Source organism: Sarcophilus harrisii, chromosome 2 (assembly GCF_902635505.1).
Source record: "Sarcophilus harrisii chromosome 2, mSarHar1.11, whole genome shotgun sequence".
NCBI classification, from domain to species: Eukaryota; Metazoa; Chordata; class Mammalia; order Dasyuromorphia; family Dasyuridae; genus Sarcophilus; species Sarcophilus harrisii.
Genome location: NC_045427.1, coordinates 629,621,293 through 629,693,381, shown reverse-complemented (window position 1 = coordinate 629,693,381; position 72,089 = coordinate 629,621,293). Strand labels below are relative to the sequence as shown.

At 40.8% G+C, this 72,089-nt stretch overlaps 1 protein-coding gene across 1 annotated transcript; it reads left to right on the top strand.

Moving 5' to 3' along the window:
- Nucleotides 1-48,038: 48,038 nt before the first annotated feature.
- CHRNB4 (cholinergic receptor nicotinic beta 4 subunit) lies at nucleotides 48,039-69,836 on the top strand. The gene is made up of 7 exons (XM_003754886.3): nucleotides 48,039-48,329; nucleotides 50,892-50,936; nucleotides 56,247-56,395; nucleotides 62,253-62,297; nucleotides 63,337-63,446; nucleotides 64,441-65,404; nucleotides 69,227-69,836. Exons 1-7 carry the CDS (start codon nucleotides 48,263-48,265, stop codon nucleotides 69,356-69,358), a joined length of 1,512 nt encoding a protein of 503 aa, XP_003754934.1. The 5' UTR covers nucleotides 48,039-48,262; the 3' UTR covers nucleotides 69,359-69,836.
- The last annotated feature ends 2,253 nt before the right edge of the window (nucleotides 69,837-72,089 follow it).

Below are 72,089 nucleotides of genomic sequence, written 5' to 3'. Positions count from 1 at the left end.
CAATTATGACTATCCTTTCAATCGGTCCATATTTGTTGAGTACTTTTCCCAATAATTCTTTGGAAACTGAGGGCGAAAGATTTTGTATAGATGGGGCAGTGACCTATGTAGCAAAACAAACATAAAGAAATTACTTTCTCATGAGTATATTATCAAGTTCTGCTTTTGTAATTTCTGCCAGGGCTCTAGATTCCATTTTGATGAATCCTAATTCTTTGCCCTTATTGGTTCCTCCATTAAACAAAATAATGGATTTCTGGGAGTAAGCCTACCAAGCCTACCCAGTCATGGAGAACTACGGCCAGCAGCAAATACTATGGAACTAAGTTCTTAGTGGCCAGACCCCATGGCAGAGGCAAATGAAATTAATTGTAGAGGTTCCAGTCCTTATTAGAGCCCTTCACCTGAGGCTTTCAAAGGGAAGAAAAAGAGAAGTGGACCAAGTTGGAAGGAACCTGACTTTAATGTTGGAAAATCCAGATTCAAATCCCACTTCTGTCACTCATTGCTTCCCTTCTTGGGCCCCAGTTTTCTTCTCTAGAAAATAAAAGATGCTGGATTAAATCTAAATCAGGCTTTATGTCATAATTTTATTTTAAGCCTTTCCGAGGACATATTACTACTTTTCATTGCAGATTCAATGTGATGGGTAACAGAAACTTGGTTTCTTTCAGGTTTCCTTCAAAGGGTGCACAGGAAGTCCTGAGACTCGAGCTGAGGATGCTAAAATTGTTCCGCTCACCTCCTGAGGGGATGATGACTCTGAGCATTTGTCTCCAGCCAGAGCTAACGCTGGCGCAGCATCATCGCCCGCTGTGCCCGATACAGGGAAACGTAGTTCTCTAAGAGGCCATTCTGCTCATGTATGGATTTAATTATTATTATGTAACAATAATAATAAATTTAATATCTTAAAAGACCCATTATTTTGTCAGCAGCTTTTTTTAAAGCTTACTTAGATTAGGTGCTTTCCTAGATTGTTTTGTGAGGACCACAGTTACAAGTGAACAACTCCTTCCTCACATACTTACAGGTTCTTTTAAGTGCCTTCGCTTATGTTGTATTCAGGGAATGACGTTCTCCATGGATCAAAAAGAACTTTAGAAAATGAAACTTAGGCATGTGGAATCGTTTGCACGTTTTTCATCTGAGAGAGGGTGTCTGTCTGGGTAGAGATGATTAGTGATTACACCCCACCCCTGACCCTGGCCAGATGGGTAACTTGATTTGTTTAAAAAAAAAAAAAAGAAGAAGAAGGAACTAAGACTCCTTAAAAATGGCTTGGTGAGCTTGACTTTTTTCCCATCAAAATTCTAGTATGCATTGATTAAAGGGAAGGTTGTGAACATTTTAAAAAGGAAGCCAATAATCACTTCAGACACTAAGTTGTGATGTGGGCAAGTTATTTTACCTCTATCTGCCCCAATTTCCTCATCTATAAAATGGAATTGAATACCTATCTCCTCAGAATGTTGTGAAGGCAAATGAGGTGTTTGTAAATCACTTATCACAATGCCTGGCACATGGTAGGCACTTAATAATACTTGTTTCTTTCCATCCTCTCTCCCTTCCTCTCTTCTTTCCCTCTCTCCCTTCCTCCCTTTTCTCCATCACTCTTTCCCTTCTTTTTTCCTTCCTTTCTTTGTCTATCTTCCCTTCCCTCTCTTTCGTCTTTCCTCTCTCCTCTTCCTCGCTTTCTTCCTTCTTTTTCTCCTTCCTTCCTTTCCTCCTTCTATCTTTTCTTCTCTTCTTCCCTCCTTCCTCTGCTTCTTCCCCTTTTCTCCCCTCTTTTTCTCCCTCTTTCCTTCTTTCCCTCCCTTTTTCTTTTTTCTCTCTTTATTTCCTTCCTCCTCTTCTATCTTCCTTCATCTTTTCTCTCTCCCCCTTCCCTTCCTTTTCTCCCTTCCTTCCTCCCTCCTTTCCTCCCTTCCTTCCTTCATCCCTCCCTCCTTTCTTTCCTTCCTCCTTCACCTCTCTCTCCCTTCCTTCCTTCCTCCCTCACTTCCTTCCTCTCTCCCTCCCTTCCATTCTTCCTTCATCCCTCCCTCCTTCCCTTCCTTTCTTCCTCTCTCCCTCCCTCCCTTCCTTCCTCCCTCCTTCCTTCCCTTCTCTTTCCCTCCATTCCTTCCTTCTTTCATCCCTCCCTCCTTTTCTTCCTTTCTTCATCCCTCCCTCCTTTCCTTCCTTTCTTCATCCCTCCCTCACTCCCTTCCTCCCTCACTTCCTTTCTTCCTCTCTCTCCCTTCCTTCCTCTCTTCATTCCTTGCTTCCTTCCTTTCTTCCTTCTTTCCTTCCTTTTCCTTCTTTCTCTTCTTTCATTTCTCTGCAAATTAAGAGAAAAAAAGTTTTCAAGGAAAACTATAAGACTTTTATAGTCTTTTATATATAAAACTTTTCACATAAATTATAAAGGGGATTTTTGTTTAGATACAAATTGGACTAAAAGACATCACTGAGCATCCTTCCAACACTGAAGTCTTACAAATGCCTGCAGTCAAAAGTCCATCACCTGGTGGCCAAGCGTCTCTGCGTTTAGGCCAGTCCTTGGAAGGCCTAGTGGAGAGAGTGTTAGAATTGAGGTCAGAAAGCCCTGGGTTTGAATCCCACCTTTGACACTGCGTGAGGGACCCTGAGCAAGTGAATTCACCTCTCTGAATGTCCTCATCTGTAAATTGGTGATAAACTTCAGAAAGTTGTGACATTCAAGAGAGATCAGATGTGTGAAGCACTTTGCAAACTTTGAAGCTCTGTATACATATGAGCTATTGTTGTCACATGAGTATTTTGTCTACAGCTCTACACCTTGGGATGATGGGTCTTCAGATGAGAATCCCAGGGTCCTCTCCTCTCTATCACTGGGCCCTGTAATGGAAGGCCACAAGTAAAGACCTGAACATTTCTAAGCTTGGGAAAGTTTAGGTGCTTTCCCACAAAGCAAACAGACATGATTCCAGGGTTTCAGGCACAAGTTCCAAAGGGGATAAAGTCACCTCAAAACTGACTGAATTCAATCCTCCACCTATGTGATTAGACTATTAGTCAGAGGATCTCTTGCAAAAAACACAAGATATTTTATCCAATATTTGGATAAAATCTAGGTAAATAATGTGGATAGCACCCTTTAGCTTCTGCTACATCCCACCTTCCCGGATTCTCACCAATTTATCAGTCAAGTGGCCTTGTCACAAAATGAAGTTGATTAAGGGAACCTCCTCATGCTGGCTCTGAGAGCTTCCTTATCTAGTATTACTAATCATCAACTAATTGTAGGGGCAGCAAGGTGATAAATTGGATAGAGCACTGGAGTCAGGAGGACCTGAGTTCAAATCTCACCTCAGATACTTGATGCATATTATCTCTTTGACCTTAGGCAAATCAATTCACCTGATTTCCCACCCACCCCCAAAACCAAAAATATTCAGTCAGTTCTAGAATTTTGTCAGGATTCAAAGTTGAGCTAACTGTCCTGCAATTTGAAAACTCAATTCTCTCTCTCTCTCTCTCTCTCTCTCTCTCTCTCTCTCTCTCTCTCTCTTTTTTTTAATAAAACAGGATGTTTGCTTTTTTCCAGTCTTGTGGTTCTCTCCTCCATGATCTTCCAAATAGTACTGGCAGTGACCCAGCCATTACATCTGAATAATGGACAGAAAAGTGCACTTGAGGCCAGTCAAAACAAGTACTGGGAAAATGAAAAGAAGGGGAAAAAAGAGAGAAGAAAGAATGGCTACCATTATATGGTGCTTTACAATAGGCAGATTGCTTTGAGATATGGTGATACACACACACTAACTACATGGCTCTGGTCAAATGATTTCATTCTGCTTGCCTCAGTTTCCTCATCTGTAAAATGAGCTGGAGAAGGAAATGGCAATCCAGTGTCTCTGCCAAGAAAACACCAGATGGGGTCCCCAGATGGGACTGAAATGGCTGAAAAACAATAATAATAGTACAGAAGAAAGAGCCCTGACTGAAGGAAGAGAACCTGAGTTCACATCCTAGTTTGTGACTCTGGGTAAGTCATTTGACTTTTCTCATCTGTAAAATGTGGAGATTGGACTGATTGGACTATATGGACTCTGGGATTCCCTCCAGCCTAGTTTCTAATGAGGCTATGAGTCCATTGGCTACTCACCATGACTATGCAAGGTAGAAGGTGCAGGTTCAGATGAACACACCTGATCGAGAGGCAGCATCTCTCTCCCTGGTCGTTCCCCACCCACTTCACTCACCTTCAGGGTCCTGAGACTGGAGGAATCCATTGATTCTGTTGCCTCACTTAATCTGCCCACAAAGGAGATGTGATCTGAGATTCAGGCACAAGATGATAAGATTTAGGGGAGCAATTGCACTAAATGTTGGGGTTTGGTCACGTGATGAATTCACCAATCTCTTTGGCAAAAGGTAGGTTTATTCAGGAGAAGTTACAAACAAAATGAAGAGATGCAATAGACACCAGGAGTTGTAAATATGAAATAGAATTGGAAGTGCATACAGTTAGCAAGGAAAGGAGTTTTGATAATTAACAATGGAAAGAACAAGTTCCCTAGTGGAATTCATAATTAACCCAAAGAAAGGGAATTCTCCATGGTGTGAGAATATGTCCTTAAGTGGAAGACTAACTCCATACAGGAGTTTAGCACCCTAAAAAGAATTAGTTAGCTATAAGGAGAAAGATATTATGAAGCATGGGGGAGAGGGGGGAGGACAGAGACATCATAAGCAGAATGCCATGGTGGGCTTTACCCAGAAGGGGCTCAGCAAAGGTGGTATGGGCCATGGACAGATTTATGGGGGAAATTTAACCTCAGGGGTTTCTCATAACTTGGATTTCTGACTGGATATAGAAGGTGGAGACTATCCATGGCCTCCACAAAGGGTAGCCATAAGGCTAACCTGATTCCTATCAGTGCCCTTCCCTGCTTGTTTCAGGGAGTAATTTATTAGTACTTCAGGTTCTCTGTTAACTTTACCTAATTATTCAGGATCTCATCAAAGGCATAATTATTTTTATTAAATTTTAGTAAATTGAGTACATTTTATTGATGTCCCTCCTCTTTCCCAAGAGAAGTCTCCCTTTTAACAAAGAATTTTTTTTGCAAAAAGGAAGGGGAGGAAACAGTAAAACTAATCAATACATTGGAAAAAACACAACAACATATACAGTGTTTCATACCCAAAGACCCCTTATTTCTGCAAAGGACTGGAGAGAGGGTCTTCTCATATCTCTTCCTTAAAGGCATTTTTATGCTCATTTGACTAGTAGGGAAACTGAGGCTCCAAGAATTAAGCTGGGCTCTTCACAAGCTTCCAAGAATAAGCAGCTTTAAAGGAGTAGAAATGTGATTTGGGGTGATGAAGAAGGGAGGGGTTGTTTTGTGGACAAAAATCACGCAGAATAACGTTGAGGTGGGGTGAGGGAGGGGCCCAGAGCCTCATTTTATTTCTATCAGTTACTCAGTTTGAAATCACTTTAGCTGACAGCTCAAAAAGCAATTAAAATGGTACTTTGATTTCAGCTGCCCCCATTTACAAGGCACAACATCCATTTATTGCCTCCCTTGGGGGGCATGATGCATAAACAGCAGGAAATAGGCTTTTTCCCAATACTCCCCACTGGGGATGGGGAAAAGTTTATTATTGTCATTAGGGAAGATCCAAAAACAATATTAAGTGGTTTGGTGGGAGGGAGGTTGTTTTTTGGTTTTGGTCAAGATAAAAGAATACAGTTGGGTAATTCACCCTGAAGTGTATTTTTCCTGTGGGTATATTTAGTGGAGAGAGAGCCAGAATGGCAGGGGCTCACATTGCCTCTGCCACTAACTTACTGGGAAGTCTAAGATAATTCTCTTCCTGATTTCTGACATTTACTAGTGGGGTGACTCCTGGTAAGTTCTCTGGAGTAGCTGGTAGAAGAAAAGTACTCTGTAGAGCACTCAAAGTGCTCTAGAATTGTGAATCTTTAGGAATGAGGGGTATGGCAACAGGCCAATCAGCTCCATGATGGGGTCCCTGAGTCCAGAACAAGGGGCTTTCACTACAGTCATCCAGGGTACCTCAGCCCCACTGTCCTAGACCTTGGGGTCTATCCTAGAGAGGATATTCTACTCTCTCACCTTCATCATCAGATCTCCCAAGTACTAAGAATCTGCCTGGCCTAGATGCTAGCAAATTCCTTCTTCCATTTTCCACTCTACTGTAAAAGCTTTTCCTTGCATGCCTCTCTTATGTGAGAAAAATCTCTCTTCCCCCTCCTTACAATTTCTCTTTTTCTTTCTCACCATTTGATTTTTTTTAGATCATCTGAACATAATTGACTCATACCCAGCTTTTACAGTGGAAGGGAAAATGGGAGGGGGATTGTAGGCAATGTTGGACTCTCTCATTACAATTAATTCAAAGAGGGAAGAATATATATGTGTGCATGTGTGTATGTATATATATATATATAGATAGATAGATAGACACATATATGTATGTATAAATATAGATGTGTGTGCATATGTATATACATATACACACAGATACACATATATACATATATACACATCTAGTTGGGTAAAGAAAACTGTTTTATTCAATAGGGAAATAAGAGGGGAAGGGAATAAGAGAAAGGGAGAGCAGATTAAGGGAGGCAGTGATCAAAAGTAAGACAGACTTTTGAGGGGGGACAGAGTAAAAAGAGGGAAAGAAAGTTAAACAGAAGAAAATAGGGTGGAGGGAAAAACAAAGTAATTATAACTATGAATGTGAATGGGATAAATTTACCTACAAAATAGAAGTAGATAGCAGAATGGATTAAAAACTAGAATCCAATATATCTTTTACAAGAGACACACTTGAACATGCAAGACACAGAGTTAAGATAAAGGATCAGAGCAGACTCTATTGTGAAGTTTAAAAAAAAAGATAGAGGTAGGAATTATGATCTCAGACAAAATTGACTGACTTATCTTGGGTCACACAGCTAGTGAGTGTCTTAGGTTAAATTTTGAATTCAGGTTTCTTGACTTCAGCCAGGTACTCTATCCACTGCAACATCTAGTGGCCTATATAATAACTTCTTAGTCACAAAGTAGAAGCTTAAAACAAAAGATATTGGTTATCCCAAGTTTCGATACCTATTCCCACTGTCATGGCCAATGGAGAAAGGAACCTATTTTGCCTGACCATTAATATTTGTTACAAGAATTTTCCTTTTCCCCCCAATCCCTAAAAAAGGAAAGGGAAGAGGAGAGAAAATTATTTTTTGTTAATGAAAAAGTTTAAATTAAAAAACAAAACCCAATAACTTATAGTTCCAAAGCCTGGAGTAGCCCCATGTAGTGGAAAATTCTGTTCTCTGTGTTTTAGGTACAAGCCTGCCAGAAACAGTTTAATTATTTTAGGTTATTCTAATCCAAGCATGGTTACTGCAGCCATGAAATTAAAAGACACTTTCTCCTGGGAAGGAAAGCTACAGTACATTTGGACAGCTTATTTTTAAAAGCAGAGATGTCACCTTGCAACAAAGGACCCTATAGTCAAAGCTATGGTTTTTCCAAAAGCAAGTCTGACCATGAAGATTGAACTCTAAGGAAAGCTGAGCTCCCAGAATTGTAGTGCTGCAGAAGACCTTTGAGTTTCTTGGACAGAGGGGAGATTAAAACAGTCAATACTTAAAGAAATAAACTCAATTTATCAGAAGGACAAATATTGAAGCTGAAGCTTAAATACTTTGGCCACATAATGAGAAGACAGGATTCATTACAAAAGACTCATGCTGGGAAAGATCGAAGGTGACAGGAGAAAAGGATGGCAGAAAATGAGATGAATAGATTATGTCATGGAAGCACTGAACATATGCTTGGACAGACTTTGGGAGGTAGCAGAGGAAAGAAGGGACTGGAGTGCTGGGGTCCATGGGGTCAGGAAGAGGAACACAACCGATGATTGAACAACAATCCAAAAATTGTGTTTAAAGGAAAAAAAAAAACTAGGTAAGGACAGAGTCACTGAGTGATTAAAAACCTCTCTCCATGAAGCCATTGGGAGGTTGCAATATACAGTTTCCTGGACAAGGAAAATCTCCTGCCAAAATAAAACAATAATAGAGCTCAGGGGAGAGTACTAACTCAATGCACAGTTTCATCAAACAGAACAATAATCACTTGATTTTCAGTACAACCTCAGAATCATTTTCCTAAAATCGTTCATTTCCCCTTTGGCCACTCTTTCTAAGCAATATTCTTTCCATGTGGTCAAAGGTGAGCTCGAGAGATACTTCCCTTAACTCAAATGAGCCAAGAGACTTTCTCCTAATCTCTTAAGGATGGGTCAGTCAGGGTCTCTTGCCCATTTCTGGCCCTTTCTCTAATCACTTCAGTGAGAAGTTCAGCCCTGAGCAGAGCTGGAGAGAGGGGAGTAGCTCATTTTTTGGAACTGAATGTTAGAGAAAGACTTGTTAGCAATATACTACAAAAATAAAGAGGACACAGGAATGTATGTAGTAAGTTAGTTTATTTATGGTTCTTGCAAGGAACATTTAGGGGCAGTCCCTGGGCAGATCCCACACTTACAAATGCAGGAATGGGCTTTTTATTTCCTATTTTGATGCCCAAGATCCCTCCCTCTAAGCCCCATTTGGCTGGATATGATGAAATTAACAGATTTCTTTCATGTTCCTCCTTGACATGTTCATCATAAAACCCATGTTCAAAATGGCAGAAAACTAACTCCCCCTTTGGAGAAGAGAAGTTAACCTTAACTCATTAAGCAAGTACACTCAGTGCTTGCAGTTACCTTTCAGCCATTTCTTGTTTTTATCAGTTTATCAGTTCAGTGGCTCAATATGTTATTTTTTACAACTAACTCAGACTGCTGACATGACCTCTCTCTAAGTTTTTGTTCCTAGATGGAAATACAATTTTATAGGTTGCTCACAGACTGAAAAACATTTTTCAGATTAGCCTAAAGTCTTCAGGCTAGAATGATTTTTAAAATGCTTTCCTAATTATTTCTAAGAGAAGAACTAGGGATAGGGAGGCTACTCTGCTTCCATACCCTAAAAGGAAGAAATAACAAACAGATTCAGTGTACAGTATAAATTGGATTTGGGAGATATTATTTACATTTGCTTACAAAATAAGTCAAGCATAAAATAATAACAGCACCCATTAATAAGATGGTTAGAATAGATTCAGTAACTTAAAACAACAGTTACAAAAGAGAGAATAGAAGGGATAGGTCATCCCTTCTGTAAATTCATTGAATCATCAGCTCCTCTGACTCAGTAGCCAATTATAGGTCTTTGTTATCTAAGCCTGAAAACCCCTGCATCGTACAAAGTCCAAAATAAACTTCTCAAGTTCCATATGGTCAACTGAACACAGGTACTGAATATCTGTGCACGTACTATACAATCCATATCACATTATTTAATGTTTTTTTTTATCACTTATGAGTTGAATTTCTTTCAAATGACAAAGACAAAGATGAAATACTTATCCACCTTACAGATGAAATAAAAAAAGAGAAATATCCAATACACTAGATGATTAAATCAGAATTCATCTTGAATCAATCAACATCTTGAATCTAGCTTTTACAGGCTGGAGTAGTGGATCCAAGTAAAAGAGAAAAAATTTAATGGGAATAAAAATATATTGGATTCAAACACTTGAGCTTCACAACTATAAGACTTGGAGAAAGCATTTTTTTTAAAAAGATGTGGGGAGTTTTAGTGGACCATAAACTCCTGAGTAATTGGTAACTAGAAAAACTAATGTGACAATGGACTGCATTGAGGGGCAAAGTATCCAGAACTGAAGGGAAGATTGTCTTTGCACCCTGCCCCGGTCAGACCACACCTAGAGTAGCGTGCTCCATTCTGGATGACACATTTTTAGGAGAAACATTGATAAACTGGAGAGAATCTGGAGAAGAGCAGCCGAAATGGTGAAGGGTTTTGCATTCATGCCATCTGAGGGTCAGTTAAAGGAGCTGGGAATGTTGATCCACAGAGGAGAAGCCAGGGACGGGAGAGGGGTGGTGGGGGAGGGGAGTGAACTTGAAAGCTTTATTCAAATACCTGAAGGGCTGTGATATGGGAAAGGCTTTTAGGAAACAGTGGATGAATACCACATACACACACACACACACACACACACACACACACACACACACACCCAGTAGAAATCAGAGAGAAACTTCTAACAGTTATCTTTAACCAAAAATGGAATAGTCTGCCTTGGAACAGAGATTTCCTCCCCTCCCCATTGGAGATCTTCAAGCAAAGGTCAGATGATCATTGTTTGGGACTCTTATTCAGGGATGGGTGGGACCAGATGTTCTGCAGTCTTTGGGAATGTACAGCTATTATTCCACGAAATGACTGTTATGGAGAAGCAGCAACAGTCACTGAAAACCCAGAAAAAGGTCTTGCCACCCAAATATAAGGAATATAATAGCTATTGGACTGCCTAAACTTAGAAACTCCTGAGAAGCTCAAAAACCACTGACTAGGAAGCTAAATCACTTTTCCAGAAAAGGATCATAACAGCCACTGCCCCCTTTCCCACCCTTAGGGAGTCTGAATATCAACAAGTCTCCAATTTCCTAGGAATTATTCCCACTGATTCCTTGGTCCCTTCTCCCAGGGCTTAGTCCTGATAGTCCCAGAAAGAAACCTTATAAAAGTCCAAACACTTAATTGGTTTATTGGTCTCCCAAGAGACTAGAAGACCTATTTCTACCATTCTTTCTGATTACTTTCTTTTGGGAAATATCTTCCCTCAGTAAAGCTGACTTGCTTTATTATCCTATAAGTTCAACATTTCCTTGTTCTGAACTTTGGTAACACACCTCCCCTACCTGCCACAACTTTCTTGAGTCTGTGTTTTCTCTAAATCCCTTCTAATTTATTTTCAACAAACATCTCTTTTAGTACCTACTATGTGTCAGAGAAGAAGCAATATGGCATCACGAATAGTCAGCCTTGAAGCCAAAAAAATCTGAATCCAAGTTATCTGACAACTAGAAGCTGTGTGAAATTGAGACCAAAATTCTTAGGGGAAAGGAGAGGAAAAGGAGAGAGCAAACATGATTAAGTACCTATCATGTGCTATTGTGCTAACAGTTTTAGAAATATCAGCTCATTTGATGCTCACAAAGACCTCGTGAGGTAGATAGGGACTCTCAAATGATTCAACATAAGAAGTTGATGAAATCAAGTTAGAGATCACACATTATAATCTGTTTTGCCACTGCAGCCTAAAGACCATGAGACCTTTTTATCCCAGCTGCATTTGAAATGCATATGTGTTGTCTTTTCATTAGAATGTAAGGTCCTCTCCTTGTGCAAAAATATTTGTGGCAGCCCTTTTCATAGTGGCCAGAAACTGGAAGCTGAGTGGATGCCCAGTTGGAGAATGGCTGAATAAATTATGGTATATGAATGTTATGGAATATTATTGTTCTGTAAGAAACGACCAGCAGGATGATTTCAGAGAGACCTTGAGAGACTTACATGAACTGATGCTAAGTGAAATGAGCAGAACCAGGGAATCATTGTGTATGGCAACATCAATATTCTACAATGATGGATTCTGATGGATGTGACTCTTACCAACAATGATCTCAATTCCAATAATCTAGTGATGAAGAGAGCCATCTACACCCAGAAAGAGGAACTTGGGAACTGAATATGTATCACAATATAGCATTCTCGCTCTGTTGCATTTTGTTTTCTTACTCATTTACTTTTTTTATCTGATTTTTCTTGTGCAGCAAGAGAATTGTATAACTATGTTTACATATATTGGATTTAACATATATAAGTTGCTTGCCATCTAGGGGAGGGGGTGGGGGAAGGAGGAGAAAATCTGAAATAGAGGGCTATGAAAAGATCAATGTTGTCAAATTATCCATGCATATGTTTTGAAAATAAAAAAATATTAAAAAATAGAATGTGTGGTCCTTGGAATAAGGGACAGTCTTTTCTACATATCCCCTGCTCTTTTTTTTTCTATGTATCAACTCTTCATCGCACATAGTAAGCACTTAATAAATGCTTTCTTTATTCATTGTGCAGTCCTAAATTCTGTGATTCTATGTCTAGAACCCAAGGGCCCTCGAGGCTATGGGGAGGCGTGGGATAGTTCTGGTGAATAATCTTTCTTATTAACAACAATATTTAATGTGTTTGCTGCCAATAACTGGATTTAGCGACAGCCCTTAGGGTTTCTGAGGACAATAACGAGGAGCCCGAAATCGAGTCGGCTTCTCAGATTCCTCATTCTCCTAATAGTGGACAAATGTGTTGTTCATCAACCAGGAGGCAGTGAGAGGAGGCGGGAGGGTCTGGGAGAGAGAGGGAGAGCAAAGGCTCCGGCACTCTCTGGAAATGTGGGCAGCTCCATTAGTTTCCGGCTAATCGGATTTATGGAGCAGAGGCCATTGTTCTCTGGGGAGCTCTGGCTCCCACCCGTATCCAGGAAGCAGCCGGAATTCAATCGGGGCCTGACAAGCTACAGCTGTTTCGATGGCTAATTCAATTCCACTTCCCAGAAACGAGACCCTCCGAGGCGGAGATCTGGGCGGCTTGTTGGGAACGAGTCCATGTCTCTCGGAGGGCAGCGCTCCACCGAGGGTCAGACCAAGGACAGAGCCCCGGAGGAGTCTGGGATCTAGGGGCACAGAGAACCAAGGGGCAGAGGACGAGTCCCTTCTTCCAGCTCTTTCAAGGAATCTTTGGGGAATCTGATTGGAGGTTTTCTGGAGTCTCTCTCGTGTGTTTTCATTACCAATTCCCTTCCAGTTTAGTTCTATTCAACAAGTATCCCTTAAATAACTAGTATATGTCAGAGAAGAGGCAATTTCACCTAATGGATAGAGCGGGTTGGCTCCTACATAGAGTGACCCCAACCTGGACTCTAGGACTAAAAGACCTGCATTGAGAGAGGGATTTATTTATTGCCCATACCCCGGTCCATCTCAGAGCATGAGTGGAAGAGGTGGAAGCGCATGTGCAGCCAAAAATGGCCAGGCTCATGTACATAGAATGTCCTCTTTTTTGTATTTAAGTTCAAAATGAATAAAAATTTAAATAAAATAAAAGTGAAATTTAAATAAAGCGAAATAAAGTTTCAATAAAATAAACGAACGAATAGATGAATGAATGAATGAGTTTTTTAAATAGCTAGGCTGAAGATGAGGATACACCATCTCTGTGCTGAAAACACAGGGAGTTCGAATTGATCTGATTGATAATCAACAATCTGGAGTGTGATGGCAAGAGGACCAGATCTGGGATTAAGGTGCCTGAGGTCAAATCCTGCTTCAGCATTTACTAGCTGTGTGAATACAGATAAATCCCTCAACTTCTCCGAACCTCTGTTTCTTCATCTGTAAAATGGGGACAATAATAATTACACTATCTACTGCACAGGGTTGCATGCTACCATGGAAAGATAGTGGTTGTTGCAATGGGAGACATGTTTTATTCTGAGTTCTGTCCCAGAATAGCTTATTGTGTGACCTTGGGCATCTACTCCAGTCTATGCCTTACCCGGCAAATCAGGGAACTGACCTATATTCTTTTAAGTTATTTTCTAGCATTTAAAAAATTCTATAATTCTGAGGCTTTACCCCTAGAACGCTTCTCTCAGACCAACCTGGGGGTCCTGAGGCCAATCAATAAATGACAGGTCCCATAGCTTGATGGGAGGACTGAGAACAATCATCCCTATAGGGGTCAGAGGTACTGAGGGAAGGTCAGTCACAGACTTTCCCTGCTTTCAGGAAGCCTACCCATTTCTCCCATCCTCCAACATGCACAGATAACAGACTGATTTTCTACTCTGTTCATAGCACTGGTCCCGACTGCCTTGCAGCTGGAGGGATACTGACTGAAAATGAAATCCCTATTCTTTAGCTGTGGCCTTTGAGGTCCTCCCAGTCCTGTCTGCTTTCACAGTGCCCTTCCCAGCCCTGGTTCCCATCCCTTAGCAGCAGGATCTGAATGACCTCTCTCTGCTGGTGAGGGCAGATGCTTGGTAAGAAAACTGAGACCAGCTGGGATGGAGCAGATGGCTGAGTCATTCAGCTCACTTATTTACCCATCCACCAGCCATTTATGAAGTACTTGGTGGACTGAGCACAGATTTGGAGGCAGAATCCTTGGGTTATTTGTTTGTTTTTAGTGAAGTTTCCCTGTTCTTGGGGGGAAAAATTTACATTTGAGGGTTCTGATAAAGGCCTCATTTATAAACTATATAGAGAACTGACTCATTTATAAGAATTCAACCCATTCTTCAACTGATAAATGGTCAAAGGATATGGACAGGCAATTTTCAGATGAAGAAATCAAAATCATTTCTAGTCATATGAAAAAATGCTCTAAATCACTATTGATCAGAGAAATGCAAATTAAGACAACTCTGAGGTACCATTACATACTTCTCAGATTGGCTAAGATGACAAGAAAAGACAGTGATAAATATTGGAGGGGATGTGGGAAAACTGGGACACTAATACATTATTGGTGGAGTTGTGAATTGATTCAACCATTCTGGAAAGCAATTTGGATTATGTCCAAAGGGCTATCAAAATGTGCATACCCTGTGATGATCCAGCATTGTTACTACTGGGCTTATATCTCAAAGAGATCTTAAAGGAGAGAGAGGGACCCACAAGTGCAAAAATGTTTGTGGCAACCCTCTTCATAGTGACCAGAAACTGGAAACTGAGTGGATCCCATCATTTGGAGAATGGCTGAATAAGTTATGGTATATTAATGTTATGGAATATTATTGTTCTGTAAGAAATTGTCAGCAGGATGATTTCAGAGAGGCTTGGAAAGACTTACATGAACTGATGCTGAGTGAAGTGAGCAGAACCAAGAGAACATTGTACACAGCAACAGCAAGATTATACGTTGATCAGTTCTGATGTACATGGCTCTCTTCAACAAATGAGATGATTCAGGCCAGTTCCAATGGTCTTATAACGAATCTGCACCCAGAGAGAAACTGTGGGGACTGAGTGTGGACCACAATATGACATTTTCACTTTCTTTTTCTTTTGCTTGCATTTTGTTTTCTTTCTCATTTTTTTCCCTTTTTGATCTGATTTTTCTTGTGCAGCATGGTAATTGTAGCAATATGTATAAAAGGATTGCTCCTGTTTAACCTATATTGGATTACTTGCCATCTAGGGGAGGGGATGGGAAGAAGAGAAGGAAAAAATTGGAACACAGGATTTTGCAATGGAGAATGCTGAAATTTATCCATGAATGTGTTTTGAAAATAAAACCCTTTAATACATAATAAAATAAAATAAAATTATACATCCAAAAAAAGTTTCCCTGTTCTTCTCCATGCCTTTTTTATTCTTCTGGGTCATTGGCAAAGGGAACTCCCAGAGCTTATTAGTAATTACTCTGCAGCATGAAGTTTTAGAAAATTGTCTGGCATCTGTGGGATTAAATGTCTTGCCTAGAATCATCTAGCAAGGATGTGCCAGAGATGGTCTCCAACTCAAGCCTTCATGGCTCCAACTCCAACTTCAACTCCATCTATTCATGACAATATACTCCTTTTCTTATAGTACATTTCATTGGTGTCTGCTGGTTTCCTATCAGTTATTTCCCACTTACCCCTACTCCAGACTAAACTTTCCCTTGAGATAAAAGAAAAACAGAGGCTATGTCTTCAATGTATGCAGCATTCTATCCTGATAGCTCCCCACCTCTCTGCCAGGAGAGAGGAGATAGGTTTCATGCTCCTTCTCTGGGACCTTCCCAGTATTTTCCAGGAACTTAGTTTGACTTTCTTTTAGCAGTCTCTTTATTTATATCGTTGTAGTCATGATATGCACTGTTCTCTTAGTTCTGTTTATACAGAACATACAGAAATTCCAGACTTTCTCTGAATTTCTCATAGTTGTCATTTCTTAAGTCTGGAGACTGAGTCTGATTTCATTGGTTGGGAAGAAAGATAAGAACATTTCTGTCAACAAGGGTCAGCACCTTCTCTACAACTGATGGTCTTGGGAAAATTGCCTAGAGTCTTCAAGAGGTCCCATCACTTGTCAGGGGCACACAGCCATGTTCAGAGGTGAGATTTGAATCCAGGTGTTCTAGGTTCAGAGGCCAGTTTTCTAGCTCCCAGGCCAGTCTTCTTTTTGGAATTTCTTGCTGTCCAATGACCCATCAGAGAGCTGGATTAAAATTTCTTGCTGTCCAATGACCCATCAGAGAGCTGGATTCAAATCCCAGGGGCACTGACGTGAGAGTGAGAAGAAATCTCTGAGCTCCAGCTTCCTCCTTCATAAAATAGGGATCCTATTAATTGCACTCCCTACAGCAAAGGGAAGGAAGCAACTTATAAATTTTACAGAATTAGAAAATAGTTATTGCTAATCACAATGTCCAGAAGGAGACTTTTTTTTTAGGTTTTTAAAGGTTCCAAAGGGATTTCCTAATAACCTTCTGTGAGGTAGGCAGTATGGTTATTAGCATTTCCATTTACCAGATGAGAAGACTTATTAATAGCTCAGTGAGCACCAAGGGTGGGATTTAAACTCATGCTTCTTTCCTTTAAACTATAAATTAGTCTGAGGGAATGTGAGAAACACTGAGCTCTGTGATCTTGGTTACTTTTCTTTGGGCCTCAGTTTCCTCATATGTAAAACTAGTGTATTACATTAAAGAATAATAGTAATAGCTAAAATGTAGCTAGTTTTAAGGTTTACAAAGTAGTTTAAATATATAGGACGTTTGATCCTCACAATAACTCTACAAGACAAGGAAATTAATCCTGAGAGAACAAAGTATTTAAGATCATGTATCTAAGCTAAGATTTGAACTCAGGTCTTTCTGATTCTATGCTCTGTTCACTGTACCACCTAGCTATCTCCATAGAATTTTTTTTTGGCCTCACAAACCTGTAGATAAAATTATCCTCAGATAATTTTTTTAACAGATGAGGAAACTGAGGTTCACAATGGTTAAGTGATTTGTACAGGGTCACACAACTAGTTTAGTCTGAAGAAGCTGCTGAATTCAGGTCTTTACAGCTCCACAGCTAACACTTGATTCACTGTACCTTGTAGCTGCTTCTATGATGAATTCTAATGTCCTTTCTAGCTCTCTTTATATGATCTATTATCCTATGAAACATATTCATAAAAGACCATAGTTTATTCTAGAGTAAGAACTATTATGAATTAATTATAATCCATTCTGTGCATTATTTCCCTGTGTAATTAAAACGATCCTTCTTCACTTGGCTACTGAATAAATCTGCTTTCTTTTCCTAATTTTGCTGGGTCCAACTAGACTGACATCTCAAAAATCTTTTTCTCTCTTCAGGAAACAAATCTGGGTTCTAATTACCAGGTTCAGATTAAGGCTACCTTCTGGGAACTTCAGATACCTATCTGGGAGCTGATTTTTTTCTTCCTCTATGACAAGGTGAGGACCTGAATAGAATAGAATTCTGGCAGTTAATAAATTGGCATGAAAGAACTATACATATTTCTCAGTTGAACATGGCACCTTCACAAAAATTGATCTTTGTCTCAATCTCAAAATACCTGAATTCACCTCAACTATTCTTACTGAACCACAGATGGTTAGAACTAGAAAGACCTTAGAGATAAACCAAGGTGAGCTGAAAACCAATAGATTAATTATCAGTATTTTATACCAGTTCTATATCTTGGAGTTTTTAAACATGTCATTGTCATTTAAAAACCATTTTACTAAGGAGGAAACTAAAACCCAGTTAGAAACAGGACTTAACCGAAGTCACACTTGGATAAATATTAGTGCCAGGACTTGAATTCACATCTTTTGATCCCCTAGTTTGGTGTTCGTTTTACTAACCTCAAATGCTTTTTCTTTTTTCCTTTTTTTCTTTTTAAAGAAAATTTTTATTTAAGCATTTCTCAATAACACATAAAAATTTTAATATTCATTTTAAAAAATTCTCTCCAAATTCAATCCCCCCTACAGTCCCTTCCCCATCTCTGTCTCTCTTTTACAACAATAGCCTTTTATAGAATGCCTCTTCTTGACAGAATAAGTATTAAGAATTAAGTAAATCCTTTCTTTCCTCCCCAAAACTGGCTTTCCATAGGAGCCATGGTGACCCGGTAGGAAATAGAGTGCCTTGCACCTTACCAAACTCTTCACTTGAAAGTTTCCAAGGAAAGGAAAGTGAGGAATTCTTTACTCAAAAGCTCAATTCTGAATCAGCCAATTAAAATAACTTTTGCCATACCACATAGTATGCTGACAGGAAACAGAGGATAGATCTCCATGCTCTGAAGAGGAGTGGGCAGGAGTGAGGGGGAAGAAACAAGATCACTGGGGCTGGGAATCAGGAAGGACACTGCACATGTTATAAGGACTGGACTTTTGCCACTTACACTGTGTCTATTCTTGTCTTGTTCATCTGGTCTCCCCCTTTTAAAATATAAGCGTCTTGAGGGCAGGGATTGTTTCACCCAGTCTTTATGGTCAGGGAACAAAATCCGTCAGAAAGAAAATGTCTTAAAGCCACTGAAATCCAGGTTTCCTTCTTCCAAATCTGGCAGGCTGGACACTGCCTCTCAATTATAATTCTGGTTTACTATACAAGAAGCAAACCCCCTCCTTCTACCTATTCTCTCTAGATGCTGGGTGGGGGGTCTCCAACTGTCTCTGTCCAAATCCTCCTTTTTCCAACCCTCTAACTCAATCTGAGTTTGTTTCTTAACCTAATAACTGGAGGCCAGAGGGAGCACTATAAACAGGAAACAAAGCACAGGCTCCCTCAGAAGCAAAATTCAATTTCTCAACTTTTCCCTAAGAAGGTGGGGGAGGGAGACAGGATGGATAAAGATGATTCCTTTTTGCTTGCCATCCCAGAGGCTAAATCTGGTAGACTTTTAAGAGCTCTGACTTGGAGACCAGGAGAACACAGACACCTAGGATATGATCAGAGATTTAGGACCTTGGAGACCATCATTCCAATCTCTTCATTTTACCGAGGAGAAAACTAGACCCCCAATGATGTTAAATGACTTGCAGAACATCACATGGGAAGTAAATATCAATTATAAATACTATGATTCCACTGCCAACTGTTAGTGGGCCAATTTAGGTGAAAGCCTCTTAATTAAGCCATGTGTGCAAATGTATTCTGGCTCACCTGAAAGGGGAGGGATGGAAGCTATTGTATATCTTTTCCAAAAAGGAGAGGAGGAAAAAATAAAACTTAAAAGGGAAGTAAAGTCTCAACTCTGGATAATTTCCCAGGCTCTCCCTCATTCCTGGAATGTCCTCCTTATCTTTTCCTCCAGGCTTTCCTGGCTTTTGTTGTCTCAGATAAAATCCCATCTTTTATAGAGAGCCTTTCCCACCCAATATCCAATAACATTTATTAAACTCCTACTATGTACCAGGCACTGCACTAAGCACTGGGAATGTAATAAAAAGAGAGACCATCCCTGTTCTCAAGGAGCTTTCTATTTAAAGGGGGATTTAACATGCAAAAGGACACAGGAAAGGGGGGGATGGGACAGAATAGGGATATCTGGTGGGGCTATCTTGTTTCATGCAGTTGAAACCATATAGGGCAGGGGAAACAAAGCAGAAGGAGCTGAGTCAGTTTCTGCCCTCAATAAAGGAAGATATTAGGAGGAGTTTGGTACTTCACCTCCAGTCCAGTTAGAGGAGAGGGAAGATGGAGGGGGGAGGGGTCAATCAAGGCTTGAGTTGGCAGCCTGGTGGTGAGTTTAGAGGTTATGGACAAACAAAGCTATATGAGAGTATTAACATCTTAACAACCTATTGGAAATGTAAAGGAGAGAAAGATGTTAAATATATTAAAATATAAATTAGATACACAATAAGTATACATGACCAAAACGTTATTTTGCTGTACAAAAAGAATCGGACTCTGAAATATTGTACAATTAGCTTGTGAAGGAAATCAAAAATGCAGGTGGGCATAAATATAGGGATTGGGAATTCAATGTAATGGTTTTTAGTCATCACCCAGAGTTCTTTCTCTGGGCATAACTGGTTCAGTTCATTACTACTCCATTGGAAATGATTTGGTTGATCTCGTTGCTGAGGATGGCCTGGTCCATCAGAACTGGTCATCATATAGTATTGTTGTTGAAGTATATAATGATCTCCTGGTCCTGCTCATTTCACTCAGCCTCAGTTCGTGTAAGTCTCTCCAGGACTTTCTGAAATTATCTTGTTGGTCATTTCTTACAGAACAGTAATATTCCATAATATTCATATACCACATATTCATATATCTAATTTATATTTTAATATATTTAACATCTACTGGTCATCCTGCCATCTGGGGAGGGGGTGGGGAGGGTAAGAGGTGAAAAATTGGAACAAGAGGTTTGGCAATTGTTAATGCTGTAAAGTTACCCATGCATATATCCTGTAAATAAAGGCTATTAAATAAAAAAAATAAAAAATAAATAAAAATAAATAAAAAATAAAAAAAATAAAATAAAAATAAAATAAAATTACCTATGTGATTCCTAAAAAAAAAAAAAAGGAGAGAAAGAAGGAAGGAGGGATGGAGAGAGAGAGGGATGGAGGGAGGAAGGAAGAAAAGAAGGAAGGAAAGAAGGAAGGAAAGAAGGAAGGAAGGAAGGAAGGAAACAAAGAAGGAAAGAAGGAAGGAGGGAGGGTGGGAGGTGGGAGGAAAGAAAGAAGGAGGGAGGGAGGGTGGGAGGAAAGAAAGAAGGAGGGAGGGAGGAAGGAAAGAAGGAGGGAGGGAAGAAGGAAGGAAGAAAGGAAGGAAGGAAGGAAGACATTGTAGAAAATACCTGTTAACCCTGAAACTAGAGAAAGCTTATAGGGAAGGACTGTACACAGTTCAGAAGTGTCCTGTTTATCCTTTCTTTCTCATCAAATCAAAAGTAGGAAGCTTTAAACTGATCACTTCCCTTTGTGGGCTTTACATTCCTGGTCTCCACAATGAAGATCAATATCTTTCCTCTCTATATTTTCCCTCCCCTTGAGGTGGGAAAATAATGTTGAGAACTGTTTCTCAGTAGACTCTCATTAGAATGGTGAATTGTGATTCCTCCCTCCCTCTTTCTCTCTTTCTTCCTCCCTCCCTTCCTTCTTCCCTCCTTCCTTTCCTTCCTTCTTCTCCTCCTTCCTTCCTTGTCTTTTCCTTTCTTCCTTTTTTCTTTTTCTTCTTTCTTCTTCTTTCTTTCTTTCTTCTCTTCCATATGCCTTACTTCTTCTCCTTCTCTTCCATGTCCACTTCTTCCTTGTCTTTTCCTTTCTTCCTTCCTCCCTGGTCTTTCCCTTCCACCTAGTCTTCCTTGCCTCTTTCCATCTTCTTTCCTGTCCTTCACACATCTCTACCTTCTTCATGCTGTGTAATTGTCAGCAGTACACTTCTCCTTCCTTCCTGGGAAGAGGTTGGGAGCTCCTTCGTCCTTCCAGTCTTTTCAAAACAGAAGAGCCTAGAGAGACTCTCAGCTCAGTGTTCCTAGCTTCTGTGCTGGCTCCATCCAAGCCTGTTCCAGATGCTCCAACCTGGCCATGAAACCCTTTCTGAAGGGCTCTTCTCCTGGTTCAGACATAGTCTGCTAGGCTTCCATAGTCTTGTCCTTCTAACATTCTGTGTTGATCATTGACTGTGTAACTCCAGCATCTATAGTCTCCTTCCCTGAGCTCGGGACTGCTAATCGAGGAGCCATCAAAGCAGGACTAAATAAGAGAGCTAGAGAGACTTCAGAGTGTTCACAGACTTCTGTCTGACCATCCTAGCTTTCCACACAATAGGCCTGAAGCCTTCAGAGAGTCTCGTAGGTTGGAGACATATTAGATAGGCTAGGCAGCTCGGTCTTGGTTGATCTTGCTGAACATCGAAGTCTCCTGCTCGGGATCATAATAGATTAAAGAGAGGGAAAGCAGCAAACAATTTCAGAGGTCTAGTAAGTCAACCCCAATGCTAGTGACAGCCAAGAGAAGTTGGGACAGATGGTGCAGGATCTGATTGCAAAAGAAGGAAAAAGTTCCTAAGAATGGGAAAGCAGAAATGATAAGAAATGCAGGAAGCCTAATTAGATGGGAGAACGTCTAGAGCAATAGAAAGGTTCCAGATGGCAGAAATGGATGAGGAGCCTATATTCAGAGGGCAGAACATTAGAGCTCCAAAGGTCCACTTGAGACTGAGATCCTGTCAGGCATAGACATTTCAGGGACCACGACAGTCTGTGCGCGTTAGGAGGGCCAGAACTTCCCACCCTCCAAGGAGCGGACAGAGAGGCCGGGCTCTCCTCCAGGCTCCCAGGAAGCTCCCAGGGCAAGGAAGGGAGAGAGGAGGCAGATGGCCTTTGAAGTAAATGTCAGCTAGCTGTGATGCTCCACCTGAATCAGAAGCCATCCCTGCAGGGCCCTTCTCATTTGGAAGCAGTGTCATGCCAAGCATCCTCTCCAGCTGAGCTCACTCGCCCAGGGCAGAGCTGGGCGGTGGTTGGAGGAAGAAAGATAAAATTAGCAGAGCTGAATAGAAGCACCGAATGTCAGAGCTAGAAGGAATCTTGGAGGTCAATCTGAGAGTCAGAAAAGGAGTCTCTCTCCTTCAGCCCTGACAGGTGGGCAGACAGCCTCCCCTTGCATACTTCTAGTGATGGGGAACTCAGTTCCAGGCAAGACATCCCATTGTCTTTTGAGGCAGTGAGAAGCTTGATATGTCAATGCAAAGCCGGCTCTTTCTAACTCCCACTCAAACAGAATATTCAAGTCAAACCCCTCCTCCACTTGAGAGTCTTCAAATAGAAAATCAGATCATGTCTCACCTTCCCACCTCCAGCTTAGTCTTTGATCTAACCATGGAACAGTGGTTTCCTATAGGCAGTCGGGTGATAGAGGGCAAAGGGCACAAACTCTGGAGTCTGAGGTTCTGGGTTCAAATCTCTCCTCTGACTTGGACAAGTCATTAAATCATTGGTTTCCACTTATAGATCTAAGATCTGATGGATGGTTTCAGAAATCTCTTCCAAAGGGATAAAGTCTCAAAATCCTGATGGGACTGAATAAACCAACTTTTCCTTGTGTCTGATGCTGCTTCTGAGTCCAAATAGCAGTAGATAAAGGCTGAGGCTCTTCAGAAATGTTAACGACTCCTGCCCGGCTCTCCTGAGCCAGCCCATTTTCCTGAAGGGTTGATGGGAATGTTGGGTCCCGAGCTCAGCCATGGGACCAGAGCTTGTCTGGCTATTCTGCTATAACCCCGGTCCCATGAGGACCCCATAAGGAACGAGTCAGTGATAGGAGCAGGATGAGGACCAGAGCCACAGGGGAAGGGGAAGGGCAGGGGAAAGGGAAAGGGGATGAGAGCCTCAGAGGCTTGGAGCTTGTTGGAGACTGGAGATGACACAGAGGTCCATAGCTGCTCCCTCGGCCTCCTGCCACAGAGAAAGTTCAGGTAGACTCTCAGAGAGAAGGGTAGGGAAACTAAAAGCCTTTCTGTCGAGGAGTTAATCTTCAATTCAGGCAGCCAGGAGACAAGTGATTTGCCCAAGATGACCAGCAAGTTTTGAGTGAAAGCAGGATTTGAATCCAGGTCTTTCCTGGCTCCAGCAATCACATGCCAGCTCCTGTGTCACTTGGCTTCCCCCTTGGCCAAGGGCTGCTTCACATGTGAGCCAACACTCAGTGCTTCTGTCCAGAGGCTGTCTTGGACCTGTCAGAGTTGGAGGGCCTCTTTCAGAAGCTTCTGAACCTGTGTCTTCCCGGCCACAATGGGGCAGGCAGGGGACTTCTCCTCAGAGGAGGTGGTACTCACCGCCAGAGACAACCAGCCTGAAGAGGCGTGAGGGAGAGAAGGCAGGCTGCTTAGTGTAGACCTTCCCCATTCCAAGAGGAAGCCTGAAAAATCCAGCGGGTCCTAGAGAGGATGAGGGAGCCCCAAATGTACCGACCTGCAAAGGGAAGGTGGGAGCTCCAAAATGCTGGAGATTTTAGGAGCTCCAGGGACCAATGACAAAGACCTGGGCTCAGGAGAGGAAGAAAGCTGTAACCGACAGCAAGGCAGGCTTTTTTGGAAACCAAAAATAGATAGTGCAAAATAGAAGCAGTGTCCAGAGTAAGAGACAGAGAGCTCCCCTGTACCATCACTTCCACTGTCTATGGCTCCTGACATAGCTACTATCACCACTCATGGTACTCTCTTTCTGTGTCCTCTGTGCCTGTCTCTGTCTCTCTCTCTGTACTCTCTGTCTGTCTCTGTCTATCTTTCTCTATCTTTATCTCTGTCTTCTCTCTTTCTGTTTCTCTGTGTATGTGTCCTGTCTGTCTCTCTTTGACTCTGCTTCTCTGTCTGTTTTTTTTCCTGTCTCTCTGTCTGTCTGTCTCTGTCTCTGTTTATTTGGATGTTTCTATATTTATCTCTGTCCTCTGTCTTTCTGTCACTCTCTGTCCTCTCTGTCTGTCTCTATCTTTCTCTATCTCTGTCTTCTCTGTCTTTCTGTCTCTCTGTCTGTCTCTGTCTCTGTCTGCCTATCTTTCTCTATTTTTATCTCTGTCTTCTCTGTCTTTCTGTCTCTCTGTCCTCTCTGTCTCTATCTTTCTCTATCTCTATCTCTGTCTTCTCTCTTTCTGTTTCTCTGTGTATGTGTCCTCTCTGTCTCTCTTTGACTCTGCTTCTCTGTCTTTTTTTTTCTGTCTGTCTATCTCTGTCTTTATCTCTATTTCTGTCTTCTGTTTTTCTGTCTGTGTGTATATCTTCTCTGTCTCTCTCTATCTCTGTCCTCTCTGTCTCTTTTTCTCTGTCTGTCTGTCTCTATTTCTGTTTTTATCTTTATCTCTGTCGTTCTGTTTTTCTGTCTCTGTCTGACTCTGTCCTCTCTGTCTCTTTGTGTTTCTGTGTCTCTTTCTCTGTCTCACTGTCTCTTCTCTCTCTATCTCAGTCTGTCTCTCCACATAAACACTCTCTTTCTCTCTGGCTCTCTTTGTGTCTCTGTAGGAGATCCCCCTCATCACAATCAGAGGAGGTGGCTCCCTTACTATCTCTTCTCTGTTCCTTGTAACCTGACCTAAATGGTGGGGGCCATATAAGGACCTAGGATTCCAGGGACCCTTGTCCCCTGTGGGGATTGTGGACTTCTTGCTGACCCTCTCACCCCTTCCAGGGTCTGGTCTGGGACCATCCAAGCATCTCAGAGCCAAAGGTTTAGTCTTGCAAGGCTACCAGTTTGGTGCTCTGCCCCGTGCCCCTGTCCTCCTGGTTCATCTCCCAACTTTGCCTTATTAGTTCAGGCTCATGGACAATCCCCAGCAGAATTCTGGGACCCCTGGGACCACGAAGCACCCACACCCTCCTGGCTTCTGCTACTGCTCACGGGGCCAGGGCTCTGCTTCCTACTCAAGCTGAGACCTCAGCTCAGGGGATCAGAGTGCAAGCACCTGCTCGGAGGCCAGAAGTAGTGAAATTATGTCTCTGGACTGAAACGTCCCTTCCTTCCTCTCCCCCAAACTACTGCCCAAGAGGAAACCTATCAAGCCCTTCTCTGTCCAAATCATGAGCTTTCTTGGACTCCAGCTGCTTTTCTCTCATTTTTCTCTTCTGCCTTTTCTCCCCAGTGGGGGTTCACATTTTGAAAATAATTCAGTTTATAGGATCCCTGAATTTAGAGCTAGAGGGACTTTGGGGTGCTATTGTCTAGTCCTTTCATTTTCCAAAAGGGGAAACTGAGGACAAATGATTTTCACAAGTTGTGCAGGTAGTAAATGTGGACTTGTGATTTCATTGGTACTGGGAACTCTCAGGTAAAGAAGCTCCCTCTTCTGATGTAAATCAGCACTTTCTAGCTTTGGAAACCACCCAGAAGATAGAGTGGGTAAAGGGATTGGCATGTGGTCACATATTCAGGGAGGCAAGACCAGAACGCATATCTTTTTCTCTGTCTGTCTCTGTCTCTATCTCTCTATATCTGTCTCTCTATTTCTCAGGACTAGCTTTCTGTCTCTTACCAAACTTCCTCTAAACAAGGAAACAAAAACAGAGGAAAAAGTTTTAGGGAAGAGTCTGGAAAGGTATGTCAGGATAAACTTGTCTCGGCTCAAACTGGCAGATTTCCTAAACCAGTCCCCAAGATCCAAGGTCCTTCTACACTGGGCCTTGGTTCCTCCTAGAGCCCTGGGCCTGTCCAGAGCATCCAGCTCTCTGGATAACATCATAAATCCCACCATGCAGCCCTCTTACCCCCCGCCTTCACAGCTACATAAAACTGGTTTGATGGCAGCCTAATAGCCCAATGTCTGTAAGGCTGTGGCCTTGAGCTCCCTGGCAGGGGCTGCGTGAATGTCCTCAGAGGAGGCGTTTATGGACTTCCTGATGGATTTACTGCCCCACTAGCTGTGGGATCCAAGAGCATGGGGGAAAGCAACCAAATACCCTCTTGCCAAATGTCAAACTGCCAATCACATCCCACCCCACCCCAAGCCAATAATCCAGTATCAATAGTCCACCAAAGAGAGTCATGGGGAGAACTTAATTGCCACAGCAGAGAATTGTCCACTTCCAGGAAACTGAGATGGCGACATGGAGACAAAGAGGGCTTCTAATTATTCTCTCTCTCTCTCTCTCTCTCTCTCTCTCTGTCTTTCTCTCTCTCTTTCTCTCTCCCTCTTTGTATCTCTCTGTCTCTCTCTGTCTCTCTCTCTGACTCTTTGACTGTCTCTGTCTCTCTGACTGTCTCTGTCTCTCTGTCTCTGTCTCTCCCTAAAGTCTAACAGGAGAGTCTATCAGGTATGTTATTGTGGGGATCTTTCCTGTATTTGTCAGGTACATTATAGTGGGGATCCTTCCTGTGTTTGTCAGGTGTATTATTATGGGGGTCCTTCCTGTATTTGTTGGGTATGTTATGATAGGGAGCTTTTCCTGAATTGTCCCTTCCAATTCTCCCATTCTAGGACTCTGTGATTCTGAGTTTAAATTTATCCCCATCAAATTTCATCTCATTGTTCTTTGCCAGGAACATCTTCCTTCTCTGCCTTGTTGACTGTCAGAACTTATTAGTTTTTGTTGCAGACTTGAATAAAACACTAATAGGCCTTTAATTGAAATATTTATCATGCACCCTTCTTATCAAAGGGCAGTGAGATCATTAAGTGCTGGTGTTGTCAGGCCCTCTGAAAGACAGCCAGGCTGAGGCAGCAGCAGAGAGTCCAGATGGGAGGAGGCCGCTGGCTCCGAGTTCTATGGGGAGAGTGTTCAGCGTATTCTCTTTCTCGGGTGATGGGAGCACTGGCTGATGGCATTTCCAGTGTCTACAGGGCCAAGAGGAAGAGGAGGTTAAATAGTCAATGATGCAATAGGAATGAAATGATCCCAAGCCCATCACCCCAAGGCCAATCAAGTAAACAAGCATTTGTCAATAAGCTGCCCTGCTCCAAGCACTGTACCAAGGACTAGGGAGACAGAGAAAAGCAAAACAAAGCAGGGGCTGCCCTGCCCTCGTGGAGCTTATAGTCTAATAAGGAAGACAACTGGGGCTAAACAAGCTATATTTAGGCAAACTGGAGGAAATCTTAAAGGGAAGGTGCTAGAATGAAGGAAAAATAGCAGCACCTTCTGGCAGATGGTGACCTAAAGAAAGCCAGAAGGTGGAAATGAGGAAAGAAAGCATTCTGCACATGAGGGACAGCCAGTGAAAGCCAGAGCTGGGAGCTGGCTTGTTTACTGTCAGGGCAAGGCCGCGATGACAAGATCTGTCTGATTTGTCCTCACAAAGTCCTCTCCAATCTGCTCTCTCTCCAGCTGTGCCAGTAGCTAGAGTCACACTTGGACATCCGAAGCTGTGCATTTATGCTCTAATATTAAAGTTCCCATGACTGCGGGTCAGTCACATCAAGTCACAGTAGAAGAGAGAGGCAAAAGATGAATTGTAAGAAATCGTGTCCAGAGAGAAAAGGGTGGAGAGTTTTCATTTTTATCTTTGTATCTCCATGTAGCACCATGTCTTTCATACAGTAAATGCTAAATAAATGCATTCTGAATTAAATTCATCAGAATGTTCTTCAGGTTCTTAAATGATGGTTCACAACCCTATATGGGGTATCGTAACTGAATGGGGCAGTTGTGAAATTATGACTTATTATCAGTAAATGTTTGATTTGTATATCAATTTTACATATCTATATCAATCAATCTATCTATATACCTGGGATCATATAAAATTTTCTGGAGCAAAAGGGTTTCCAGTAGAAAAAGTTTAAGAAATTCTGCTTTAAGTGACTTAAGGCAACTTAATTCCTCTCTCTTGAACTTAATTTCTCAGCTGTAAAATCAGGATAAGGATACTTGTGTGATCTATTTCATAGGGTTCTTTTGAAAATTCAACCAAGTAATGGATAGAAAACATGCAGTTAAGTTTAAAGCATTATATTGTCAGTGACTAGTGACCCACACAAGTGACTTATCCCCGACTGCCTCCCTCCCCACCAAAAAACTGCAAAGCATTCTGTCACAAGGGACCCTAAGATAAGTTGATATTATTATCTGCATTTTTCAGTTGATATATTTCTAGGAAGGATCATACTTCTAGCAGGGGAAGGATTTTTCCACTTAGCTACATCAAAACGCTGTCCAATTTCGACTTTGGGGGGACTTGCTCTGTCATACTCTGGAGAGTGTGGGGTCAAAGAGAGCACATGGGATTCAACCTTAAGAAAATGTTTGTCCTACATGAATTCCTGAGGTTAGTGGCTGAGACTCATTCCATTTTCTCCCAGGCAGGCACTCTGCTCCCAGCAGATCTTGTCAGGGGAACAGGGCAGATTTAGCAAAGCTTTTCCCAGCTCTTCTTAGTGCCCAGAGTCCACTGGTGGTGACTCAGACCAGAATGAGGTCATCGCTGTAGATTTCTGTTCTCCATGTAGGTCCTCTCCTGCCACCGGGGATCACTGACAGAAACATGACACATTGAGCTTTGACAGCCAAGGTCACACAGTTAGAAGCCGGTGTGTTAGGGAACAAAGCCTCTGCTGCAAGGGAAAGGGCTCAGAACTTTCTTGACCAACTTGGACTCATGGGACCTGTGTCCAAAGCCTGTCTCTGCCACCTGTGTGACTCCGGGCCAGTTAATCCACTACTCCATGTCTCCATTTCCCCTTTTTGTAAAATAAAGGAGGTAGATGGGATGATCTCAAAGTTCTCTTCCAGCTCTGAAGTCATGATTCTTCGAAACTGAGACTCAGAGAGAAGTGACTTGCCCAGAAGGTAACAAGTAAGCAACTGGCTTAGGATTTTAAACAAGATTTGTTGATGTAAAATTCATGTTTGCTTTCTACCTCCCAGGTGGCTATATGAGAAAATGGGATTATGCTCAGCTAATAGACCAGACATCAATGACCTCTCAACCCTCCTTCTCCAAAGGAGAAGTCCCAGAGGCACCATGGACCCAAAGTGAAGAAAATACTTGTTTTATTTCCCAGTGGGCAGGAAAGCAAGAAGTATTTTTTTTTTAACTTTGCTATGGTATGTTTCAGGCCCTCTTCTAAGTGCTGGCAAAAATAAAGTAGTTCCTCTCTTTGGGGTACTTTCATTCAAATGGGCCAAAGCAATACCTAAGAGGAAGATGAAGAAGAGATTCCTGTGTCCTGAAGGGATTCCATTACCCTACAGAGGCATGCTGGGAAGGCCAGAAAGTCAGAAACAGTCTAGATGGGCTGGGCCATCCTCAAAATGAAGAAACCCAAGGAAGAACTCATCAAAGGGAGAATGGGACCTGACTCAACTCATTTATTCTCAGTGAGGTGACTTAGAAAAGGAAGAAGAGCCTTTCTAAAGGGGTATAACACCCAACCAAACAAGATGGCTAAGAAAAGAAGAAGTGTGGCTCAATCACTGTGGAAATGTGAACTGCTGTGATCGCATTATATTATGAGAAATGCCTCATTGAGCCTGAATTCTCTCTAGGGAAGCATTAAGGTTATGGGAACACTTTTGGATGCTCAAATGATATCTTTTTCAAGGGCCAAAAGGGCTGTCCCCATAGCTCTTTTCCCTTTATTCAGGATTACAGGCATTTGTTCCTTTGCACAGAGGAAATGCATTATATACAAGAAGCAGTCACTGAATGTTTGCTTAATGATTAAATCTCAGTTTATTTAACCTGGCTTTCAAAACCTTTCACAAATCTGTCCCCAGCCAGCTCTTAGTTACTAATACATCTCACTTCCCATTCCTGCCATTAGCTTTAATTTACTTTAAGTAAATTATATTTTGTATATATACATATATGTGTATATTTTGTATATATATATATATATATATGTATTTATTTGGTTTTCTTCTTTTTTTCTGTTTCTTTTTTCACAACACAACTAATGCAGAAATATAATTTATACAGTTGCACAGTATAACTTATATCAGATTGTTTGCCATGTTGGGAAGGGGAGAGGAAAAGGAGTGAGAGAGAAAAATTTGGAACTCAAAATGTTTCAGACAAATGAATGTTGATAATTGTCTTTAAATGTGATTTTAAAATAAATTTTAATTTTAATAAGGAAAAAAATAAAATATAATTAAATTAAAATATATAAATAAATAAATTGGGGGGGGGGGGGAAGGGGAAAATAGAAATTCCTTGAGGAATGAGCTAGTTCATTTCAGAGTGTTTAATCCTGTCACTTAACACAGTAAAAGTTTTTTGTTGATTTCTGACTCTCACTATTCCTTGACATGGATCTACCTCTCTAAAAACATAGAACTCACCTCCATCACCAAAAGTTTCATGCTCTTCCTGCTCTCAGGGCCTTCCACTTGATGTGCAATCATTTAAATCCAGCCCCTCCTTCAAGGTTCACTTAGTTCCCACCAGTTCTAAGAAGCCTTTCCTTCCTATCCTACCCATAGCAAATTTGTCCCTCTCCTGAGCTACATCAATAACAATAAGTTCTATGGCACTTTAAGGTTCACAAAGCACATCCCTTACAATAATCCTAGAAGGAAAGCTCTTTGTAGCCCACGTTATCGTATGCATTTTCCAGATGAGGAAGCTGAGGGTTTTAGCGACTTGCCAGTGATTATATGGTCAGTAAGTGGTATAGTCTGATGAAAACAGACAGAGGTTAGGGCTTCTCCAATCTGATTTCTTCATCAAGTCTCCCTCCAATCCAGTCTTCTCATACTCCAGAAAATTTGGGAGCTGAGGGTAGAAGGCGAGAGCTATTCTTGACTGAAATGTTTGTCCTGAGTCAATTGCTAGGGCCGTTGACCTAGCTACAGGGCCATTGACTATAGCTACAGATCCCTTCCCATTTCTTCCAGGCAGACTCCAGCGTGTCCTCTTGCAGCAACAGCATGAATTTATACTCCTTGGAGGTGAGAGATGGATAGAAATTTTGGGCTTAGCCTGTGGATTTCTGTTCTCCATCTATACTCTGCCCCCATCATCAGAGATCACTGAGTTTGGCAATTTGGAGTTATTTTCTGTGACCTTCACTGCAGGACCCTAGAGTAAAGAATTCTAATAATTTACTGCAGAAAAGGGGCAGGTAGGTAGCGTAGTGGATAGAGCACCAGCCCTGAAGTAGGAGGACCTGAGTTCATATCTGGCCTTAGCTAACACTGTCTAGCTGTGTGACCCTGGGCAAGTCACTTAACCCCAATTGCCTCAGCAATTGATGACAGAATGTTAGAGATGATAGTCTGTCTCATTTTACAGAGAAGTAAACCCAGATTTGGGGTGCTTCACTCCGGTAGCAGAATTGAGGGCATTGGACAGTTAAAGGTATATATAAGGCCTTCAGCCTTCAAGTGAAATCAGCATACTATGAAAGAGTACACTGAAGTTAGGAATCTGAGAACAAGGTTCAACTGTGGTTCTAAACCATAGCTTATGAGCCCCCACCCTTGTGGAGAATAGGTACAGCAATGTGCTTGTTTCCATGAATGAGCCAGAGGATGTAATTAGTTCAAAGCAAAAACATTTATTTCAATAAAGTAGGAAGAAAAGTAGCGATGGAATATTCCACCCCACAAATCTAAGGCACTCAATATTCAAATGAATCTGAGAGCTCATCAATGTAACTGTTCTTTTCAGATCACAATCATTCTCGTCCATCTTGCATGATTCTGTCCATGTCTGCCAATAAATTAATCACATTCACGGACAAGCAAGATGTGGAACAATGAGGTCAATGTAGGAGGAAGCACACTTCACAAAGGTAGGACATGGCGACTCAAATCTGTAACACCTTACGACCACCGATGTCTCTGGATAATATCATCATATTTTTTCCTGAGCCTTCTTTCCAGGATACTCCTCTCTGCCACACCTATTGTCCACAAGATATTACATGAACCCTATTCCAGATGAGGCATTATCTCATATTTCTGCTCCTTCCTGGGCTGTTCTCACTACTGCAATTACATCTTTTTTATTTTTTATTAATTTTTAATGAGATCTAGCCTTTCTTCCAGTTATTTAAAAATATTATTCTAAAAAGGAGAACATGAGTTTTACTAGATTCCCAATAAGTTAGATTCTTTAATTAAAATGCTAGTTAGGTCTTTATGACCAAAGCAGAACTAGAGATCATTACTGACCACAAAATAGAAAATTTCGATTATACCAAACTGAAAAGTTTTTGTACAAACAAAACTAATGCAGACAAGATTAGAAGGGAAGCAATAAACTGGGAAAATATTTTTTACAGTCAAAGGTTCTGATAAAGGCCTCATTTCCAAAATATATAGAGAATTAACTCTAATTTATAAAAAATCAAGCCATTCTCCAATTGAAAAATGGTCAAAGGATATGAACAGACAATTATCAGATGATGAAATTGAAACTATTTCTAGTCATATGAAAAGATGCTCCAAGTCATTATTAATCAGAGAAATGCAAATTAAGACAACTCTAAGATACCACTACACACCTGTCAGATTGGCTAAGATGACAGGAAAAAATAATGATGATTGTTGGAGGGGGATGTGGGAAAACTGGGACATTGATGCATTGTTGGTGGAGTTGTGAACGAATCCAACCATTTTGGAGAGTAGTTTGGAACTATGCTCAAAAAGTTATCAAACTGTGCATACCCTTTGATCCAGCAGTGTTACTACTGGGATTATATCCCAAAGAGATTATAAAGAAGGGAAAGGGACCTGTATGTGCACGAATGTTTGTGGCAGCCCTTTTTGTAGTGGCTAAAAACTGGAAACTGAATGGATGTCCATCAGTTGGAGAATGGCTGAATAAATTGTGGTATATGAATATTATGGAATATTACTGTTCTGTAAGAAATGACCAACAGGATGATTTCAGAAAGGCCTGGAGAGACTTACACGAACTGATGCTGAGTGAAATGAGCAGGACCAGGAGATCATTATATACTTCAACAACAATACTATATGATGACCAGTTCTGATGGACCAGGCCATCCTCAGCAACGAGATCAACCAAATCATTTCTAATGGAGCAGTAATGAACTGAACTAGCTATGCCCAGAAAAAGAACTCTGGGAGAGGTCTAAAAACCATTACATTGAATTTCCAATCCCTATATTTATGCACACCTACATTTTTGATTTCCTTCACAAGCTAATTGCACAATATTTCAGAGTCTGATTCTTTTTGTACAGCAAAATAACGTTTTGGTCATGTATACTTATTGTGTATCTAATTTATATTTTAATATATTTAACATCTACTGGTCATCCTGCCATCTAGGGGAGGGGGTGGTGGGGGGGGTAAGAGGTGAAAAATTGGAACAAGAGGTTTGGCAATTGTTAATGCTGTAAAGTTACCCATGTATATATCCTGTAAATAAAAGGCTATTAAATAAATTTAAAAAAAAAAAAAAGAAAAGAAAAAAAATGAAATTCCAGGAAAAAAAAATTAAAATGCTAGTCCTTCTGATTCAGTATCAGGAAAACTATCAGAAAAATTGACCATATCAATAACAAAACTGACAGAAATTATATTAATCTAAATAGATGCAGAAAAAAATTTGAAAAAAAATGTAATACACAATAAATGGAGTTTTCCTTAAAATGATAAATAACATTTATCTAAAACCATCAGCAAGCATTATATGTAATGGGGATAAGCTAGAAGCATTCCCAATAAGATCAGTGGTGAAACAAGTTTAACCATTATCATCACTATTATTCAATATTGTATTAGAAATGATAGCTTTAACAATAAAAGAAAAGATATTGAAGGAATTAGAGTAGGTAATGAAGAAACAAAGCTATCATTCTTTGCAAATGATATGATGGTGATATTTAGAGAATCCGAGAATCAATTAAAAACTACTAGAAATAATTAACAACTTCAGTAAAATTGTAGAATAAAAAATAAATTCACATAAATCACCAACATTTCTAAATGTTACCCACAAAGCCCAACAACAAGAGATAGAAAGAAAAATCCCCATTTAAAATAATTGTAGACAATATAAAATATTTGGGAGTCTATCTGCCAAACCAACTCCAGGAATTAAATGAACACAATGACAAAACACTTTCCACACAAATGAAGTTAGAATTAACTTGGAAAATATCAAGTGCTCATGGGTAGGCAGAGCTAATATAATAAAAATGACAATTTGACCTAAATTAATTTACCTATTCTGTGCCATACCAATTCTGAGGCATAAAGTAATAAAAATTACTTTATAAAGCTAGAAAAAATAATGACAAAATTTATCTAGAAGTTCAAAAGGTCAAGAATATCAAGAGAATTGATGAAAAAAAAATGTAAAGGAAGGTGGCCTAGCCATACCAGATCTAAAACTATATTATAAAGCTGCAGTCATCAAAACCATTTGATACTGGCTAAAGAAATATGGTAGTAGGTCAGTGGAATAGCTAAGATACACATGATACAATAGTCAGTGATTATAGTATAGTATTTGATACACCAACTCCTGGCATAAGAACTCACTATTTTTTTAAGGGAAAATTGGAAATTAGTATCGCAGAAACTAGGCATTGACCAACATCTAACACCCTATACCAAGATTAGGTTGAAATGGGTTCATGATTTAGAAATGAAAGATGATACTATAAGCAAATATGCAAAAGGAATAATTTTGACTACATTAAATTCTAAATGTTTGCACAAACAAACTCAATGCAGACAAGATTAGAAGGAAAGCAGAAACTGTGAAAAAATGTTTACAGCCAATGTCTGATAAGGGCCTCATTTCTATAATATATAAATAATTGACTCAAATTTATAAGAATCCAAATCATTACCCATTGATAAATGGTCAAAAGAAATGAACAGATAATTTTCAGGTGAAAAAAATTAAAGCCATTTCTAGTCATATGAGAAAAAATGCTCTAAATCACTATTGATTACAAATGCAAATTAAAACAATTCTGAGGTACCACCCCACACCTCTTGGATTGTCTAAGATGACAGGAAAAGAAAATGATAAATATTAGAGAGAATGTGGAAAAACTGGGACCCTAATTCATCAGTGGTGGAATTGTGAACTAATCCAACCATTCTGGAGAACAATTTGGAACTATGCCCAAAGGGTTATGAAACTGTACATACCCTTTGATCCAGCAGTGTTCTTACTGGGTCTGAATCCCAAAGAGATCATAAAAGAGGGAAAGGGACCCACATGTGCAAAAATATTTGTAGCAGCCCTTTTTGTAGTGGCAAGGGACTGGAAATTGAGTGGATGTCTATCTGTGGGAGAATGGTTGAATAAGTTATGGTATATAATGTAATGGAATATTATTGTTCTATTAGAAATGATGAACAGGCTGATTTCAGAAAAGCCTGGAAAGACTTACATGAATTGATGCTGGGTGATAGAAGCATATCCAAAAGAACATTGTACACAATAACAAGAAGATTATGTGATAATCAACTGTAATGGACTTGTCTTTTTCAACAAAGTAGTGATTCAAGGCAATTCCAATAGACTTGAGATGGAAAATGCCATCTTTACCCAGAAAGAAAACTATGGAGACTGAATATGGATAGAAGTATTTTTACTTTTTTATTTGATTGCTTATTTCTTTCTCATGGTTTTTTCCCTTTGGGTCTGATTTTTCTTGTACAACAGGACAAATGTGAAAATATGTTTAAAAGAATTTCATATATTTAATCTATAATAGATTACTTGCTATCTTGGGAAGGGGGAAGAACGTTAAGAGAGGGAGGGAGAAAAATTTGGAACACAAAGTCTTACAAAAATGAATCTTGAGAACTCTACCTGTATCTGGAAAAATAAAATTCTATTGAAAATAAAAAAGGAAATATGTTAATTCTTGCATAAGAGAGAATGAAATAGATATACACCATTTAAAAATTAATTTTTAACCAGAGTCTAGATTTAGCTTCTAGTTTTAAAAAGTGGACTTCACAACCCACCTGTCTGATGAGTATGAATTAGCTTTCCATAAGGAGCAAGGGCTGATGATGGCTCCTGGAGCCCTAGTTCCAGAGTCTTAACACCTTTTGAACATAGACTTGTCAGCTAATTAGAACTTGAAATCACTTAATCTGTCTTTTGAACATACTTGTTTCTGCTAGCAGGTTCAAAGTCCTTATATCAAGAATTTGTCTAACTTGGGGTTAGAAAATCCTTTTAACTCCAGTCAATCCTAGTCAAATGCTAGCTACCAAAACCCAATATTTCCTCAAAGAGTATATAGAAAGGGTTTATGGGTAGATTTCAGGAGCTCTGTGAACTTGAATGGGAAAAAAATTACACCTTTATTTTTATTAACATTTAATTGAGATCTAGCATTTCCTCCAGCTATTTAAAACCACTCTTCTGAAAAGAGGCCCATAATTTCATCTGATTGTCAAACAGGTCTAGAAGGCAAAAAGGTTAACAATGCCTGCTCTAAATCACTTGGGAAGCTGCATATCAATAAATATAACTAGATCGGAGGACCCACTGCTTCAGTCAGAACCCCAAATTCTCTGGGTTCTCCTTGATATGAACGGCAAGGAAAGGCAAGTGCAACAACAATAGCAAAACTCATACAACTGGCTCCAAATCCTGTGATCTGAATTCCCACCTCTCCAGTGCCAATGTCTTTGACAACAAACATATCAGGGTTTGAGTCACCTTCCGGTTCTGTCGCTATGGGGCTACAAGTCCAGTGATGCTCCACCAGGCTGCTGGCCAAGGAGATCTTTAAAGCCCCACGAAGGGTAGATAGTTGGTCTGAGCATATGAGCTCACATCCTTGGCTAGAAAATATTCCATTCATCTGAAAGAGTCTGAGGTTTTAGAGAAGCGTACCTCAATGTGTGTTAACAGAATAATGTCAGCCAAGGAAACTAATGAGATTATAGTCTTTGTGAGGAAAGGCTGAGTGGACAGGCCTGGGGATAGGGTCATCTTGCTGCACTTAGCATTAGTCAGACCATATCTACAAGTAGTTTACGTTCAGTTCTGGAGTTCAGGAAGAAGCTTCGCAAGCTGAAAATCTCTAAGGGGGGATGTTCACACCGATGAGAAGCTTGAATGTTTTAGGAAGATGTTTAGAAAGCGCTGGAAGGCTTATCTTGGAGAATAGAAGGGAGGAAGGGAAGGAAGAAGGGGACATGATTGCCATTTTTTTTTCTTTTTGCTGAGGCAATTGGGATTAAGTGACTTGCCTGGGGTCACACGGCTAGGACATGTTAAGTGTCTGAGGTCAGATTTGAACTCAGGTCCTCCTGACTTCAGGACTGGTGCTCTAACCATTGCACCACCTCGCTGCCCCTTGGTTGCCATTTTCTTGTAGAAGATTTTTATCAGATGGAAGCAGGAAGAATCCAGCTTGTTCTGGACCATAAAGCAAAGAGCAAAGGAAGAATGTTAAAGTGGGCAAATTTCAGCTTTGGGTAAGAAAAAAAGTCCTGAACCATCTAAATGTGGGATGGAGGGAGGAAGTGAGTGGAGGGAATCCTCCTCCTGACACTTCCTTCCTGTGGGACTTAGAAACTTCACTTACTCTCCCACTTATTTCTTCATCAATAAAAGGAATCCCTTTGACTAGACTTCAAAGAACCCTTTAACTGTAAATGACTTTTTGATTCCTCCCAAAAGTTTTTCATTGATGGGATTGTTGGAGAGGGGTTTCCTATTCAGAAGTAGGTGAGACTCAATGACCTCCCAGGTCCTATCCAGCTCCTCAGCTTCAGCATTCAGTGTTAGGATCCAGTTCCATGCCTCCCAGAGTACTTCAGGGACTTTCTCTTTCTTTTCTTAATCTTTATTACTTCCTGTTTAAAATTTTCTAGTTGGTGAACTTGAATTGGTGACTATTTGGTGACTTGAAGTGAGCTTCCCCTACATCCCTCAGCATCTCACAGGTCCCCTGCCTGACTTTGCAAGCCACAAACGCCACCATTTTTCTCTGACATTCGACAAGGATGGGCTCCTTGACAAAAAGCTCTAGGAATCAGAAGATCAGGATCTCAACTCTGCCCCTTTTTTCCTATGTGAAAGAACCCCTGAATTAAGACCAAACATCCAAACTGCAAAGACTGGTTCTGGCCCTTCCAAGCTGTATGACTTGGGAAATTCACTTTCTCAGTTCTTGGGCCCCAACGCAATTCTATAAAACAATCACGGAGACTTCTCAGAGCAGCCCATCATGATAATGAATTAATTGGCAGGCACTTGGCTCCTTTGTTGAGGGCAAAACAGTTCTGTGGCTCGCCTCTCCTGCCCCTCTGGGCTCTGGGGCTGTGCCAGACCCTCAGCTCCCTCAGAGCTGAGAGAGCTAAATTACCCGGCTAAGGAAGGAAATGGTTGCAGCCCCTAAGCGCTTATCTTCATCCTCTTGTGTGAAGGGCTTGGCCCATCCACTGGGTGGAAAGAGCAGGTGGGACTCAGGCCACATCAGCTTTTTTGACTTCCATGTCACCTTGAAAAAGCATTTTCTTGATCTATCTTTGATTGATTTAGATTTTTCTAGTCTAGGAAAAGAATTCTCAATAATATTCAAAGACTGATGTCATTTAGAGGGAGTATTTATAGGGAGCCTGAAATAAATGAATGAAACAAAAAATAAAAAATAAGGGGAGGAGACAAATCCTACTACTTCAGACCAAGATGTGTGGGTGTGGGAGAAGGGAAAGTTACAGAGGATTGTGGGTAGGAGGAAAGCAAGAGTTTTATCATTCCTGAAGAGAAAATAGGAACAGCTGAGGAATGGAGTGAATGACTTTGTTCTAGGGGGCAATTTAGCGCAAAGAGTAATGAAAGTTGAAATCAAAGTTTACTGGAACACAAAGAAGCAGGTATTATTTGAGTGGAGTGATTCATTTAAGTCAGTGAGCATTTATTAAGCACCTACTGTGTTAAGTGCTGGCAATACAAAGAAAAGCAAGCCAGTCCCTGCCATCAAAGACCTAATAATCTAATGGGAGACAAAAAAACATTTTGTAGTTGCAAAGAACTGAAAATAAGTGGGGTGCCTATGGACAGGGAAATGACTGAAAAGAAAATTTGGTATAAGAATATTTTAAAACAAATTTGTATTGATATATTTTGTTTAGATATAGCCTAAATTTGCTCCCCCATCCCTGAGAACCAATTCATATGATAAAGATTTTTTTAAAGTATATGAAAAGAAGAAAATCCAAAATGAAGAGAAAAAAAATCCAATAATTCAAAATCCAAAACAAAAATGACTAACATGTTGAAACATATAGCATGTTAAAGGCCAACTAGGTAGTTGTAGTTCAGCCCTGAAGTCAGGAGGACCCGAGTTCAAATCTGACCTCCGACACTTAATGCTTCCTACCTGTGTGACTCTGGGTAAGTCACTTAACCCCAATTGCCTCAGCAAAAAAAAAAAAAAAAAAAAAAAAAAAAAAAAAAAAAAAAAAAAGGAAAAATATGACACATTTAATGCTTTTAAATTCAGTATAGTTTTTCAATTAACCAAAATCTATTTTCTCTCCTTCCTAGCTCCCCGTCCTTAAAAAAAAAAGAAAGAAACCTATTTTTTTAAATAAGCAAATTCAAACCAAATTAATTCCTGCAACGGTCATGTTTTTTTAAAGTCTCAATATGTTTATAAAATATTTCAATATATTTCAAAATATATGTCACAACTCATTTCAATGTAATATATTTCAAAATGTGTATGTCACAATATGCACTCTGAAGATCACCTCTCTATCAAAAAATAGAAATAATATTTCATCACAAGTCCTCTGGAATTATGGTTGATCAATGAGATAATTAGAATCCTTAAGCTGTTGTCATAGCAATTATTCTGGTTTTGCTCACTTAAGTCTGCTTCAGCCTCCCCAGGTTTCTCTAATATCATTTCCTTCATCAGCACAACAGTATTCTATTACATTCACACATTACTGTATGTTCAGCCTTTTCCTAATTGATGGACGTCGTCTTTCTTTCCAATTCTTTGACACTATAAAAAGAGATGCTATAAATACTTTTGTACATATGAATCCCTTCCCCCTTTCTTTGGGATATCTTTGATATACAGACCTTGAAGTGGTATCTCTGGGTCACAATTTCATAACTATTGGGAAGTAATTGAAAATTGTTTTCCAGAATGGTTCAACCAAATTACAAATCCGCCAAGAATACCTGTGCCTATTTTCCTACAGCCCTTCCCAACATGTCACTTTACTTTTTGAGAATCAACTCTACTGATCTAATGGATGTGAAATGAAATCTCAGAGTTGCTCTATCTTAGGGCTTTTTAAACTTTTCCCACTCATAACCCCTTTTTGCTCACTAAATATTTACATAACTCTGACTATATAGGTATATAAATAGATATACAAATTAAACATTTACTGATAATAAATTATAATTTTGTGACCCCCATATTGAGCTACATGATCCCATATGGGATTGCAAACCACAGTTTAAGAAACTTTGCGATCTTACATTTCTTTGCAATTAATAGCTTGGATTTCTTTCTTTGAAAATTGTTTATATCTTTTGATCATTTGTCAATTGAAGAATGACTCTTACAAATTATATATTGAGAAATGAGAATGTTCTTGAAGAAATTTGCTGCAAAGCTCCTCCCCGCCATATCCTTTGTTTCTTATGGCACAAGAAATGTTCTATTATTTTCATGTCACTATTTGTTTAACTATGCCCAAATTTATCTCCTTTGTTTATTGTTTTTTGCTATTACAGAAAGTTCTGCTATAATTCTTTTGACTCATATGAGTCTTTTCTTTTTAATGAAGACCCCTTTGAGATATAAAAACTATATATGTGAGATTTCTAGTAGAATTTCTGGGTCAAAGGCATGGGCATTTTGGCCATTCAATTTGCAAAGTGAATTCACATTTCCATTGCCCTTTCTTGAATATATATTTTATTGAATTATGGTTGGGAAAGGAAGTATCTAATATTTCTGCTTTTCTTCTTTTGGTTGTGAGGTTTTCATACCCTAATACATGATCAATTTTTGTGAAGGTACTTTGTATAGCTGAGAAAAAAATGTATATTCCTTTCTATTTGCTATTCTATTCTACTTGTATTAATTTTCTTCAGAGGTCAACCTTGGATTAATTGAATAGCTCCTCTGGACCCCAGGTTAAACAACATGACTTCCAAGATTCTTTAATCTTTTTTTCTTTTTTCTTATGAATTTAGCAAAGTTTATTAGAAACATTTCAGTATATAAAGAACAAAAAAGATGATTGTATATAAAACTGAACTATTAGAGATCACTTATTTCTAAGATTCTTCTTAGCTTTAAATCTATGATTCTAGGACCCTAAGTGTGTTTATTAAGCATCCAATTAAGCAAAACTCTGTTCTAGATACTGTGGACAGAAAGACAAAACATGTAGCCTCTGCCTCTTAAGGAGCATATATTCTATCAGAATGTAACTAAACAACAATAAAAATTGACATTAATTTACATAGCACTTTATACACAGTATCTCATTTGGTCCTCACAATAACCTTTTAAAATAGGTGGAGTAAATATTATCATATTAATTTTAAGGGAAAATTATGGCTCAGAGGATTTGTTCAGGGGCAAATAGCTGGACTCAAATCCAAGACTCCAGTCCAAATATGGGGTTCTTTCTGCTCCTTGCCCTTCTTCCTTCTTCTTTCCCCCTCTACATTTTCCCTGTTAATTGCTTGGAAAAGCTTTGTATTCCCCTAGATAAGGTTAGTTCTTACAAGTTAATGGCTGGAGGAGTATTTATGAGAATTGATGCTCCATGGAGGACAGAACTTTGCACTTCCCTACCACTGTCTGGAAGCTCCTGGTGCTCCAGTGAGTATATTTACTAAACTATGTCCAGCAGACCGACATACCTTTGACACAGGTCAATCAGCCACATGGAGAAGGACTAAGGTGGTGTAAAATATGTCCTCTTTTTGCCTGCAACGAGCATCAGTGCAGGGAGAACCACCTCTGTGCCGGGGGGAGAACTTTACTCTGGCTATTTGGAGGATACTAAATCCCACTGTCCCCATTTTACAGATGGAAAAGCAAGTCCTGAGAAGTATCCTTCTCCCCATCTTATCCTGTTTTTCCATCTGACTACTGGATACTGCTAAAGCTATCTTATTAATCTCCCAAACTCAACAGATCCCAAAATGAACTTACCTTCTTCCCTTTCAAACCAGTTCCTCTTCCCAAATTTACTTTTCTTTTTCTTTACTGTTTTTGACCTTGAACCAAAAAGCCCCAAATGGCATATTCTGTATACATAAAACCATGAATCTCCATCTCCTACAGCCTGTTTCCTTTTTTTAAAAGTATACAAGGTATTCCCAAAAGCCTTCGAATGGGTTTAGGCTCTTTAAGTGGTATGCATATCAAATAATAAATTTCACACACAATATTTAAAACTATCTTCTTTATTTGTTTTCAAACTTTGCTTTTCTTCCTTTTTTGCTAATGACTAATATGTAAATGGATTTGCATGATTTTCTATATGTAGTGAATATAATATTTCTTGCCTTTTCAATGGGTGGGGAAGGAACAGATGGGAGGGAGAGAATTTGGAATGGAAAGTATTTTAAATGAGTGTTAAAATAAATATAAGTATCTCAAAAATTATCTTGATTGTTTTGTATCAATCTCTTTAAAAATATTTTTGTTCACTTTTTTGGTTTTTACATTGCATAAGTTTCCCACTATATTGATTCCCCCATAACCTTCCAAGGAATTATTTCTTATTATAAAGAAGAAAAAAGAAGTGGGTAAAAGTTCAAGAAAACTAACCAATATTTTGAAAGAGACTGCTATGCTATACAGTGCTTTACACCTATGATCTTCCACGTCTGCCTTGGAGCAAAGGAAGTGTTTTCTTATACCTTTTTTGTATCCAAGATTAGTTATTATAATTTTACAGTATTTATAATTTTGCAGTATTCAGCTTAGATTGCTTTATTGTTGGTCTTCTTTTCATTTACATGATTGTACTTATTATACTTTTCATTTTCCTGGTTCTGCTTAACTTCTATTTGCATCTGTGTTTATATAAAGCCCTTAATTCTTTTCAATTCATTGTTCCTAAAAGCACAGAATTTCTTAAAATATTTCTTTACATATACACACCACATTTTGTTCAGCCATTCCTCAATTAAAGAATTATTTCCTCTCTGTGGATGGCTTCCAGATTTGAAATCTTAGCAACATTTTTGAAACTTCATCTCCCTCATGCCCTACTTTCAGTCAGTTGCCAAGACCCATCTATTCTACATCTTATATTGTCCATTCACGTTGCTTGGTCCTGAGACTAACTGGTCTCTGATCCAAACCCCACTCCTCCCAGCAATACCATTTCTCTGTTCAAAAAATATCAGAGCTGCTGATTGCCCAAAAGATCAACTTAAAACTCTCTAAGCCTGACACTCAAGACCTAACGCAAACTGAACCCAGCTTATCTTTTGCTCCTTAGACCAACTAACTTTATAAAGTGTTCTCTCATCTCTTATTGCCTTGTGGAGACTAGTCTCCCATGGGTAGATCAGTTTCTTTTACATCTTCTTGACTGAAATCTTTCCCTTCCTTTAAGGCTTAGCTCAGGTGCTTCAATTAATCAGTTAGTTAATCAGTTAACCAATAACCATTTTTGAGCACATACTTGTGCCAGGTACTGGGTTTAGAAAAGAAAAAATAAAAATAGCTTACTGCTATTAGGAGAAATAGTGTGTAGGTAAAGATTATTCATAAATATTATATGATATAAAAATAAATATCGATGAATAATTTGAGGCACTAGCATCTGGGGAGATCAGAAAAGGGAGAAAGAGTTGTTTGAGCACAATTTTGAAGGAAAACAAGGGACTGTAAAAGACAAAGATAAAGAGTGAGTATATTCCAGGCATGAAAACCAGCCAATATAAAGGCATGGGAAGGGAGGGGAGTGTGGTACATGAAGAATAGTAATAACAGTTCCTCCAGGAAACCATCTTCATCACTGTCTCTGTATCCATATTCCCCAGAACAATTCTTTATACTCATCCTTTCACATTTAGTGGAATAGTTACTACATCATTTAGGTGAGTATTCTTTCTATTCTCAAAGGTCATCACAATCCACCCAAGCCTTCTGGTTCTGTGTGATTCTTGTCCACATTCTCTCATGGGTCTCCCAAAGAAGTCTTACCTGATATACTCGGGGGCTTCCTTTAAAGTGTCTGACATTTTAGAAATCCCAGGGAAACAGCCAGGCTGACCAGCTATTATAAAAATAATGGATAGCAGCACAAACTAAGGTTTGCAAAATGCTTTACAAATATTGTGTAAAGGACCCACATATACAAAAATATGTATAGCAGTTCTTTTTGTGGTAGCAAAGAATTGGAAATTGAAGGATTCCCATCATTTGGGGAATGACTGAATAAATTAAGGTATATGAATGTAATGGAATATTATTGTTCTATAGGAAATGATGAACAGGCCTATTTCAGAAAAACCTGGAAAGATTTACGGGGGCTGATGCTGAGTGAGATGAGCAGAAGCAGGAAAACATTTTATATAGTAATAGCAAGCAACATTGTGAGATGATCAACTTTGAGAAACTTAGTTCTCCTCAGCAGTGCAATGATAAAAGACAACTCCAAAAGACCCATGATGGAAAATCCACATCCAGAGAAAGAATTATGGAGTCCGAAAGTCAAAGTATATTGTTTTCATTTTTTCTTTCTTGTGATTTTTCCTTTTGTTCTGATTCTTCTTTGACAACATGATGGAAAATATGTTTAACATGATTGTGCAAGTATAACCTATATCATATTGTTTGCCATCTTAGAGAAGGGAAAAAGAGAAGGAAAAATATGAAACTCAAAATCTCATAAAAGTGAATGTTGAAAAATAAACAAAAATAAATAAAATAAAACCTCACAAATTATTTCATTTGATCTTCACAACCCTGGAAGGTAAGTGCTATTATCATCTTCATTTTACCGATGAGGAAACTGAGGATCACACAGCTAATATATAGCTGAGCCAGTATATATATCTAGATTGAACACAGGTATTCTTAATTCCAGATGTAGGGTTGTAGCCACTGGGGCACCAATGTTACCTCATTTTCTGAGGCATGATTGTCTCACCTTCTTTTCTAGGGATCTCTATCCTAAAATGTGCTCTTTCTCTCTGTCTCTGTCACTCATTTCTCCTGTCTCTGTCTTTCTGTTTCTTTGTCTCTGCAGCTCTTTCTGTCTCTGTCTGTCTGTGTGTGTTTATCTCTCTCTCCCCCTTCCCCATTCTTAAAGGTGATTTCTGGCAATACGCTGCAGCTTACATTTACAACTTGGGTTGCCAAGAAGATAGTGAATACTTACTAAGCATTTGTTAAATTGAACTGAATTTTTCTGCTTAAAGGCTTCCTTATCTGACCTGCTCTCATTCAGGTGACTGGAAAGGGAGAAACAACTCCCCTCCCTCCCAGGATTACTTGCATTTTGGGTCCCTGGGTTCTCACTGGATAAAGAAGGTGCTTGATGTTGTGGAAAGAGATCTAGGCTTGAAGTCAGGAGAGATCAGGATTCAAGTCCTGATTGACACTTGCCAGTTAAATGAGCACAGAAAAGTCACTAAATCCTCTCAGAATCTTGGTTTATTTATCTGTAAAATGGGTATAGTCATAGCTTCAGTACTTTTCTCTCAGGACTTTATGAGAATCAAACAGGATGATGTTTTATCAAGTGCTTTGTCCACTTTAAAGTGATAGGGAAATGTCGTGTTGTGCTAGAGAAACACTTTACTTCTCTGGGAAAGGAATCTCTGTCATTGGGGAAGTGTAGTATGGTGGGAAAAGTTCTGGATTGGAACCCTAACTCTGCTCTTTTCTCACTATCTGGGTGACCTTAACTGCCCTGGGCCTCAGTTTCTCTATTTATAGATTGGGCCAAATGATCTCTAAGGTGCCTTCCAGCTCTGAGTCCCAGGATTTGAAAACACTGTGGGACAATTGGAGGGGAGCACAGAGTGATCGAGGACTCTCATCTTCAGGCACAAACACTTGGGAGCTGCCTTCTTCTGAGGAGCAAAGTCCTTCCAAACAATCAGCACGATATAGAGGGAGGAACCGAAAAGCTCTGAGTCTGAAGACAGCGCCCCAAAGTCACAGTTTTGCCCCTAATTAACCACAAGATCATGGACATCATTTTAACCTCTCTGGGACTCAGTTTCCCCAAAAAGATAATGGAATGGGAAAACAGGGACACTAATACACTGTCAGTAGAATTGTGAACACATCCAGCCATTCTGGAGAGCAATTTGGGATTATGCTCAAAAAGTTATCAAACTGTGCATATCCTTTTATCCAGCAGTATTTGCTTCTACTGGGCTTATATCCCAAAGAGATACTAAAGAAGGGAAAGGGACCTGTATGTGCCAAAATGTTTGTGGCAGCCCTGTTTGTAGTGGCCAGAAACTGGAAAATGAATGGATGCCCATTAATTGGAGAATGGTTGGGTAAATTGTGGTATATGAATGTTATGGAATATTATTGTTCTGTAAGAAATGACCAGCAGGATGAATACAAAGAGGCTTGGAGAGACTTACATGAACTGATGCTGAGTGAAACGAGCAGAACCAGGAGATCATTATATACTTCAACAACGATACTGTATGAGGATGTATTCTGATGGAAGTGGATTTCTTCGACAAAGAGAAGATCTAACTCAGTTTCAATTGATCAACGATGGACAGAAGCAGCTACACCCAAAGAAAGAACACTAGGAAATGAATGTAAACTGTTTGCATTTTTGTTTTTCTTCCCAGATTATTTCTACCTTCTGAATCCAATTCTTCCTGTGCAACAAGAGAACTGCACACATATATTGTATTTAAGATCTACTGTAAGCTATTTAAAATGTATAGGACTGCTTGCCATCTGGGGGAGAGGGTGGAGGGAGGGAGGGGAAAAGTCGGAACAGAAGTGAGTGCAAGGAATAATGTTGTAAAAAATTACCCAGGCATGGGTTCTGGCAATAAAAAGTTATAATTATGAAAAAAAGAAAAAAGAAAATGGAAGAGTCTTGACCGATGATTTCTAAGACCCCCTAGGAACCTATGATTCTTTCTCCTCATCCTTGAGCCACAGCAGAGCAGGACAGCTGCCCATTCTTCCTAATGAAAGGAGCACTGCATTTGGCATCAGAGAACCTGGGTTCAAAACTCATCTCTAGATGATCTTGGTGCCCCGAGGCAAGACTCTTTTTCTCAGTCCCTTCTCTTTTAAGTTGAAAGGTTTTGATCCTCAAATCTCCCTCCCCAGGTCTAAGTTCTACAGGTGAGGTCAACTTTGTCCACCTGCCCCGTTCCGCAGCTGAGGACTGGGAGTGTGTTAGGATGGGTGTCCGGAGTCCCTGGGGCCTTCAAGGGGCCAAGAGGGCTGGGATAGGGCTCAGAGCCCCTGATGGCTGGGGTCCCCTCCATCCTCGCCCCTCCCCCCGACCTCCCCCCAACCCCTCCGGTGCTGGACAAAGCCCTGGGAGGCCTCTAATGGAATGAATCATCCCTGGGCCCGTCCTGCCCGTCCTCCCTCCACACTGTCTCTCTGCTTCATTTCACGCATCCCCGAGGCTCCCCTGGGCAGCCGAAGCTCTCCTCCGCCCCGTCTTTCTAAAAGAGGGAGGGGTCAGAGCTCTCCTGCCAGCTGGGCTTCTGCCGGCCGGCCGGCCCACTCAGCTGTGTCCTACCGCCCGCCGGCTTTGGGGGAGCTGCCGAGCCCGTCCCTCCCAGGCTCAGGGAGAGAGCGCACCCCGAGCCTGGGAAGCCACCTCCGCTCCAGCGGTCTGTCCCAGGGAGCAGCCCCGGGAGCGGCCCGTCAGCCCTGCTCCCTGCCATGAGGAAGGCACCCACCCTCCTCCTCCTCCTCCTCCTCCTCACTGGGGCTTCCCTCTTCTGCAACGGTGAGTCACTTTCGGGGGACTGCGCCCACCTGCGCGCAGGGGAGCCTCACAGAGCCGGTTCCAGCCACTTGGGAGGAACTTTGAGCTCCAGGTGCCAGCTCCCTCTGGGAGCCGAGTCAAGGTGAATGGCAGCTGGGCATTCTCCAACACTCGCTGGGACAGTCATCCAGAACCTGGAAGGAAGGGGGAGCGGGGGAGGGACAGAGCAGAAGGGGGACACTGGGGAGGAGGGAGCCACTGAGTGGCCAGGAGTCCATAACTCAGGAGAGGCAGTGCCACTAGACCTGAGGCAAAGCTCGGGAGAAACTCCCGGAGAGACCAACCTCAGGGATGGGGGGAGGGGATATATGCTGGCTCCGGGGTGCTCTTTCCGCCTTGGATGATAATAATAATAATATTACAATATATTCTATAGCTTAATGATATTTATAGTAATGATATACTAATAAAATGTTCATAATAAAAATAATAAGAGTTCACATTTATATAGCACTTTAAGGTTTATAAAGGACTTTACAAACATTATCTTGTTTGATCTTCTCAGCAGTCCTGTGAGAAAAATGCTATTATTATTCCCATTTTAGAGATGAGGAAACTGAGGCTGAGATAGAGGAAGCAATTTGCTCAAAGCTCACATAGCAACTAAGTGCCCGAGGCAGGATTAGAATCCAGGTCATCCTGATTTCAGCACTTTCTCCACAATATCACCAGATACGCTGGGTAATGATAATAGCAACTCATAATCCCATGCTGTGGTGTTTATAAAGTCACTTTTATGACAGTGATTCTATGAGATCATTATTTTATAAAAGAGAGAGTGAGACAGAGAAAGAGAGAGAATGGAAGGGAGATAGGATAGAGAACAGAGAGGGAGGAAGGGAGAGAGGAGAGAAAGAGAGAGAAAGAAAAAGGAGGTGGGAGAAAGATGGAGGGAGGGAAAAAAGAGGGAGAAAGAGAGGAAGAAACAGAGACAGACACAGAGATGGAGAGAAAGATGGAAGGAGGGAGAAAAGAAAGAGAAGTAAAAGAGAGAGCTGGAGAGGAAGAAACAGAGACAGAGACAAACAGACAGAAACAGAAGAGAAAGAGGAAAAGAGAGAGGAAAAAAGAGATAAAAGAGGGAGGAGAGGAAGAAACAGACAGAGAGAGGCAGAGACAGACAACAGAGACAGAGAGAATGAGGGACAGAGGGAGACAGAGATGAAGAGAAAGAGATAGAGAAAAAGATCTGATTTGTTGGTGGCTTTCTACATGCCAGGAATTATGAAGCTCAGAGTAAGGAGACTTGCTCAGGGTCACACAGCTAGTAAATCTTACAGCTGAGGTTTGTGAAATCAAAAAGCTTCTATTTCTTAAGTGCTTTAAGGTTCACAAAGAACTTTCTCCACTCAACTCTATGAGGTAAATAAAAACTGTCACTTTCTCTACTGGACAGAAAAGGAAATCAGGAGAAGTGCCTCAGTCTTGAGCGAGTAAGTGTGAGATGCAGAAGGGAGGTCAGGTTTCAGGGTGCCCGGGGCTCTCTCCTCCATGATCACCCCTGATCACTGTCTCCTTAGAGAACACACAAGTGAGCTGAGCTCACAGGGGCTGCAATAGATGATCTCTTCCCACACCCACAGTTCCCCTCCCTCCTTCCCTCTTTTCCTCCATCTCTCCCAGTGAGTGTTTTAGATATTGGGGGGAGGAAATACCCTGACAAACGTTTCTGGTCAGAGCTTGATTCCTTTACTTTTCCTCTGTCCAGTCATGGATCAAGCACAGATGGCATCCTGAGGTAGACACTGGTCAAAGGAAATCGAAAATTGACCCTTTATCCCAGAGCTGCAAAGCTCTGCTTTCCCATGAATTGTCTGCTGACAGAATCACTTAATGGAAAGCCTTTGGGGAAGCACCTCCGCTCCAAGGCTGGAACTTGGAGAGGTTGGGCGTTCAGAACTGAGGAGGTCAGAGTTGGGAGGGCCCTCAAACAGGAGAGCCGTCCTTCCGCTCTCCGGAGAAACAGCTCATGGAGAAATCCACGAAAGTAAGGCTCGTTTGTCTCTTGGGCCATTCAAGGATGGGGATGGAAGGGGTGGGCTGAAATTAGAGTCCCATCAAGACTTCATCAGAACTCCCCCAGTCTTGGCTGAAAATGTAACTGGCTATGAGAAAATCGCTTCCTTCTCCATCATACAAGGGATGCAAACCAGGTAACTCCAGCTTGGACATTTCTGTTCTCGGTTCTAAGGCCCTTCCTCCACTCCAGAATCCCTGTTCTGCGTTCTAAGCTCCCTTCCAGTTCTGACACACAATGGCCGGTGTTCTAATGTCCTTTCCAGCTCAGACATTTTGCTCTGCGTTCTAAGGTTGCTTCTGGCTCTGAGCTTCTCTCTTTTAGACAGTTTAATGGCCTGCCCATCTCTGTGGCATCTTGGGGAATTCCCTTCACCTCTCTCCCTGACTCAGTTTCTTTTCCCTTTAAAAGGGGGTTACACATCAGTGTTCCTACCTCACTCTGTGAGCCTTAAAGTACTGTTATTATTACTGTCTCAAAAGAAGTTATTGCTTCTTTTTTTTCAGAGAGGAATATGTGCAGTGCTAAATCCAGGCTCTGGAATGAGACAGGTAAGCCTGGTGGGGGAGTGAGGAAAACGTTGGTTTGCACTTAAAGGCCTCCTCCTGACTGCATAGGTGGAGGGGGGAAGGAAAAGGGTACAGAGGGTGCTGGACCTGTGGCCTCGGACCACAGAGGGTCAAGCAGCTCCAGTAAGAAGAATACTGTCCTTGTCAGTCAGGGCAGAAGATCTTGGATCCAGGGTCAACTTGCTTTCAGACAGGGAAAAGAAATCGGAGCATCTAGCTCACCCCATTTTACAGATGAGGAAACTGAGTCCTGAGGAAATTAAGTGATTTTTAAGGCATCAAAGAGTCGAGTTGTAGACCCAGGTGCTCTGACTCCTGGAGCAAGGCTCTGAGGGCCTTGGCTGCCTCATCTAGGGAGGATATAAGGCCAAGGTCATTTAAAGTGGCCATAGGGGGTCTCGTTCTAGGAAATGAAAGGGGAAACCGAGATTAATCAATGATTAACAGCAAAGGTGCCCTGCCAGGTACTTTAAACCACAACCGCCAAGTTCTTTTTAGCTACTACTGACATCTAGTGGTTTCTTTATATGGATCAGACCAGTGAGGGGCAAACTCAATCCCTTTGGGGGTTTCGGGGGTCCTCTCAACCCCCCTTAGAAGGCTCAGTCTGGCTGACTCCGCCAACAGCCCACTGAAACTGGCAATGAAATTGTTGTGAGCGTGATGTAGAGATGATGTATGTAAAGCCTGAAGGTGCTATGTAAGTGTTAGTCATTATAACTACATTCATTATAATTGTTTTTATTAACCAAACCTGGAATATCTAGAAAAGAGTACTGGGTTTATAGTCAGAGAACCTGCTTTCAGATTCCAGTTCTGGATAAGGCACTGTCTATACTTGAAATTCAGTTTCTTCCCCTGAAAAATGAGAGAAAAAATGAGGAAAAATGAGCCTCTTCTAGCTCTAAGTCTCTGAGAGGATGTTCTTCACTTTATCAACTTAGAGTGTCACCCATTCGTAAGCATTCATTTCAACAAATGTACCTTAAGAACTTACAAAGTAAAAAAAACAGAACTTATAAAATGTCAAGCACTGCATTAGGAGCTATAGGAACCCATGAACTTTTCCTCCCCCTCATTCAGAAGGTCCCATTTTTCAAATTTACCTCTAGAAAACCTGGGGAGAGAAGAGGGGACCCACCTATCCCCCTTAAATTCTTATCCCTACAAGGTTCTGCTGAGATCTTGCAAGGATCATGGCCTGACATGCATGGAAAGGTGCCTTCAGATGGGAAATTAGACCCCCATGAGCTTGGAGTGTAGATAATAATAATCTCTGGCATTTACATAGAGCTTTGAGGTCTACAGAGCACTTTACACACATTAATAAAAACTGATATTTATACAGGGATTTAAAGTTGGCAAAATGCTTTGTTACGCCTCTTCGGCTTTGAGTTTCACTACACCCCAGCAAAGGAAGCACTTTGGAGTTGTTACTATTATCCCAACCCTACAAATAGTCCCAGACTCCAAGCGAAGTTTCTCTTGACCACAGGACAGCAGTGATGCAGCAGTTTGGGCTACTCAGCCCTAGTTGGCTAATGTTCTCCCTGACTTTCCCTGGGCTCCACCCCAGGGTCATCCCACAGGAATATTACACAAGTAACGAAAACAAAAAGAGAGATGGGTCAGAGGATTCAAATGCTTTTGGAGAGGAGAATGGTCCTTCCCTAGGGCTGCCACAGAGAGTTCCAAGCCGTGTTGTTAGAGAGGATCCTTTGAGTCAAAGCCACCTGTTCTACTTCAGTCCAAGTCAAGTCTCTGCCATAAGCTCTAGGCAATGAAGGAACCTGCCTCTGTGTCCTCTGGAGAAGAGAAAAGTGGGGTAGGAGGATGGTGGCTAAGGGCTGGGGAAAGGGAGTCCGGGGAGGACACAGGGAGAGATCAGAAAGCAGACAGTGATGAGCCATTCACAGCACAGAACTCCAAGAGGCATCTTTTCATTCTACCCCACTTGGTCATAGGATCACAGAATTTTGCAATTAGAAAGGACCATAGAAGCCCATCCCATTCAATTCATCACTTTTTGACTGCTAACAGTTAGACACAAGAGTCTCTTTAGGTGCTAGGGGATCTCTGCCCTCTAAGAGTTTATGCCTCCACTCTGGGCTTCTCTTCTGAGGTAAGTCCTTGGCCAGGATGACCATTTCATGAGGAACTCCCGCTATGTTCTCTTCTCTCCTGGCCCCACGTCTCATTCTCTTGGCTTTTTGACCTCCTCTCAGCAGCCTTACTCTCATGTGGGTGTTCTTCCCCTACCTTTCAATTTTCTTTCAGATGTTGTCTTCCCTCATTAAAATGTAGGCTCCTTTAAGGAGCTGTCTATTATCTATCCTTTAAGGATAGGTAAGTTCCTTTCTGACTTGTATTTGTATTACCAGCACTTACCATAGTGACTGCCATAAAGGATAAATTGATTATCTATATATAATCTACTTCCATCTATTTGTCTCTAGCCATCCATCCATCTGTCCATCCATGTCTCTCTCTAGACATCTAACTAGCTATGTCTGTCTGTCTGTCCATCTGTTTCCATGAATCCATAAATCTCTATTTAGCCACACATGTATTTATCTATCTATACATCCACCTCTCTCTCTCCTGTCTAGCTAGCAAGCTAGCTAGAATAGCTATCTTCATCTACCCATCTCTATCTAGCCATCTATCCAGCTATCTCTCCAGCTATCTCTCCAGCTATCTACCTACCAATCATCTATCCATCAATCTACCCATCATCCCTCTATCTATGTTTGTCTGCTTTTCTATCCATTCATTCAGCTATCTATCCATATATTTACCCATCTATTCATCCATTTATATCTCTATGTACTATCTACCTATCCATTCAGCTAGCTGGATAGCTACTAGCTAGCTAGCTACTTATCTATATCTATACATGCAGATATCTATCCATCTATTTATCCATCTATCTATCCACTATATCTCTATGTATCTATTTATCTATCCATTCATCCAGCTATTTGTCCATCTATTTACCCATCTATCCATCCATCTATATTTCTATGTATCTATCATTTATCCATTCATCCAGCTATCTATCCATCTCTATACCCATCTATCCATCCCTCTAAATTTCTATCTATCTATCTTCTGATGAATACAAAAGCATTTTAAGTGCTTATTGTGTATCAAGAACTCCGATAAGCATTGAAGAAACAAATAGTAAAAACAAGCTTCTCTCAGAGACTTCGTATTTGAACTGGGGAGATAACATGTAGCAAGATTTACATGCAGGCAAATGGAAATTACTGGTTCAGATGCCAAAAGCCAGGGGGGCATCAGGGTGCCTCGGCAGTGCCCAAGGGTCTGAAGAGCAGAGCAGCAGGGCAGATGGCAAATGAGGTCTGACAGCCTGGAGAACCTTCCAGGGATGGAGGATATGGCGGGCTTTGGTAGTTCTCCAGCCTCCCAGAAGGACTGCAGTTGGATGTCTACCCTAGCTAGTGCCATCTGAGCAGTGGGAAAATCCCAGGAAGGCTTTTTGGCATCACAAGTCTTCGAGCTGAAAAAAACTCTTAAAAAATGATCTAGTCCAAAGTCCTTAATTTTATAGGTAGAGTTCACACAGACTCAGGTCTTCTGATTCCATATCCATTGTTCTTCCTTCTTTGTGTGGTCTGCCCACCCATGGGACAATCCCAGCCCCTCCATCCTGCAGCAGTACCAGAGGCTTGGCCTTCTAAGGGCAAGGGGGGCCTGGTGTTCTGCACACAGTCTGCAGAACCTCCAGGCACTGGGGCTGACTCAAGGGCTCCTCTATTCAGGTCAGTTGATCAGGAATGGAGACATCAAGTATAAGGAAACACTTGGAAGATTTCTTCAAGAGTTGATAAATATTATATCTGTTCTAAATAGGCAGCGAGTTGGAAAAAGGATGGGAAAGGAAGAGAACTCTCACTGAACTGGAGTGTTTTGGTTAGCATGCTAACAGGACTGCTACTCCTTCAGCAAATAGAAACTATTGAATTGAGCAAGAACAATCAGTTAATAGCATGGGAATGCTTAAAATGATTGTACATGTATAACCTATATCAGATTGTTTGTTGTCTTTGAGAGGGGGAAGGTAAAGAAGGAAGGGAGGGAGAGAAAAATTGGAATTCAAAATTTTACAAAAATGAATGTTGAAAGCTACTTTACATGTAATTGAAAAATAAAATAATATTGAGAAAAAATAAAATAAACTATAAAAACAAAAATAATTAGCCAAAACAGTAAACTAATAGATGGCTGTTTGCTTCCTATTTTTACCCCTATCCTGTGGGTAGATTCTTCAGTAGTGATGTCTCAAACCTGAGATCTTTCCTCTCATAGGGCCTTATGTTCCAAGGCTGCAGATCTCTCCTTCAGAGAAGTTGTTCTCACCCTCACCATCACAATGACAAGTGAATTTGATTTGAGCAAGTCCTGCTAGGTGTTGGCTCCTAGAGATAGACTCTCCTTCTAAGGATCCTTCCTCAGAAGTCTTAGTATCTAGGATAAGCCTTTCCACATAACCAACTATGTTAATTTAATACTTATTGATTATGAGTGCTTTCTAGGGAATGGGGATTCTGTTCAAAAACAAGCCATGCTTTCCAGAAGCTCACTGGGTAAAGAGGAAATCCTGGACTTAGCAGAAGAGAAGAGCACTTGGTGTTAAGACTCCACTGACTAGGAATTTCTGAGCTTCCATTTTCTGTTCTATAACATGGAAATTATAATTGTACCTTCCTCACAGGAGCACCATGAGGATGAAATAAGAATATAAAGTTTGCATTTTAAAGTTCTAGAGAAGAACGAGACATTTTTTCTTTTTTTTATTATAGCTTTTTATTTACAAAACATGCATGGATAATTTTTCAACATTGACCCTTGTACTCACTTCTGTTCCCACTTTTCCCCTCCTTCCCTCCACCCCCATCCCTCGATGGCAGGTAGTCCTATACATGTTAAATATGTTAAAGTATATGTTAAATCCAATATATGTATACATATTTATACTTATCTTGCTGCCCAGGAAAAATCGGACCTAGAAAGAAAGAAACCCCCCAGAAGGAAAACAAAAATGCAAGCAACAATAACAAAGAGTGGAAATGCTATGTTATGGTCTACACTCATTTCCCATAGTCCTCTCTCTGGGTATAGCTGGTTCTCTTCATCACTGAACAATTGGAAGTGATTTGAATCATCTCATTGTTGAAGAGAGCCATGTCCACCAGAATTGATCATGTACGAGACATTTTGATCGCAGGCCCAATCTACGTTGTGATGAAACTGTATACTGTTTTCTAGGGAACTGCAAAATGGCCAATGCAGAAGAGAAGCTAATGGACTTTCTTCTGAACAAGACTAGGTACAATAACTTAATTCGTCCAGCTGCCAACTTTTCCCAGTTGGTATCTATCAAGCTGCAAGTGATCCTAGCCCAGCTCATAAGTGTGGTAAGTTTCTGAAAGACCCTCATGTCTTTGTGTCAGCTGAGGCGAGGAGCATTTCGTAGCCAGGGATGGAGGTAGGCAGAATTTAAACCCTCTAAAATAGGTCTTATATCCAAGCAAAGGAGGCTTTCAGGAATTCCCTAGAGTTCCTACACCTGGAAAGTGTATGGAGTACATATTGGGCGATCTAGTCTAAGACATGGTACTCAATTAGCTGTAAGAGCTTCAGAAAATCAATCCAACTGTTTGGATTTTAGATTCTTTTTCCATCTGCAAAATGAGAAGTGAGAAGATTCTCAGGGTAGTCATTGGCACATAAAGTACTGATCTCAGACGCGTTACTTCAGGCGTATAGCAAATTGAATCTGTGAAAGGAGGCTCTCAAAGACCAGAATCTCCTGTCTTGGGACCCCTGGCAACTCTGTCACAAGATACTCTCAGGCCACACGGAAGTCATGAGGTCCTAGTTGCACTAGCTAGAAAGTAGATCGGGAGGTTTTCCTGACCCACTCAAAATAGAAAGTCTTTGGGGATCCAAATGCTGCCATATGCACTAAATGGCCTTGACTTGCTTTATCTCTGATGTATATTCATGTTCTCTGTTCAGTGCTTAGTAAGCATGGTCCCTGGCACATAATAAGTACTTCATAAATATTCACTGACTGGTTGACAATGGTGTTATGATTGATCTAATAAATAATAACACTAATTTGTATAGTTCTTTTCCCCTTTTTAAATTTTCAGTAGATGTTATTGACATCTTGAGTTTTTACACTGCTTACATTTCCTTAGATATCCATTCTCCTCCCCACTCCCAGAGAACCATCTCTTGTAACAAAATATTTGTTTAAAAACAGAAAGAAGGAAAAATAAGTTTCACAAAATCAATCAACCTATAGGAAAAAACCTGACATGCACAATGTTCTACACCTACTAAAAATGCCCTCTTCTACAAAAGTATGAAGGAGGAGAGATGTCTTTTTTATTATTATTATTTTATTTTTTAAATTTTCATTTCTAAATTCTTTTTCTCCTTCCACCTTTCACCCACCTATTGAAAAGTCAAGAAATTTGATATTCATTATGTATGAAGTCATGCAAAACATTTTTACATTAGCCATGTTGCAAAAAAAAGGCAAGAAAAATAAAGTGGAAAAATATGCTTCAATGTGCAGTCAAAGCTCATCAGTAGAGAGCATCTTTTAACACATGTCCTTTGGAATTGTTAGGGATGATTGCATTGATCAGAGTAGACAAGTCTTTCACAGCTGATTCTCCTTATAATATTGCTATTACTGAATCCAATGTTCTCTTAAAGAAACATCTTCTCATATTTTTTCATTAAGTCCCATTTGATCTGTTTGTTTGCGGCTGAGGCAGTTGGGGGTTAAGTGACTTGTCCAGGGTTGCACAAGAAGTGTTAAGTGTCTGAGATCACATTTGAACTCAGGTCCTCCTGACTTCAGAACTGGTACTCCATCCACTGCACCACCTCACTGCCCCGCCATTTGATCTTAATAATTTTGTTACATGCGCTGTTGATTTTCTGTATGTGTTTGTTATTTCCATTTCCACTGGGTAAATTGTTTTCTTCATTCTGCCTTCTTTATTATGTATCAGTTCATATAGATCTTTCCACGTTTTTCTGTATTTATCACACATCATTTCTTACAGCATAGGGATACTCCATTACACCAGTGGACCATAATTTGTTTAGTCCTTCCCCAGTTGATTGACATCTACTTTTTCCCGAGTTCTTTGCTACCTCAAAAAATATAGCACTATAAATATTTTGGTGTCTATGATACCTTTCTTTTTGTCAATGACCTCCAGCTCTATGTCTACTCACCAGGTGGAATCTCTGGGTCAAAGGGGATTGACATTTTAGTCCCTTTTTTCATCGCAAATTGCTTTCCAGAATAATTGCACCAATTTGTACAGCACCACCCACAGTGTAGCAATGCCCTTGTCTTTCCCCAGCCATTTACCAAATGTTCTCTTCATAAAAAAAATCTTGTTAAGAAGAGATGTTATTATTTCTATTTTTCAAACAAGGTCACAGGCTTAGAAAAGTTAATTGCTTGCTAATGATCACACAGATGATCAAATATTTGAAAGGGACCTCCAAGCCACTGTGCTCTAACCACTATGCAAAACTTTCTATCCCAAAGTTCCTTCACCTTTCTTATGTTCTGGACTCTTGGGCAGTCTGATGTAATCTATAGACGCCTTCCCAAAATGTGGTTTTTCGATGCACAAAATAAAATACATAGAATTACAAAAGAATCCAATTATATTGAAATAAAGTTCTGGTTTTTTTTATCCAAGTTCACAGACCCCCCCAAAATCTATCCATGGACCCCAAGTGAAGGAACCCTGATCTAACTGATCCTACAGCAGTGATATTCATCCATGGCTTCCTAGGATCTTAGAAATCTGATTGTAACATGCCAGAGAAAATAGGGAAGAGTGATCAAGGATGCAGCTATTGTTGGAGTGATGGCCTAATCCTCACTGCCCAAGTTGGCATCCATTGATCTTAAGATTTGGGGCAGCTCTCTGCATGTATGCACCCTTGTGTGTCAAGTGAACACTTGGATGGTGAGTCCCATTTTCTCTTGGAGTCCTATTATAATTTGAAGACATATTCCCCAAGAAATTGTTTTAACACGAGTAAGGGAGGTAGTCTAGGATGGTGGAAGAGATAGAGAACATGAGCCCATGACTTTCCCTAGAACACAAGGAAATGATGAGATAACAGGAGCCTCCTTTGGAGGTAGAAGAGACTTCTGAGAGCATCTAGTTCACCTCCCTGAGAGTGTAAACTGAGGTGGATTGACTAGGGTTTGGGCAAATCACTTAATACAAGTATGTATAAGATGTCAACTTTATTCCAGGCCCCTGGAAGGTGCTAGGGATCATAGACCAAAGTGGAAGGTGGTCCTTGGCTTTGGTAAGGGGAGGCACTAACAACCGGGGAGATTAGGAAGAGCTTGTGCTCCACTTGAGACAGGTAGGTGGTCTGCGTAGTGGACAGAACATTGCACTTGGAGTCAGGAAGCCAACTCAGCTGGGGTGGTCTGAGCCTCAGTTTCCTCCTCTATAAAATGGGAATAATCAGAGCACCTAGCTCACTAGGTTGTTGTAAGGACCAAACGATATAATTATACCTAATGCTTTGCAAAACTTAAAACTCTGTGCTGACAATAGTTCTTTTTGTTAATGCCAAAAGGGTTAAGTGAAATAAAAGAGAGAAAAGTCTTCTCTGCGAGCCTTAATGTTGTTGTTTAGTCATTTTAGTCATGTCCAATTCTTAATGACTCCATTTGGGGTTTTCTTGGAGTGGTTTGCCATTTCCTTCTCCAGTGTCTCCCCATTTTATAGATGAGGAAACTGAGGCAAGCAGATGACTTAAATGACTTGTCCCCAGTGTCACACAGCTAGTAAGTATCTGAGTCTGGATTTGAATTCAAGACTTACTCATCACCCAGTTGCCTCATAAGCTTTAAAGAGCTTTTAAAATGTTAGATGCTATCTAACTGAATACTGATTTCATGCTCCTTCAGAAAATAAAAGGGATGAACTAAGATGAATTCTAAACTCCTTGCTGGATGTGTTCCTTGTTTCAGACTGTTCCGGGTGGCCCGGAACACAGGGGCAGGCAACAGACTGCCATAGCTTAGGATTCTGGGCAGTTCTGGACAGCTATCTGGGGCGAAAGAGCACGTCTCCTGCCTCTCTATCAGTGAGTCTCAGAAGGCTCAGGGACACATCACAGATCGCCAAAAGGGCAGTGAATTGAGTCAATCAGTCAAGCAGTTGGCTGCCCTCTCAGCTAATTCCTAGTCTCTGAATCCATTAATTCTTATCAGAGTTTGATCAGTCAGGGCTGGTCTGGACTCCCTGCTTCTAAGCTGAGGGCCTCGGCTTAAGGCCTGTTTGGCTCAGGGACAGAACCCTGTCATGGCCTGATTGGCTAAGGGAGGCTTTCACAGCAGGGGCAGGGGCAGTGCCCGGGGCCTTTGGCCATCATCTCGGGGCAGCTACAAGTTTCTGGAAGAGTTTGAGGGCAGAAAAAGCTGCCTCCACCTTTACTTTCTCTTACTGGACCTCAGTGTGCTGCTGAAGCCTTGTGGTTAAGTCACATTTTCTCTCTGAGTCCAAGTATAATTTTGGAGATATGTTCTCAAAGAAATCATTTTGATTCAAAGAAAGAAAGTAGCATGAGATGGTGGAAGAGTCATGAGTTTGAATCCCATTTTAGTACCAAGTTAGTAATTCATCTCAATTCCTTTATCTGTAAAGAGACGATGTCATACTAGACGGTCTTTAGGATCCTAAGAAATAAAGATCACATGTATCTAGAGGAAAAAAGACCTAGTCTTGGGACCATGAATCTTGGTTTCATTCCTGGTCCTGCCCTCAGCTGCCAGGATAATCTTGGGCAAGTCACCTATCCATTCATATTTATACCCCAGCTAGTTATACTAATATTCCTTTTAGACTTTAAACATCACCATTGATACTTAACAATAAAGCAAAAGAAATAATAACGATGAAGATAATATAAGAAGTACTTGTATATTAAAGCACACCCATGAATAATAAATAAGAAATAATAAAAAATCATAATCCACACATACACGTCAATCCCACTATCACCAATTTGTCAGGAACTATTTTGAAGAACAGTGCTAGGAGCCATGTACTCAGAGCAATTCACAATTTGATTTCCTTTTTCTTTCTCTGGAACTATCAATAAAAGTTCCTTAATGATATAGCTTCTTTGGTAAATCTAATCTTCCATGATTAATCTGTTGGTTGGTCCACACTATATTTAACAAATATCTTACTGGATATGATGCTTTAATCCAACTAATTCATCCACTGAATGGTTTCTCTGTTTCAAATCTGTCCCTCTGCTCAGCTAGACTTTGTTCTTTAATAGCAACTGTAATGTTGATCACTTCCCACTTCAAACTTCTATGATTTACTTCTGAAATCTGTCTTTTCCCTTATCTCCCCTTTCTCTTGTCTTTCTTGGTTCAGACTTTTGGTCCTCTCTTCAAATGACTCCACCTTAGCTTATTATGGTTAGCTTATTACTCCAAATCTCAACTTCTGTCTCTACTCAGATAAATTATATTTGTTTTAAAATCCTGCAATAGTTCTGGTATCATATTTCACCAGCACATAATAGCTTATCATGTTCAGAATTCAACAACAATAACCTATAGAAGTAAGATGGATTAAATGACAGTACCAGGATCAATGGAATACAGCCAGCCCTCTTCCTGCTGCACCATATTGAAGGGCATCCCACCTTGAAAGTTGGCTTGAGGCTAACTTCTTTCCCTGTAACCACAAAGAAGAAGGAATCTTTTATGTTTCCAAGAAGAATAAGATCCTAGATGGATAGACTTAGAACTAGTAAGAATTTTCGACCATTTAGTCCAATCTCTATATTTTACATGGGAAGAAACAAGCTGACCCAGGTCAAGTGATTTACCCAAGTTCACCCAAAGTGGTAAAGAATTCGCTAGATGTCCTTTGACTCCAGACTCAGAGTTCTTGCCATGCTAACTCCTAGCCAATGCATCCAATTTAAGTCAAGTTAATTCAACAAATTTTATTAAAAGCATCCTAGATGTCAGCCCCTGTCTTCTGTGTTGGGACCACAAAGATGGAAAAATAAAAGCTCGTGGAGTTTAATAGGGAAGACATCACACGTACATAAACCTGATGTAAGGCAGAATTTAAAGGCACAATGTGCTGATACAGATAAAGTAGCCAAGGCAGTTTGGGGAAGGAGAGTTCCCTATGAGCCATGGGGATGGTAACAGCTCTTTTCCTTCTCTAGAATGAACGGGAGCAGATCATGACCACCAATGTCTGGCTGAAACAGGTAAGTGGACCTGGGGCTTATGAATATCAAGGTGTCCTTCAGCAAGGAGAGCCCATGGCTAGCAGGCAGACTCACAGACCCAGTCCGTGCCTTTCCCTCTCTGCTCCTTCCCCCAGCTGTGGACCTTTCTGCCTCTGTCTCAGTACCTGCCTCCCTAGGAACTTAAGTCTCTAAGTCCAGTTTTAAACTTGGATACAACTTTCTGTTTAGGTCTTTAGACCACAACCTTTCTCCCTTATCCCACTGCCCAGACTTATTCTTTCTCCCCAAGCTTCCTCATTACTGCTGTCTCTCGCATGGCAGGTGGCTGGTCCACAGCTTTCCCTCTCTGTGCCTCAATTTTCCATCTATAATCCAAACAGAACACAGATTGACCATGTTTTCCCCTGAGTCTTTAAGAGTTTGTTCATCTGTAAATGAGATGGGGATGGAGCTAGTGTTGGGGTTCTTATCTTTCAAGCTAACTTTTCAAACAAATCCTAGTTATTTCACTGTGATTGATTTCTGGGGTAATCTTCAGTATTTTATTTGATGCATTTAAAAATTCTAAATTCTAGAAAGGGTCCATAGGTTTCTCCAGGCTGCCCCAGAGTACCATGAAAGGTTTTCAAGAATAATAAAACTCATAGACTCTTAGAGAGTCTTAGAGAAACCATCTAGTGCAATTTCTACATTTTACATATGAGGAAACAAGCTGATCTAGGTCAGTTTGAGAGCAGAAAAAGCTGCCTCCACCGTTACTTTCACTGACTAGACCTCAGTGTGCTCTGAAGCCTTGTATGAAATGAGTGCCTAGAGGTAAGTCACACTTTCTCTTTGAATCCTAGTATAATTTTGGAGATGTGTTCCCAAAGAAAGCATTTTGATGCAGGGAAGGAAGTAGCATTAACTGAGTTCATCCAAAGTGGTAAAGAGAGAGGCTAAGAAGGTAGAGTCCCTAGACTAGGTGACAGTAAGATCCCTTACAGCTCTACTATTTTGTAATTCTGACCCACTCTAACTATTCATTCCATATCTCTCCCCACTCCCCCACCCTCAGGAGTGGACAGACTACCGCCTGGCTTGGAACTCATCCCAGTACGAAGGCGTGAACATCCTCAGAATCCCATCAAAGCGCATCTGGCTACCAGATATTGTGCTTTATAACAAGTGAGTGAGAGAGCCAGTGCAGAACCCCAAGCAGGGGTAGGGAGCAGATTCACTGGCTGGCCAGAGCCCATGAGAGCAGTTCGATGCCAAGGGGCTCATCTGTGCTAGAGCTGACTGGCACCACTGCCTCCCAGTCTGCCCAAGCCCTTCCTGGCTCAGAGAATTCTCAGTTCTAAGACCTCTCCCATCTCTGAGGTCTCTCTCAGCTGTGACACCTTATGAGTCCCATCTCACTTTCTAATTGCTGATGTTCCCATTAAGCACCAGCTTACAAGGTAATTTTTTTTTCGGTAAAGTGTCCTTTAAATTCAACTTCTTAATTTGAGGAAACTGAGGTCAGGAAGGGATTGGATTGGAACCAATTGCAGAGGGAAGAAGCTAGATGCAGTGTTAGTAATTTGGAGGCCATTGCAATAGCCCAGGTGAGAGGTGAAAGGGACCTGAATTAGGGAGAGAGAATCAAGAGAAATGGTGGAATTGGCAGGACCTGGCATCTGACTAGATGTAGGTGGTGGTGACTTGAATCATGGGCATGAATGACTCATCTTAAGTTCTGCACACTTATGACTTTAAGTTTACAAAATCATATGGAACAGTGGCTACCTAGATGGAAGGGTTGAGATGATCACTAAGTTCCTATTACATCACACAATTGACACACTAATTAGAGGCAGAAAAAGGATACAGACCCACTAGTTCCAAAACTCAGAGTGAAGTTCTCTTTCCTAAAAACCCTGCACAGTCATTAAATAAATAGCACTCAATCAGCTGTCCAGTATTGACCAATAGGTGCCTGCTGTGTGCCAGGTGTGATGCTAGGCACTGGGAATGCCAACAGAAAGAAGTGGGGAAGGACTGTTGGAAATAGAATGAACCTCCCTTATCTTTTATGACTCTCCCTTATTTTTTTATGACCCTTTCTTCTTTTTTTATGACCCTCCCTTATCTTTTTATGACCGTTCCTTATCTTTTTCCTCTGCTGCCTTCTCCTCAGTGCCGATGGGACCTATGAAGTGTCTGTGTATACCAACGCCGTGGTATCCTCCAACGGCAGCATTTTCTGGTTGCCCCCAGCCATCTACAAGAGCTCTTGCAAGATTGAAGTGAAACACTTTCCCTTCGACCAGCAGAACTGTACCCTCAAATTCCGCTCCTGGACCTATGACCACACCGAAATCGACATGGTCCTCAAAACCCCCACAGCCAGCATGGATGATTTCACCCCCAGTGGAGAGTGGGACATCATCGAGCTCCCGGGCCGGAGGACGGTCAACCCCTTGGACCCCAGCTATGTGGATGTAACTTATGATTTTATCATTAAAAGAAAGCCCCTTTTTTATACCATTAACCTTATCATTCCCTGTGTACTTATCACATCTCTGGCTATCCTGGTGTTCTATCTGCCCTCAGACTGTGGGGAGAAGATGACGTTGTGCATCTCAGTGCTGCTAGCCCTCACTGTGTTCCTCTTACTGATTTCCAAAATCGTGCCCCCGACCTCCCTGGATGTCCCCCTCATTGGCAAGTATCTCATGTTCACCATGGTGTTAGTGACCTTCTCTATCGTCACCAGCGTCTGTGTTCTCAACGTGCACCACCGCTCTCCCAGCACGCACACGATGGCCCCCTGGGTCAAGATACTTTTCCTTGAGAGGCTGCCCACTTTCTTGTTCATGAAACGCCCAGAGAATAACCCCAGCAGGCTCCAGTTTGACCAGCGCCGGAGGAACAGGTCCGAGTCCCCCCAGCATGCCAGCACAGGCGACCTGTACAAGAATTCCATGTATTTTGTGAATCCCACTTCAGCACCAAGGACAGCGGGGGGCCCTGAGAGTTCTGGGGGCCAGAAGGATTTCCGCCTAAGATCCTCCAAGAGGTACCAGCCAGAAGTGCAGGAAGCCATCGATGGTGTGAGCTTCATAGCAGACCACATGAAAAGTGACGATAGCGACCAATGTGTAAGTTGGTTCACTCCCAGGGGAAGAAATGGAGGGTGGGGGTGCTGAGCCATTCAATGGCCTTGAAAGATCTGATTGTTAAATTCTCAGAGTTTACATTTATCATTGTTAAATTCTCAGAGTTTACATTTATCTGTTGGAAATTGGCCAACAATACAAATTAGGGGTTTATTTATTATTTTGATTGTTTAGACTTAATAAGATGGAGAAAATGAAGATGAAACTCAAAAGTATGCTATGTATTCAATTATTTAAAAAGCTGGTTGTTAAATATTTACCAGCAAATCATTATTTATATATTATTCGATACATGTTCTGGTGAAATCACCTGAAGAAAGAAAAGAAATGGAGGATGAAGGTGGTTGTCTCTTCTCTTTCCTGGATCTTTCTAAAATCACTGTTGATCTCAATTATTCACACTACCTTATCTACTAGAGGTAGAAAGGCCAGAAAGACCATCCAGTCTAATCCTCTTATAGATGAGGAAGTCACTGTTGATCTCAGTTATTCACACTTCCTTATCTACTAAAGATAGAAAGGCCAGAAAGAGCATCCAGTCTAACCCTCTTACAGAGAAGAAAACTGAGGCACAGAGAACAGGAATGAGCTGCACAGGGTACAATTAGTAGTAGAGTGAGGACTTGAACCCAGACCCTCCCACTCTAAATTCAGCATTCATTGTACCAACCTGCCTCCCTAAATAACTCCAGTTTGTGTTTCTTTCCTTCAATATTGTCCTTTCTGTGATCTCTACTGTATATAGTGTGCACACATGCATGTATGCACACACACCACACACACACACACACACACACACACACACACAAAACCCATTTTGAATTCAGTGCTGTCAAACAGAAACTCATGAGAGCTGAAAATAGCTCAGTGTGGAGAAGGATGTGGCAGCCCTAGCAAGTCTTATTAACAGGAACTTGTTCCAGATGTCCATGGTCTAATTTGAAACTTAATTAGCCCAAACACACAACAGCAGGCTCTAATTTGCTGCCTCCTGAAAACAGGTCCACGGCACAGAGGGGTCCATTGTTCTCCACATTATAGATGCTGAGACTGTCTCTGCCACAGTTTAGTCAGGTCTGTTCACATAATACCAGGCAGATTGTAAATAGGAATGCTTACACATGGGCCAAATTCAGCTGGGCATGGGGAGGATGGAGGAATAAGTGGCTAGCACACATGGACCCCAGAAGAGTGGTTCCTTGAGAGGGGGATGCCGAATGGAGCAGCCTGAGAGAAATCTGTCATTTTGCCCCCTTCAAATTTGGCATCTTGAAGTGAAACCTAGTCGTTCAAATCCTAGTTACAGCTCTGACACTAAGAGCCGTTACTGGCCAAGACTAGGAAGCATAAAGATAGAAGGGGAAAGTAGGCCAAAAGTCAGCAAGACAAATTGTTTATTTGGGGGTAAATAAAGTAGCAACAATTGTGAGATGGGAACTGCAGAATGCCTATGGCAGTTTTAAACACCAGGGATGGAAGACCTCAGTCCCATCCTCTCTCTCACTGACTCATTTGGTTACCTTTGAGCCAATGATTTCCAATCTTTGGACCTCAGTCTTCCCATCTATAAAGTAAGGAGGTTCATAGATCATAATATTTAGAGCTGGACGGGACCTTCTCGTATGGTTCAATCTTTTTTTATTTTATCAAGGAAACTGAGGTTCCAACATTCCATGTTCTATAGACCCTCCCAGCTCTGACATTCTATGTTCTAAGGCCATTCTCTGTTCTGTGAGGCCATTTTTCAGCTCTGACTTTCTATGTTCTGTGACCTAACTTTCCTTTTTCACCTGATATTCTACATTCAAAGGCTTCCCTTGACTCCCAAATTCAGTGTTCTAAGGGTCTTTTCAGCTCTAACCTTATATGTTCTAAGATCTTTTCTAATTGTAATTTTAAGTGATTAGGAAGGTAAAGGTGGGAAGTTTGCAATGGAAAAGACATTAGCTCTGAAGTGGATCCAAATCCACATTAACAAACAACTTGGGTATTCTTGGGCAGATCACTGGAAGTAGCTAAATTAGATGATACAGTGAATAGAGCTCTAAGTCTGAAGTCAGAAATACCTCTAGTCTCAGCCACTTTCTAACTATGTAAGCTTCAGTAAATCATTTAACTTCTGTTGCTTTAATTTTCTTATCTGTAAAATGGAGATAATCATAGCACCCACCTCTTAGAGTTGTTGTGAGGCTAAAAATAAGATAATATTTGTATTATTACAATTATTAATATTAATCAAAGATACAAATATTAATAAATATTAATGTAACAATTATTTATTACAATTATATAAATTATATTATATTATATAAATTTATATATAATTATTATATATAATTATATAATTTATGTATTATATTTTATTATATTTATATAAATTATATAAATACTAGCCACTGTGATTATTATTTAACCCTTTCAGGCCTCAGTTTCCTTAGCTGTAAAATTAGAGGGTTGGGCTATGTAACCTTTGCCTCTTCCAGCTTCAGACCTATGATTCTGTTATTTTAAGCTAACCTTCCCCCAAAGACTAGGGGGGAAAAGGTTTTCAGGGAGTCAAGAGATATTTAAACTTCAGTTCCATCAGTAAGCACAGGAATATCTCCAAATGGGAAGATATTTAAAAAGGGAATTCAGACAGGATGCTGCATGTGCGTGCATTTGGGCATGTGTGTGTTTGTGTGATCATTCACATGCATGTAGGTTTGGTTGTCTGAGTATAAGAAATAGCAGCTGTTCCTGTTTAAAACATTGACCTAGAAAGTAAACCGAGCATTCTGATTTCTAGGTGCCCTGGAAGGAAGGCAGGGTTTTATGATTCCTGTGGATACTATTAACTAGTCAGGTCTGAAATCTTCCAGCTGGACTTGGCTAATTCTGGGATTTTCAATGAATGGGAGTGGGAGCTGCTACAAAGGGTGAAGGACCCAGACAATGGGGAGCTCTTGGGTTACCAGTGTGACTCTTTGTAAAACTCAGAATAGTTTTATTTTACACAGGCTGACCTTTCTGTCTGAGAGCAATGTTTTCTATGCCCCAATCTATTTTTACATTCATTCAATAGAGATTTATTAAGCATTTCCTATAAAACAACTGAGGGGTTTCGTATCACAGTGCTGAGAACCAGCTCGGGAGTCAGGAAGATGTGTGCATCCACTCTAGAAGTGAGAAGAGATTGTTTGACTCTAGATTTCTTGAACCAGAAGGCACATTGTCGATCATTTAATTCTATCCCCTCAGTTACAGATGAGGAAATTGAGGTTCAAAGAATGGGATAGATTCCCTAAGATGACACAGGTAGCAAGAGAACCAGGGTCTGACCTCAGGATCACAGGCTCTAAACTAGTGTTCTTATTATATCATTGATTTACCCAAATATATACATTAATAAAATGCCAGGACCAAGACTAGAACTCAGAGCTTCTGGTTCCAAACTTATAATTGAAATGCTATCAAATGGCAAGTGCTGATTAAGTAAGTACTCGCCACATGCCAGGGATTATGCTAGACACTGGGGTACAAGTACTAAGAATGAAACCACTTCTACTTGCAAGAAGATTACATTTTAAAAATCAACACTGATTTTCGGTATGGAGGCTGCTAATAATTAATTATCATCATAGTAACTGATATTTCCATAGTATTTTACTGAATGCAAAGCACTTTATATAAATTAGCTAGTAACATACATTTAAGAGTTTTAGTAAGAAAACACTTGTTTTGCTCATTATGAAATTGCTAAATGCTCTTAACCAACCCTCTTCTCTCCCTTTCTCCTATTTCATTTCATGCTTTCTTCTCCAGGTCATCGAAGACTGGAAATACGTGGCCATGGTAGTGGACAGGCTCTTTCTCTGGATATTCATCTTTGTCTGTGTCCTTGGGACTGCTGGCTTGTTCCTGCCTCCTCTCTTTCAAAACTACTCTTCACCCTAGGGTCTTTTACTATTCCACTACCCCCACATCTCCCTGCAGATGTCCATCAAAAGGCTCTTTGTTCAGTGAGGGCTGGGGTCTCTTAGAAAGTAATGTCGTTTCTAGAAAGAGAGAGACAGACAGAGAGAGAGAGACAGAGAGACAGAGACAGAGACAAAGAGAGAGAATCTTTTTATTTATGAAGAGTCTGCATCTTACAGAGTGTGCTCAGGGTCTCTCTGCCACTTGCCCACTCTCAACGAATTCAAAAGGACAGGAAGTTGAGAATGCTCCCCTTCCTACCATGTCTTCTAACCCTCCCTCACCCTAGATCTGCCCCCCTACTGTTTTATAAGAAACAATTATTAAAGCTATTTCCTTCCTCTGGTTTTTACAAATGCTGTTCAAAGGCTACTTTGACTTGTGACAAACAACGACATAATGAAACTTTTGTTGAGGGTCTAATGAATGGAAACCAAATAAAAATATGAACAGTGAATGTTTCTTTCATCTATTTTTGAAGTAAATAAAATCTGGTTACTTTGGTGGGGGACATCTTAGGATAGAATTGTGGGGTCAGTATTCACCTTAGAGATCAGCTGATCTAGGCTGTTCTTCAGCCCGTGGGAATTGCCTCTCAGCTTCCCTACAAGGAAGCCTTCTTAATTTAGCTTGAAGACCTTCAATCACAGGGAGCTCATTACTTCACAAGGCAGCCCTTTGCTATTGTCAACCAGCTCTTTTCAGAAATATCATTGTACTGAAGGATTTCATTTAATTATGAGGAACTTTTTACAAAGAAAGACATCAAAAACTAAATATGATGATGACTTACAAGGTAGTGAATTTGCCATTATAGAAGGCTTCCCCAAGGAGGCTGGGCAATCACTGCTTAGGGGTTTTGAACAAAGGATTCAGAAGGCTCAGGATGGCAGAGGATGAATCTATAATACTGTCTATGACAAATCCTGGGGAAAGAAACCACAGGTTAATACCCCCCCTCCACACATATGCATGCATCCATCCCACATGGCACATAGCAGTGAGACTAGGCCACTTAATATTTATTAAGCATCTACCATGAAGGAGACAGCACTAATTGCTGTAAATACAAGTGTGTCAATTTGGTGGGAATCAAAAATGCATGATGGGGCTAATGTAAAATGATTCAGAAAGAGGCTGGAGGCACTTTACAATATCACACATCTTTTAAATGCCTACTAAGCGCTAAGGATTCAAATAAGAAAATGACAGTTCCTACCCTCAAGGAAGTTATAATCTAACAGGGAAAGGCAACCCACAAAAGGAAACTTGGAGAAGGGGTAGCTAGGTGGAAAGGCTCCCAGAGAGTACCTGGTAGCAGTGGAGTGGGGGATATGTTCTGTGGTAGCCAAACCAAGCAGAGTGGATGATGGAAAGTGAAGAATTAGATGGAAAGTTCTGATCCCAGTCCTCCATAAAGAAAAGTTTGGGGACAGTTGGTGTCCTCCAATCAGAGGAGAGAAGAGGCTGAGGGGCTTGAGAGAGAATGGGAGTTTGCATTTTATTGAAGAGGCAATAGGGAGCCATGGAAAACTTCTCTAGAAAACTGATGTGGTCAGACCTCTATTTTAGAAAGAATACAGCATAGAGGATTAATGAGGGAGGGATGAGACTGGGAGTCAAAAGAAAAATTGGGAGGCTACTATAATAATGTGGGTAAAAAAGAATCAGTTATTCAATAAGATCTATTAATGTACCAACTATGCTCCAAATAGTATAAGACAAAAATCGAAACGGTCCCCCTTCTCAAGGAGCTTATGGTCTAGTGGGAGAAATGTTGTCCATACAAACATATGCAAAATACAGATGAAATAAAAGTAACCAAGATATTGCGACTGGAGTGAGAGATGCTTCGGAGGAGGGTGAAAAGGATCCAGTCTGATAACTGAGTGGCTGCAGAGTGAATTTGTAAAGGATGATTCCTGCGATCGCAGACCCCGGGACAGGGGATACCTTGACAGCCACAAGGGGAGTGGAGGAAGGAAGGGAGGGAAGAGAGACTCGGGAGATCAAAGGACTTGGAGGACCCTCCCCTCAAGTGTGCATCTCTCATTCCCAGCTGCCTCCTTCTGTGATGCTGAATCTGATAACATCACTTTTTATTTATACTGCCCTAAAAAGCCAGAGTCAGGCTGGAGAAAACCCTGAGTGAGGAGCTGCAAGGGACAGATGAGGCAAACCAGATGGGCAGCCCCAGAGTCTCCTCTTTCAGAGGTCCCAGATAAGTTACCCAGGAGGCTGTGTATCAGGAGGAAAACATGCTGTAAACACCAGAAATCCAGATCAGAACCATGGTCCAGGAGAAGAGCCCTGGGCTGGAATGATGATGATGATGATGATGATGATGATGATGATGATGATGATGTATTATTTATAGGCTTCCAAAGCACTTTGCAAACATTATCTCATTTGGCCTTCACAATAGCCCTGGGAGATAGATATTATTATCATAACTCTTTCACTTATGAGGAAACTGAAGTTGAGAGAAGTTAACAAGGCTTGCCCAAAGTAGCACAACTATACAGAGTCTGAGGTTAGATTTGAACTCAGATCTTCTTGAATCCAAATCCAGTGTTCCATTTCCTATTTAGCGGCCTCTAAAAGTTAGACCCTGTATGGAAAAAATTAGGCATTGACCCACATCTAACACCACATACCAAGATAAGATCAAAATGGGTTCATGATTTAGACATAAAGAATGATATTATAA

What these genes read in the sequence shown, in the direction of transcription:
- CHRNB4 (XM_003754886.3), top strand. Translation starts at nt 48,263, where the DNA reads ATGAGGAAGGCACCCACCCTCCTCCTCCTCCTCCTCCTCCTCACTGGG. An exon ending in GGCTTCCCTCTTCTGCAACG is followed by an intron (nt 48,330 to 50,891) that starts GTGAGTCACTTT and finishes CTTTTTTTTCAG; the next exon opens with AGAGGAATATGTGCAGTGCT. An exon ending in CCAATGTCTGGCTGAAACAG is followed by an intron (nt 62,298 to 63,336) that starts GTAAGTGGACCT and finishes CCCCACCCTCAG; the next exon opens with GAGTGGACAGACTACCGCCT.